Source organism: Gracilinanus agilis, chromosome 2, assembly GCF_016433145.1.
Source record: "Gracilinanus agilis isolate LMUSP501 chromosome 2, AgileGrace, whole genome shotgun sequence".
In the NCBI taxonomy this organism is placed as follows: domain Eukaryota; kingdom Metazoa; phylum Chordata; class Mammalia; order Didelphimorphia; family Didelphidae; genus Gracilinanus; species Gracilinanus agilis.
Genome location: NC_058131.1, coordinates 253,258,059 through 253,318,895, shown reverse-complemented (window position 1 = coordinate 253,318,895; position 60,837 = coordinate 253,258,059). Strand labels below are relative to the sequence as shown.

General features: G+C 39.2%; 1 pseudogene; it reads left to right on the top strand.

The window, feature by feature from the left end:
• The first annotated feature begins 12,156 nt into the window (after nucleotides 1-12,156).
• LOC123235079 lies at nucleotides 12,157-12,562 on the top strand (annotated as a pseudogene).
• The last annotated feature ends 48,275 nt before the right edge of the window (nucleotides 12,563-60,837 follow it).

Genomic DNA, 60,837 nt, shown 5'->3' with positions numbered 1-60,837 from the left:
TTCTTCTTCTTCTTCTTCTTCTTCCTTCTCTTTTCATCTTCAGACCTGGCTCTCCTTCTACTTAGCCACTCAGCTGCCCCTCTTCTCCTTAACTCCTCCTAATAGTCAGGAGAGAAATCAATTGTAGCCTCATGGGTCAGTCAGTCAATAAAAATTTGAGAGCCAACTTTGTGCCAGGCATTGTGTTAAAGAGTCCTGGAAATACAAAGAAAGGCAAAAGATAGTTCTTGTTCTCAAGAAACTATCAGTCTAATGGGAGAGACAATGTGCAAACAACTATGTGTAAGATATAGATTTTCATCATGATTATAACATTTATAATATATACATTGCATAAGTATAATAATCATAATAATGATGTACATAAAATCAATGGAGAGAATACACTAGAATTCAGGGAGATGAAGAAAGACTTCTTGTAGAAGGTAGGATTTTAGCTGAGATCCGAAGGAAGCTAGGGAAGTCAGGAGATGGAAATGAAGAGAAAGAGCATTCCAGGCATGGGAAAAAGCATCCAGTGAAAATGTGCCGAGTCAGGAAATGGAGCATCTTGTTGAACAGCAAAGAGGTCAGTGCTACTGGATCAGAATACGTAGGGGGTGGAGGGTACAAGGTATAAGAAGACTGTATAGGTAGGGAGGGTGGGTTATGAAGAACAAAACAGAAGATTTTATATTTTTATATTTGATTCTAGATGTGATACTGAGTCTCTGTAGTTTATTGAGTAGGGGGAGTGGCGGGATCAAACCTGTATTTTAGGAAGATTACCTTGGCATTTCAGGGAAGGATGGACTAGAGTGGGGAGAGACTTGTAGCAGGGAGACCAAGAAACAACTTATTTGCATACTTCAGGAGTAAGGAGATGAGGGCTTAAACCAAAGTGCCCATGGTAGCAGAGGGGGAAAAGGGATATATGGCAGGGGTGCTATAAAGATAAAATTGACAAGATTTGGCAGCAGATTGGATATGGGAGATAAGTCAGAAGGAGTCATCTAGGATGATACCTAGGTTGCAAGCCTGGATGATTAGGAGAATAGTGTTACCCCCACAGTAATAGGAAAGTTAGAAAAAGAGAAGGATTTGGGGGAAAGAAAATTAATTCAGCTTTGGACATGTTGAGTTCAAGATGTAAGTTCTGTATGTCCAGTTTGGAATGTCCAGTAGGTAGTTGGAGATGTTAGACTTTGGAGATACTCTATTTCTATACAGATAGGTCTTTTTCCTTTTTCTTTTTATTTCTTTGGGATGCAGATTTAGTAGTAATACAGCTGGATCAAAGGGTATGCACAGTTTGATAGCCCTTTGGGCATAGTTTCAAATTGTTCTCCTGAACGGTTGGACAAGATCACAGCTCCACCAACCATGTGTTAGAATCTCTGTTTTTCTCAATCCCTTCCAGCAGTTGTCCTGTTCTTTTTTTTTCATATTAGCCAATCTGATAACTGTGAGGTGATAGGTACCTCAGAGTTGGCACCATGGAATTATGATATTCTGGAGTTTTCTCAATAAATTTTCAAAAAATTTCTCAATAAATAGCAGCATGACTCATAACTGCGGGCAGTTGAAGTCATATTTGAGGATTATGTTATAGGCAGCCTTGTGAGTCCCTGTGACAGCTAGAAAAGAGAAACTCAGGCAGTCAGAGAGAAAATGCCAGTTTGGCTCTAGTGAGATTGTAAAGGTGAATCACATGGCTGGCCACCTGTATTAGCTTCTCTATCTTTTGGTATGTCTATACTGGATGTCTAGAAAGGTAGCTGGAACATCATATTTGGATTTCTAAAAAATTTACTAATATTTCATTTTGACTCAATTACATGAAATGATCATTTTTATTGAAAAATTACCTGAAATTTTATGAAAAAATTAATTTTTTCTATCCCATCCATCTCTGTACTCAAATGGATGAATAGATATGAAATTATTATTATTTTTTAAACCCTTACCTTCTGTCTTAGAATCAATATTATGTATTGGTTTCAAGGCAGAAGAGTGGTATGGGGTAGGCAATGGGGGTCACACAGTTAGGAAGTGTCTAAGGTTAAATTTGAACACAGGACCTCCTTTTTCTAGGTCTGACTCTCATCCACTGAGCCACCATTTAGACATTTTCCTTCAATGCGTATTACCAGATAGTGAGAGGAACCTGCCTAGCATTCCCCTGCCTTTTTTTTTTGGTCTTAGAATGGATTTCAAGGCAGAAGAACAAGTAGTAAAGGGTAGATAATTGAAGTTAATTTCAGGGTCATGAAAATGAAAAAATATAAAAAAATAATTTTTAACATTCATTTTCTTTAAGTTTAAACCAAATTTTTGCCCTCCCTCCTTTCTCTCCCCACTCCCAGATGGCAAACAATCTGATATAGATTTTACATGTATAACAGTGTAAAACTTCTTTCCATATTAGTCCTTTCGTGAGAGAGAACTTGAACAAACAAAAGAAAAGGGAAGAAATAAAGTGAAATACAATATGTCTCAGTTTGCATTCAGATTCCATCAGTTCTTTGGAGGCAGATAGCATTTTTCATCATGAGTCCTTGAGGATTTTCTTAGATCACCATGTTGCTAGGAATAGCTAAGTCATTCATAAATGTTTATCATATAATATTGCTGTTAGCATGTATAATGTTCTCTTAGTTCTGCTCACTTCACATTGCATCAGTTTGCATGAATCTTTCCAGGTCTTTCTTAAATCATACTTCACATCATTTCTTATAGTCCAGTAGTATTCCATTACAATCATATACAACGACTTGTTTAGCCATTCCCCAATTGATGGACAGCCCTTTAGTTTCCAATTCTTTGTCACCACAAAAATTGCTGCTATAAATATTTTTGCACAAAGAGGTCCTTTCCCCCTTTTAAAAAATCCTATTGGGATACAGATCTACTAGTGGTATTGCTGAATCAAAAGGGTATTATGCATGGTTTTAAAGTTCTTAGGGCAAAGTACCAAATTGTTCTACAGAATGGTTAAATCAGTTCACAGGTCCACCAGCTCTTAATCCACTGAGCCACCCAGCTGCCACTCAGGCTACATATTGTCTTAGAAAATCACATATCAACATTATTTATGTTCTATTGTATTTTTATTCATTTTGTTAAGTATTTCCCAATTACAATGTAATCTGGTTCCTGATTACACTCTGGAACGTTGTGGGCTGAAGTGATAGATGTTTGATACCTCTGACCTAGACATTGCTGGATGTCATTCTCCTTGTCATTCTGGAGCCCAACTTGGCTAATGGAGAAAAAAAAGTGAACACATTTTTTTATCAGTAATGGAAAAACTGAAGGTCTTTCCTTCCCTGGTTATAACTCAGAAGGTGAGGACTTTTGAGCCCTGTCCAAATTTCCATCTTGACAGGAGATAACTGAAATATATTAGCAACAGATGAAACATTTATCTAAAACCAAAAGCAGTTGTTATATGCAATAAAGATGTACTAGAACTATTTCTAATAGGTAACAGAGTGACACAACGGTACCCATTCTCTCGACAATTATTTGATATAATTCTGAAAATAGCAATAAGAGAGGAGAAAGAAATTAAAGACATAAAGACAGGTAAAAAGTAGGTAAAACTCCTCTGCTGACAAGGGATGATTTTCTTGGAAAATCCTTGAGAACTGGCAAAGATACTTATTAAGACAATTAAAAGCTTTAGCAAAGTTGTAGGCTAAAAAAAGAAATCCTTAAAAATCAATAGCATTTCTGTATAATAAGAACAAAACACAAGAAGCATTAATAGAAAAGGAAATCTAGATCCAACTAACGCAGAATATATCAGGAACAACCTGCCAAACCACAAAGAAACCTATTGCAGATTCAATGACAAAACTCCTTAAAGAAATAAAGAACAACTTAAATAGCTGGAGGAATATCTAGTGTTTGTGATTAGGCTGTACTAATATAATTAAAAACCATAATACTACCAAAATTAATTTGTGCTTTTAATCATATGCCATTAAATTAACATGGAGATATTTTATACTTGATAAAATAATAACAAAATGCATTTGGAATAATAAAAAAATCTAGTATTTCAAGGGAAATGATAAAAAGATACCAGAATGAACGTGGAATTAGCACTTCTGGCCATAAAATTATATCATAAAGCTTTGGTCATCAAAACCATCTGGTATTGGTTAAAAAAGAGAGAGAGAGATCAATGGAACAGGTTAGACAAGAAAGTTTCAGCAACAATAGAATTCAATAGCTCAATATCTGATAAAGTAGAAAACTAATTATCTGTGAAAACACTTCCTATTTGTTAAAAAAATGTTTGGAAAACTGGAGAACAGTCTGGCAGAAATTAGGCCACATATCACCATATATTCCAAAAACATGAATGAGAATTTATAAAACAACAACAAATAAAGGTAGAGATATTATCAAAGTTTATACTAGAAAGTAGAGTGTGCATATAACTCCAAAATACCCATTTAAACAATGTAGGGTCTTCAGGAATATCAAAATAAAGCCAGAAATTATCTCAGCATCTAAGGTGCTTTCATATTTATTATTATGATAATCTTAAATATTGAGGTAACTCTCTTGACCTGCCATGAATTCTGAAAGGGATACTTCTAGACACATGTCCTATCAAGACATTTCTCTGACAACAATAGATTATTATAGTTTGCTCTATTGAATAGGCGTGCATTGATTACTAAGTTTTAAAACTTAATGTTAAGTAATAAAAATATAATGATTATTGATAATGATTCTTCTCTATCTATGTCCCTATTTTCCTGATGCTTCTACATTAGGAACTGTGTATTCAATTCATAGATTAAGGATTAGAACAAGAAAGGACCTCAGTAGTCTACTGATCTGACCTCATTTTCTAGATGGGAAAATGAGTCCTGGATATCTAATTTATTAATAAATTCCCAATAAGTGCAAGGTGTCATGGGATGTATGGGGTGTTCAGGGAGGCTAGCACCTTTGGTGTGAAGGCTAGGTGAGCCTTTTCGGGGTTGCTTTTGCCCTCCTCCTCCTTTTTTTAAACTCTTACCTTCTCTTTTAGAATTAATACTGTTATCAGTTCCAAGGCAATTGGATTAAAGTGATTTTGTTCAGGGTCACACAGCTAGGCAGTGTCTGAGGTCAGACAATCCAGGATCTGTCTGCCCCTGCTCATCACTTTTGATGTCCACCTCTCACCCAACCCTCACCTGTGGCTCTAAGAACCTGGAGCCCAGCAGCCACAGCCTGGTATAACCATCTCAGCAGTTGGTCTAACCATGTTGAGGGTAACCAATAGTCCTCAACTCATTGACGAATTAAAGGGATGTCTACCTCAAGCATATGAAGACTTCTTCCAGTGAAATGAGCAGAAAAGAACAATTTGTCCTAATGGTCATGCAGGCAGCTAGAGCAGGTGCTGTGTGGAGTGCTTAGGGTTTGACCAGACATCAAAGAAACCAAGGTCATCTACTGCATCCCAGGTCACTGCCAGTCATCCTGACTTTTGTCTTGCCACTGGATCCAATGATTCTGGAAGAGAGAGTGAGGATGATGATTTTTCTCAATTCTGCCTCACTTAAATCCAATTCACACTAAATTGAAGACATTTGTCCAGCTTGGAAAATGAAGGATTAATAACAAGGCATCACACTAGACTTTATATATATATTTCTTTTTTGAAAAAATTTATTTAATTAATTGATTTAGAATATTTTTCCATGGTTACATGATTCATGTTCTTTTCCTCCCCTTCTCCTCAACCCCTCCCTTCTCCCCCTCCCATAGCCAATGCACAATTCCACAGGGTTATACATATGTCGTTGATCAAGATGTATTTCCATATTATTGATATTTGCATTAGGATGATCATTTAGAGTACACATTCCCAATCATATCCCCATCGAACCATGTGATGAAGCAGTTGTTTTTCTTCTGTGTTTCTACTCCCACAGTTCTTTCTCTGGGTGTGGATAGCGTTCTTTCTCATAAGTCCCTCAGAATTGTCCTGGATCATTGCATTGCTGCTAGTAGAAAAGTCCATTACATTCAATTGTGCCACAGTGTATCATTCTCTGGGTACAAGGTTCTCCTGGTTCTGTTCCTTTCATTGCATCAATTCCTGGAGGTCGTTCCAGACCACATGGAATTCTTCCAGTTCATTATTCCTTATAGCACAATAGTATTCTATCACCAACAGATACCACAATTTGTTTAGCCATTCCCAATCAAAGGGCATCTTCTTATTTTCCAATTTTTTGCCACTACAAAGAACATGACTATAAATATTTTTGTACAAGGCCTTTTCCTTATTATCTCTTTGGGGTACAAACCCAGCATTGGTATGGCTGGATGAAAAGGCAGACATAGACTTTATATATATATGCACACACACACATGCACACACACACACACACACACACACACACACACACACACAAAGGAGACCATCTTTGCTTTAAAGAAATTTACATTTTGTTGTAAGGATAATTGGTTTTGCCCAAAGCAAGGGTGTATGTATCAGAATCAGATCCAAAATCCAGCACTTTTGTCATGGATTTATATTAATTCAACTCAATAAACATTGATCAAGCAATTGCACTGTGACAGTACTGGGGATCATAGTCTCTATTATTGATAGGGGCTTACATTCAGTGAAGAAATTAAGGAAATATAATGCCGTAAAGGAAATAAAGAAGAAATAATACCTGATTCCTGCCCACAAGGGGCTTATAATGGAATTACTGGAATAAGACAAATATTCTAATAACTTAATAAGATAAGTTCCATAGAAATGATCCAAATAGGATTCTTGCAGAGATTCAAGAAGAAGCTAATCATTATCATGGGGTTTTAAGGAAGGTACCATTAAAGAACATTTGTACAGTGTTTGAAGGAAAGAAAGGATTTCCGCAGGCAAAAGTTTGAGGATGGAGGGAGAGCTGACCTAGTAGCCTGTTGGAAACAGCTTGTTTCAGCTCTTGAGAAAAGAGGTTAAATTTTCATTGTGAGCATTTATAGCTCAGACATTGGCAAACACTACAAATCAAGACTTTATTTATTGTTTTGTTGATTGTCTAGACCAGTGATTCCCAAAGTGGGCGCTACCACCCCCTGGTGGGTGCTGCAGCGATCCAGGGAGGAGATGATGGCCACAGGTGCATTCATGTTTCCTATTAATTGCTATTAAAATTTTAAAAAATTAATTTCCAGGGGGCTAAGTAATATTTTTTTCTGGAAAGGGGGTGGTAGGCCAAAAAAGTTTGGGAACCACTGGCCTAGACTTAAGAAAGCAATGGAGAAAATGTTAATAATGCAGATTAAACTTAAAATTATACTTTATATACCTACCCACCCCCAGAAAGCCAGTTGTAAAACATTCATGAGTATACTACTGGGGTAAACATTCCAAAACTTTGGGATCAATGTATGAAAAAGCACAGAAATGGAGATTAGGATGAGTTCAAGGAAAGACAGATTAATTTGCTTAGAACAGGGACAATTTGCAAAACTGAGTAGTATGCTATAAAAGTGATGAAAGAAGATTGGACTTATAGTAAGGACTTTTTATTTAGTTATCAATGGAGACTGACATATAGGGGAAGCTAGGAGAGGTAGAGGAAAGAGCACACATCCTGGAGTCAGGAGGACCTGAGTTCAATTCCCACCTCAGACATTTATTTACTAGCTGTGTGATGTTGGGCAAGTTGCTTAAGCCTGTTTACCTCAGTTTCTTGATCTGTCAAATGAACTGGAGAAGAAAATGGCAAACCACTCCAGTATCTTTGCCAAGAAAACCCCAAGAGTCAGGACTAACTGAAACAACTGAACTGATGAGATTCTTGATTTTCTTATCAGCAGAGGGTTATGGCAGCGAAGGATGACACTTGTTTAGAATTAAAACTATGTTGTGAAACTTTACAGAGGGGGGTAAAGTGGAAGACTATTAGTAGAATCTTTTGCTAGCAAAGTAAGAAAGGCTGAATGGGGGTGGAGGGAGCAGACAGATTTATAGATTGCTTGTCCTGAGACCCAATTAAGCCAGATAATACCAAGAACGGTAGCCCAGGGAAGTTCTAAAGATCCTTATTCCAAATCCCACTTTCACTGACAAGTCAGGTTCCTAAAGTTAACTTGGTTACTTGTGGGGGTTCATCCAAAATAAACACTTGGCTATTAAACGTGGCAGGGACCCATTGGACAGATTCTCCACCTGGGACTTTCATTATTGAATACCCTAGTTCCATTAAAAAAATTTTGGCAATTTCTCTCTCCATCTTTCTTGCTTTAAAATGCAGTTGTACAGCAGTCAGGTTTTCCAGTATGTTTCCCTAAGAGTTAGACCAACCCCTTCAATGATGATTTTTGCAGACCTTTACATTTGTTGATTCATTAAATGTTTAAATGTTGATATTTGCTATATGACTGAAACCTGTACCAGTACTGATATTGAAGCTAATATGAAATTCATGCAGTCTGCATCATTAAAATATTGGTGCCTTTAAGTATGTCATGGGGATGTTATAATAACTCATAAATATTCATCTTTTCTTTCTTTTTCCTTCCTCCTTTCTTCCTTCTCCTTCCCTCATTCATTCATTCATTCCTTTCCTTATGTTTGTTTAAAAACTCTTAACTTCTGTCTTAGTATTGATTCTAAGAGAGAAGAGAAGCAAATTCTAGGCAATCAGGAATAAGTGACTTGCCCAGGGTCACACAGCTTGGAAATGTCTAAGGCCAGATTTTAACTTAGATCCTTTTGCTCTATCCATTACACTGCTTAGCTGCCCCTGCTTACTTTATTTATGACACAAGGGCAGAAAGATTGCCTAAGATCTTTTTGGAGAGCAAATTGATGGAATGAAGTTTGCCTATTGTCCAAATTTCCCAGAATTCAAATAATCCTAAATGCTTAATCTCTTTTCTTTGGAGAATTTCCCTTGTTCTGGATTTATTTGATCTTATTTTCTGTTGTCTCTGAGCTACTAGGAATATCCTTGTGATGGCAAGAATCCAGTGGGGGAAAATATTTAGTAAAATTTGCCTGGGCTTCGAAGTACCTCTGGTATAGAGACTCCTAGAGATAATTTTCACATTCCCTATGGAAAAGGAACACACAAATTTTTGTCTAGACCTTACTTGGATGACTTAATGCATTGAATACCCAGGAATGTGTTGAATATCCATGGAATACCCAGGACAATTTGTTTTCTGACTTGAAGATCAAAGTTGACTTTCCTTCAACTCCAGGACCCAACCTTTATGGAAAGAGCTCTGTATAGTTTGGGAAACTCTAGGGAGAGTACCTGTGGTGGTGAGCCTATGGCACACATGCCAGAGGAGGCACTCAGAACCCTCTCTGTGGGCACACCCACTGTTGCCCCAGCACAGAGTTCACGAGAGTTCATGAATAGAAAGCTAGAGGGACATAGGGCCAGGATGCTCCTGTTGCCCTCTCCACACACACCTGAGGACATCACCCTCTAAAAGGTTTGCTATCACTGAACTAAGCTTTCCTTTTGAGACAGGAAGCTTGATGTTCTTTTCCTTTTTTAGGTTATTTAATGATTAACCCAAGCATTATGTGTATGGGTCCAGAATGGAGGGGTCTCTTTAAAAGGAAAGGGAGATAGTGAAGTACCCCACTGCCCCCTGAAACTGTGGCAAATTTTATTATAGTACTTGGTACTCAACTGACCAGAGTAAAGTGAGAGAGCAACAACTCCAACTCCACAGAGTTAATGGAACAGTATTGTTATACATAAGTACCAATCCAAATTGGTTTGATTTTTTTACCTGAAGGGAGAGAGGCTGATTTCTAGTTCATCTAAGGTCCCTATGAGGAGAACTCCATGTGCTTGGAGAATTCTTTAAGCAACAAGGTGACTTTAAGTAACTCTTTTCCCAGAAGAGAGGTTTGGTTTTTTCTTTTTTTGTTTTTCTCTTATTATTTATTATTTTAGGATTTGGGAAGTCCATTTTTACAAGCAATGAGACAGGTGGTAACCTATTTGAACTTTGTGAATATTACATTTGTTTTTTAAATTATATCACTAAGTATTTGTATGAATATGAATTACTGGGTTTGATTATGAATTGTGTGCCACATAGACTTTTCTTGAAATTCTTTAGTAGAAAGCACTGGGGAAGATATCCAATAGAGAAATGAAGAATTTCCCCAAATCACTAAAGATTTATTCAGTTATACTTTGCCAAACATAATTCAGTAGATTTGCTTTATTTATAGCAAATGTTAAAACTAGGGGGACAGTATAAGGGGTGGGGTTAAAATCTTGCCCTTCTTTCCAATTTTAGGTCCATATCTTAACAGGTGAGATGTCTTTCTTTCTATCTATCTATCTATCTATCTATCTATCTATCTATCTATCTATCTATCTATCTGTCTGTCTATCTGTCTGATATCCTTAGAGTAAGTTCAAGAAGAATTCGAAAGCCATTGAATTAAATAAAATGGTGTCAGACAGGAAGTGTGTTCCAGTAGTCTGGGAAATTTGGTTGTGGCTCCAAGGATCATTTATAAATATCAAACAAGTTGAAAAGAGAGAGACACTTACAGAAACTGAAGTGTGTGGCTTTCCAGTACATTCCTGAGAAGGAATCCCCTCAAGAGAAAGGAGAAGCATTGGCCAAGCCTCCTTATCCTCCTCTAAATTCTCTTCAAAATCTGCAATTTGAGAAGATCCCTCTAACTCCAAAGGTTCAGAAGGTTGTTAGACTTCCCATTTCCCCACTAAGATTATCTCTAGGTCAGTTGATGGCAGTGACTACAAAGTCAAAGATTTTTGTAGTGTCACCATGATTAAGGGGAACTGCTTGAGCTCTCCACAAATGGGAGAATAGGACATTCAGCAACCAGGAAATATGAGTTACCCCTTTGCCACATGTGCTAAGTTTGAACCCATTCTCCCTTGGACTTTGCATATATTCATGAGGGAATGTGTCACAGATTTTTGGGAGAACACAGTAGAATGGGAGTTCAAGTGGATAGCATTAGAAAAAATCACTCTATTAACCCAAAGGAAACACAGAATCCTCAAAGGGAGATGTAGTTGATCTAGTTCTGGAAGAGTAAAGCCAAAGTAATTGTTACATAATATGGCCAGTCCCAAAAGTCATAGAGCAATTGTAAGGCCTTAAAACTTAAAATGTACTAAGACATTTGGGGCATCCTGTTTATAAGGTAATAAAATGGCTGAGGGAGTCTAATAACTCCAGGAGTGGGTTTGGAGCAAAATTGACTATATTCTTGCAAGAGAAAGTATGGTAATTTAATAAAATAGAAGACTTGCAAGAATTCCTAAAGAAAAGACTGGACTTAAACAGAAAATGTGATGCCCAAACACAGAACTCAAGAGAATCACCAAAAAGGTAATTAAGAAAGGGAAAAAAACCCCTTTCTTTAAGGGAACCAATATGTTCAAATGATTTGCATTTCTGTAAGAAAAGATGATATTGGTAACTCTTAAAAATTTTTATTACCATCAGAGTAGTTACAAGAAGTATACTTAGAGGGCACAGTGATAAACTGTATAGGATATGTCAAAGGAATGATGAGGATTGAGCAACCACCTGTTGTCTTTCAGTCACTTAGTCTTGTCTGATTCTTTGCAACCCCATTTGGGGTTTTCTTAGTGAAGATAGTAGAATGGCTTACCATTTCCTTCTCCAATTTATTTTACAAATGAGGAAACTAAAGTAAACAAGATTAAGGAACCAGGTCACACAGTTAATAAGGTCAGATTTGAACTCAGGTCTTCCTGATTCCGGGCTTGGTGCTCTCTCCACTAAGCCCTTTCAATCACCACTGGAGTCCAGATAGAAGAGAGGTTCCCTATAGACGGTGAAGTTCTCTAGATGGTTCTCTTTGCAGATGACGTTATGCTAGGTGGAACTCATTAAACTTTCTTCCAAACCCTTTCATACTTCAGAGTTCCTTATTTCTATTGAGAGCGACACTATCTTTGTAATGACTCAAATGAGCAACTTTGGAATCATTTTGTCCCATTTCTGAACAGTTGTCAAATCTGGTTCATTCTATCTCAACATCTCTTGCACATTTATCCTTCTTTCTACTCATATAACCTTTACCCTAGGTCAGTCTGTCACCTCTCAAATGAACTATTGCAATAATCTCCTAATTGTCTCTTCACTCACCCCGGAGCCAACATGGGTGGCGTGCAAACCCGGACTGTGAAGAAGGCGGTGCGGGTCATTAGCGTGAAGTACTATACCCGCCCGGGCAGTGACTTCCACACCAACAAGTGTGTGTGCGAGGAGATCTCCATCATTCCCAGCAAGAAGCTCCACAACAAGATGGCGGGATACGTTACTCATTTGATGACGTAGATCCAGTGAGGCTTCATGAGAGGTATCTCCATCAAGTTTCAGGAAAAAGAAAGAGAAAGAGGGATAACTATGTCCCTGAGGTTCTGCTTTGGATCAGGAGATCACTGAAGTGGACCCTGATCCCAAAGAAACGTTAAAACTTCTGGACTTCAACAGTTTGTCCAACCTGCAAGTTACTCAGCCCACAGTTGGGATGAACTTCAAAACACCAACAAGAGCTGTTTAATATTTACTTTTGCCTTCTTTTCAATAAACTTGGGAACCCTCTAAGAAAAACAGTAATCTCCTAATTGGTCTTCCTGATTACAGTCTATCATCTCCATTTTAGTTTTCACACAAGTGCCAAATTGATATTCCTAAAACACAGATAAGACTGTCTCATTACTCTATTAAAAATAGAGCAACTAGATGGCTCAGTGGATTGAAATCTAGGTCTAGAGAGGGGAAGTCCTGGGTTTAAATCTTACCTCAGACACTTTCTAGCTGTGTGACTTTGGACAAGTCACTTAACTCTCCTATTACCTAATCCTAGTATTTCCTATGATTAGTATTACCTAATCATAGTATTGATCCTAAGTACGCAGTAAAAGTTCTGAAAAACAAACTCTAGGATAAAATTCTCTCATAATTTCTTTCTTGTCCATCTTTTCTCTCTTATTTCACATTACTCCCTTTCACATACTCTTCCTTTCAGTCACACTGGCCCCCTCAATGACCTTCCAGCTTTTACCTTTGGGCCTTTGCATAGCTAGTTCCTGATATGTTGAATGCACCCTCCTTCCTCTCCACCATTTAGAATCCCTAAATCCTTTCAAAGTGCTTACAGTTCAGGTACCATTAAGGGTGTTCTGGATCCAGTTTAACTTGAATCACAAAAAGCAGACTGTTAAATTCTCAGTGTGAGCATTTATATCTCAGAAATAAGCACTTGATTAACTAGTTGGCTGTCTAGATATAAGAAACAGATGGAGAAAATTTTAATTATGCAGCTTAAGCTTAAAAATCTATTAGCTACTTTTTTTTTTGGTTGTCAAATATTTTCCAGTGGGGTTGTACATAAAACCTTTCCTGATCTCTCCCTCCCCCCTTTTCTCTTTCTCAGGTTTTTTTGTCTTTCTGTTCACCTCTCTTTGTTCACCTATCTCTTTGTTTCTTTCTTTGTTTCTCTGTTTCTGTCTCTGTCTTTTTCTCTATATATGTATTTTTCTGTTTTTCAGTCTCTCTATATAATTTGTTTTTAGTTATTTATGTGTGTTATATCCACTCCCTTATGCCCTCTCCCCATGTCAATTTAAGCTCATGAGAAAAAGAACTCTCATTTTTAATTTTGTATTAGTAATGCTTAGGACCTTGAACATAGGCATTTAATAAAAGTTTGTCAAATTGAATTTATTAATTGTTCATTATACCTTATAACACCACAGTGATACACAACTACTTAATGGAATTTGGCCCAATAATTCACATGGGAAAAAACAAGTGAATGAAGAGTGTGGACTGTCTAGACTAAGATAGACGAGTACCAAGTATTTCAAATCTCTATCCACTAGAAGGAGTTGGTGTCATTGCCTTCTTGTTTTTAAGGTAGCTCTAGAAGCAGCCATAGGTAATTTGAATAACTCATCCCAGAGGCTGGACCACTTACCCTGAACCTCAGGACCTAGAGCAATGATGGTAAAACTTTTAGAGACTGAGTACCCAAACTGCAACCCTCACACGGCATGTGAGCCTGCTGCCTTACCCCAGACAGGGGAGGGAGGAAGTGCCGCCATTGGGCTTCTGGGCAGAGGGCCAGATGATGGGAGAAGTGTCCTCAGGCACGATGGAGAGGGGGAGGAGAGCAGTCCACTCTGGCACATGTGCCATAGGTTTGCCAACATAGACCTAGAGCTTAATGGAAGGTATACTACTCAGATGTTGGAGAAGAGAGGAAGGAAATAGTTCAGTGAGCATACATTGGTTTGGAGAGAGAGATTGCCTTGGTAAGATTCAAGAAGTGAGTGTTCATAGGGTTCTAAAAGATCTCCTGTTTGTGAAACCTAGCATTATGGAGACCACCTGTAAAAGGAGGTGAGTTTTGGGTTCCTTTACACACCTGGAGTTTGTCATTTGAATGTATTTTGAAAGTCAGACTTCTGGGACTATAACGAATGACCACCATCTGCTGGAGACTGAGGAGTATGGCAAAGTGGCAGAGGACAGCAATTGGGGGGGGGGGGTGTGATAATTAAATGACCACCTGCTGGGAATTAAAGAGAGTTATATGAATTAGGGTCTATGGAGAACAGCAGATAGGGCTGGTGACTATTTGAGAGCCCTAGGGGAGGTCAGTGATGGGGAGCAGCGGCTAGACTTAAAAAGGGATGGAGAACATATTAATTATGTAGATTAAACTTAAAAGCATGCTAAGAGCATCAGGAGGCAAAGAATGCAGGGGACGGGGAATTTGCAATGCTGTCCAGACAGAGAGATGATAGATGGGAACACCAATGGGGTGGATGGAGGAAACTCTGACTGGTCTTGGCTGAAAGGTAACTAACTAGGAATGTAAAGGTTTGGGGGTGGGGTAGTGATTATTCACTGGTCGTTATCACTATTTTTATGAGCTTGGATCTGAGTTCTCTTGTTTTCCATTAGCTTGTAAATAAAACTGTTCATGCTTTGAGCCTTGTGAACTGGTGTGCTTATAAGGGGAACTTTGTGGAGGTGGGGGGCAGGAAGGTCAGATGCTCAAAAATCCAGATCATCTGTGCGTAGGTAATGAGCCAGAGAAATGAGAAGTCCCCAAAGTCTAGCCACATCATTTATGTAAGCTGTGTCCCCAAATGATATCCACACCATTTTGTTATAAATATCCTCTGACTCAAGTTATATGATAGAATCTCAGAGCTACAATATGACCTAGGAATTGATGAAGGTTTTTTGGGTGAATGAAGAACCATTTCCCAAATGTATGTTCGACTTCCTGACTAGTCACTGAGTTTCTGGCAGGCAAGCACTAGGCTTTACAGCTCCATAGTTCCTAATTCTTAACATCACAAGTAGCAAGAACATCAGAGATCATTTAATCCAACCTCTTTCCCCTTCCTGGAATGTACTCCCTCCCCCTTTCTGCCTTTTGAAGTCCTTCTTTTTCTTTGAGGTCCAGCTCAGGTGTCATTTCCATGAAGACTTTCCTAATCTACTTCCCCCACCTTAAAATGTCTTTTTTTCCCCCACCTCAGTTTCCTAGAGAATTGTCTGCAACTTTTCTTTGCCCCATCACATTTAGGTGGAAGCACTCTGATTTCTGTTTAGGTCAAATCCTTCTGTTCCTCCCAGGCCAATTGTATGGCTCTTAAAGGCAGAGGGGTTTTTAAAATTGGTTTTTAAATTGATTTTCATATTTGTGTCCATAATACTCTGAACGTTTTCTTTTTTGATCTAAACTTATCTTTTCATCAGTTAGGGAACTGGGAGGTGGGGAGAAGACTGGAGAGGAAGATCCTGAGAGTGAAGCAACTTTCTCTTCTAGTGCATCTCAGCAACCATTTTGACTTAACTGTCTTAGAATGTTGTCTGGGGGCCTGAACAGATTATGTGACTTGCCCAGGGTCACATAGCTGGGATGTGTCAAAAGCAGGACTTCAAGCTAGGTCGTCTTGACTCAGAAATTGAGTCTTTCTTTGCCACACCATATGACATAAATGTTTGCAAGGACCTCTCCTATTTGGAAATTAACTGATCCAACAATTAGCCCGTGTCCAGGGCTCCAAAACTGCCCCTGGCTTTCTGAGACCTCCCTTTTGGTCTGAGAGGCCAGACCTGTAAGGCAGGTTTCTAAGTCTCTGGAAGTCTGACCCCTATGAAAATTCTGAGTCAGGATGGCAACATCTTTCTCTGTCAAGCCATAGGTAGGCCAGGGGTCAGCAGAACCTTGTGGGGCTGAGTATCTTGAGAGGGGGCTCAGCAGGGGCATGTTAGTAAAAGTTTAGCAACTGGCTCCCTTTCTCAAAAACTGTATGGTAGACACACTTTTAAGTTTAATCTGCATTATTAACACTTTCACCATCACTTTCTTAAGACCAGACAATCAACAAAAACCTGAATCAAGCCCAGATTTGTAGCTTTTGCTGATTTTTGAGGTGTAAATGTTCACACTGAAAATTTAATTATTGACTCTCTCCTCAGCTGGTAGAACTGGCTCCAGCAGAACCCTGGGGCTAATTCGCTCAGGAGAGTGGGGCCCTGGGGAGGTGGGGGGCAGAGCAGGAGGGGAAAATGGGAAAGGACCAGAGAAAGGAAGAGGTGTATCTCAAGGAGGCAAGGCACTGTGAAAATGGACATTGGAGTGCCAGAGGCCTTGGATTTGAACCTATCTCTATTTGATTTTACTTTATTTTGACTAACTATATGATCTTGGGAAAGTTGTTTCCTCTACAGTAAAATGAGGGGCTTGTTTTCCCACTCTCAATCTTATTAACAATTCAAAATATAAATAGGATGCTAATAAGCTAGAAAAGCCTTTGGAGAAGATCATTACCTTGCATTTTAAAGGAGAGGAAATGAGGCCTGGAGAGGGGAAATGACCTGCCTAGGGGTAAGATAGAGAGTTAGTGTCACTATTGGGTCTCAACCCTGGGTCTGTGGTGTTGCCAAATCTAGGGACTGTTCCATGTTGTGTGAGATCTCCCTATTGTTCATTTGTTCTTCCTTCCTTCCTTCCTTCCTTCCTTCCTTCCTTTCTTTCTTTCTTTCTTTCTTTCTTTCTTTCTTTCTTTCTTTCTTTCTTTTTCTTTCTTTCTTTCTTTCTTTCTTTCTTTCTTTCTTTCTTTCTTTCTTTCTTTCTTNGTCCCCAAGGGGCGACCCTGCCTGACGTTTCCCAGGAATCTCCCCTTAGGACGCTGGAGATGTTGGCTCACTCCCTCCTGTGTGCAGTATGGCAAGAGCAGGGCGATGGCCGGGTGGCCTGGATGTTTATAATAATGTATGTTTTCTGTTTCTCCAGACGTTCCATCACGAGGTCGCTGGGCAGACCCCGGCTGCTTCAGAGTCTCTCTGAGAGGCAAACATTTCCAATGTCTTCCTGGTGCATGGGGTGGGGGGAAGTTGGCAGTGAGTCCAAAGTAACCTTCAGACTTCCCCAGTCCCGGGTTGGCCCTCATGGGAACCAGACGCTGCTGTCTGCCTTGGGGGCTGGGGGAGGGAGGGAGGGAGAGCCGAGGGAACGGAGAGTGCCCTAATCAGGAAGAATTCCAGGCTAAAAGTCCGGCTTTCATTCCCACCACGCAGAGGCGGTTCCTTCAGGGAAAGATGCAGGAGGGAAAGGTTGAGAATCTCACCCCCGCTGCCAGTGACCTGTGGGATCCTAGAGGAGAGGCAGCCTGTTATGTTTCTACTCAAATGACCATTTTGGAGGAAATCTAAAGAGAAAGAAAATTAGTCTGAGTTGTTTGCCCGAATCATCTCTCTTCCTCTCTTCTCCGCCCTCCCCTTGGTTAAGGTCACTAGGAAGGAGGGGCCTTACTTTCCCAGGAGGATTAACAGGGAATGAATCCATTAAATGTCTGTTCAACATCCCTGGAGCCCTTGCTTGGATCTCTAACTTCCACGGAAGGGCGCAGCGTGTTATCCAACCCAGAGAGTGTCGGGACCAGAAGGGACCTCGGCAGTGGTGTCCTGGGTAAATGTTTAACAACTGACTCCCCTTTCACCCCCCAAAAGTCATCTGCAGTATGAACATTTTCTCCATCACTTCCTTAAGTCTAGGCGATCAACAAAACAATAAATCAAGCCCTGATGTGTAGTGTTTGCTGATTTCCCCGGTTTAAATGCTCACACTGAAATTCGAACATCCACAAGCCAGTTTGGGCTGGCTCTAGCAATAGCCCTGGAAAGTCAGGCCCAGAAAGAAGTCATGACTCATCCAAGGTAGCTGAGGGTAGAAGTGGGGCTGGAATCCAGGTCACAGGGCCGTGGGATTTAGAAGAAGGGCCCTCCGATATCACCTCGGCCAATCTCGCCCTCTTCCTGGAGATCCCAGACAGCCTAACATCCAAGATCCCACAGAGGGTACGACTGGCACTGGAACTTCCGTCATTTGGTTTCTAATCCAATTTTCTCTCCTCAAAGAACATGTCTTCAACTCCCTCTTCTGAAGATACACTAGTGAAGTTTTGGAAAGGATCTGAGAGAAAAGATCTTAATTAGAGGAGAATTCTAAGAATTCTTGCTTTGGTGTGCCTGTTCCTGGAGATCGCTGCCCCTCGTAGCCCCAGTCTCTTTACTCCTGATTCTAGATATTATATATAGATAGAGATATCATTGACCTTCAACGATTCTTTGAGACTTGCATGAATGAGGCCTCTGGGGACAGCAAGATCTTGGCTATTTTGGTGGAGCCCCTCCTTCTCCTATCCTGGGCCCTAGTCTGGCCCCTCCAGAGCTGGTGGGGGCCCAAGACTGGTAACTGAGCTCCTTCCCTCCCCCAAATGGCTTCATGGGCCCTTCGTTCATCCCTTCTTCACCTCTCTCGGTCTCTTTGTATCCTTCCCCAGATGCAATTTTCGCTTCTATCAATTTAATAAAAACAGGACCCAGAAAAAAATTATGTATATACCTACACACATATATTGATTGATGGCATATTAATCCTGATACATTACAGGACTTGTTTGCTCACACTACTTGAATATTAAAGGCCCTGCTCAAAAGGGGATATAGAAAAAAGGAAGTATCATTTGATTCAGGGCAGCTAGGTAAAGTCAGCCAGACTCATCTTTCTGAGTTCAAATCTGGTCTCAGACACTTTCTAGCTGTGAGACCCTGGGCAAGTCACTTCACCCTGTTTGCCTCAGTTTCTTCATCTGACAAGTGAGTTGGAGAAGGAAATGGTGAGCCACTCCAGTATTTCTGCCAAGAGTAAGACATTATTGAAATGATTGAACAACAAAAATGATTTGACTACCATGGAGAAAGATACTTATCCCTTGAAACTTCCCAAGGCTGAGAACATAGAAATCTCAGAGTTCCAGACCTATGAGGCATCAGATTTCCAATCTTAGCTCATATCAAGCAGTCGAAAAGCTGCCAAAATCATAGAGATCATAAATTCATATGATTTAATGCTGCAGGAGAACTGGGAACAGTCTAATCCATTCATTATAATATCTTGATAATGGCTTAAAAAAAACAACCCAAAACTCTTACCTTCTGTATTAGTATCATTTCTAAGACAGAAAAGGGTCAAGGGCTAGGCAATTAGTAGTAAGTGACTGACCCAAGGTCACACATCTAGGAAATATCTGAGTTTAGATTTGAACCCATTTCTTCTCAAATCCAGACCTGGCCATTCTCTTCACTGGGCTTGCCCCCTTGGTAATGGTTCCAACCCATCCCCATTTTTTAACAAATGAGAGGTTGAGGCCCAAAGAGGGTGAAGGAGTTAGGAGTATAGATTTAGAGTCAGGAGAACCCTTAGTGGTCATCTAATTCAACACCCTTCTCTTCCTTTTATAGATGAAGAAACCCAGGGAGGCTAAATGCCTCATCCAACATCACTCGGCTCCTAAAGAGCAGAGCCAGGTTTGGGAACCTCAACCCAGTGCTGGGCGTAGAAAATGCTTAAATTAATACTTGCTGACTTGGCCTGACTTTACTGTAGAAAACAGGGTTCATTCTATAAGATCAGGTCATCACCTGGGTCTCTCCTTGTGGTTCTTGTTATTAATAATCCTCCCCATGTCAGTGATTCACACTTCATCATCCCTGACAGTCTTTCTCCCAAGGTAAATGGCAGCGCCTCCACACTTTGGTGAGTTGCTGTGGGTCAGCCAGATTTAGCCAGCCTCCTTGATATTTGGTATTTCTCAGATATTCAATGGACCTGCACTCCAAAGGCTCCACAAGCAAAACCTGGGAGATCCCAGAATCACCTCTATCCCTCGATGAAGCCTTAAATGACTTTGCTGTTGTTGCTGTTGAGTCGTTTCATCTGTGTTTGACTCTTCCTGACCCCATCTGTTTTTTTCGTAGCAGAGATTTTCAAGTAAGTTTGCCTTTTCCTTCTTCGGCTCATTTTATAGATGAGGAAACTGAGGCAAACAGGTGAAGTGACTTGTCCAGGGTCCCACAGTTAGGAAGTATGTGAGGCCAGATTTGGATTCAGTTCTTCTTGACGACAGACCTAGTGCTCTATTAGCTCTTACAGGGATGCGTTATTAGTAATGATGAGAAAGTACTATATTTCATCATGTCAGTTTGGCTCATCTTTTCTCCAACTCAGGCAGGCCCTCTGGCCTCCTAGAAGCATTTGGAGGCTGGAATACCGTTTCCTTCCATGGGGAACAGAATCAGTTTTCTGGCAGAAGAGAAAACTCAAGATTGTGCTCTGGATTGGCAATTCCAGCTAATTTTTCTACCCTTTCTTCACCTAAAGCTCAGCTCAGCGCAAAGATTTCTTCCATTGGAGATGTACTTGCTGACCTCTGCTGGTAGACAGGAGATCTAACCCATGAGAAACTTTCATGATGTAAAGCAATGCCCCCAAGTTCATAGGAACTGCAGAAGCAGTTTTAGGGGTCTTCTTGTCCTATCTTTTGTTTTTATTCAGGACCATATGGAAATACCAACCTCTCCGGAGAGATGAGACGATCCCTTGTTTCTAAAGCTTTCCAGAAAAGAGAATTCTACCACAATTCCCAGCCTTCAGAAAAAAGAACAATTGTTAGATTAGTTGGTTTTGTGAAATGACAATCTATAATCCAGGTATAAATCCATTTGTGATTTTTTAGGACCTCAAATTTATTTTTAAAATTAAGTTAATTTTTTCTACACAGAGAAAGCAAGCTTTTCTCTCCCCTTCCCTCATTCAACCTTCTCCTGAAAAAAAAATTCTCATAACAAATTTACATTGTCATAAAAAAATTCCTGCATTGGTCATGTCCAAAAAATATGTCTCAATCTGTACCCTGGGTCCATCACTTGTCAGGAGGTACGTGGCATGTTTCATCATGAGTTTTCAGGAATTTTGATTGGCCAACGCATGTACCAGGCTTTTAAAAACAAAACAAAACAAAACAAAACAAAACAAACAAACAAACAAAAACAAAAAAACAAAAAAACAAAACCTTCCTTCTGCCTTAGAATAAATATTAAGTATCGGGTCCAAGGCAGAGGAGTAGTAAGGAATAGACAATTGGAGTTAAGTGACTTGACTAGTCATATAGCTAGGAAGTGTCTGAGGCTAGATTTGAACCCAGGATGTCCTGTCTCCAGGCCTGGCATTCTATTCATTGTACTACCTAGCCGTTCCTTCCCCCTTATTTTAAAGGTGAAAAAGTTAAGGTCCAAAGAAATTAAATGAGTTACTCAAGATTACAGTGAAAGAAATCAAGCATTTATAAAGCTTAGTATTGACAGGTACTATGTAAAGGGTTAAATAAAACAGCAAAGCTGAGTTATGAAGCCTTTCAGGTGTCCATAGGAATTTGAATGGGTCATCTGGAGACTCTATACACACATGGTCAATTATCTTAGGGTCATGTAATATAGAGTGGGAAGGAATTTTAAAGATCATGTCATCTAATCCACTCATTTTATAGATTGGAAGATTAAGGTCCAGAAAAGGAAAGTGATTTGGTTAAGGTCATACTGTTATAAGTTAGTTAGAATTCTTACTGAAGCTGTTCTTTTGCCTCTGGGCAATTTTCCTGATTTTTTTTCATAGTTAAAGACTAGAATCATATTACTGGCTAGGACACACTGATAGTTCTTTGCTATTCTAAAAATTCTCGTGGAATCTGGGGGAGAGAAAGAAGGCAATCTTTCTCTTTCTTAAGCTATTTTTTCCCAGAAACAGTTCTCTACAGGGTAAAGTTATCATGATGGGTTTTCAGATTTGAAATACCTTCATATATATTAAACTTTTTTTCCTAAAAGTTCAAAACATTTCATGCCAGAAACTCTAATCCCTAATAATCCCGGAAGGTTGGTATATTCTTTAGCACAGATGTGGTAGCCAAGTTAGAAGGGACCATAGAGTTTCTCTCATTCTACAGGTGACATAGCAGGATTGTTTAAAAAAAAAAAAAAAAAAAAAAAAGGAAGACAGATGGATATGGAGTCAAGAGCCCAAGGTTTGAATCATAGTAGTGCCTCTGTACTGTGGGAACCTAGAGAAGTCACCCAAATGCTCTAAGCCTCAGTTTCCTTGTTTATTAAGTGAGGGCATTAGACTAGGTGACATTTCAATTTCCTGCCAGCTCTAATATTTATGTCTATATTTATGAGCCTACCCCTCATTTCACCAAAGAGAAAGCTTTCTAAAAGTTACCGGAAAGGAATGGCGGAGAGCCATTCTAGAATTGGGAACTTATGAATGAATGCTGTTCTAAATACAGAAAGCTTAAGGGCTCCATTGAATCACTGGCTTTTGGTAGATTTATTACTTAAGACATTGGCTTTAGGTAGGAAATCACATAAGCATGTACTTGTTGCAGGGGGTTGGGAGCGGAAGACTAGGTAAATAATATCCCTAAAGTACACCATTTTGAAAGGAGTGCAATACTGATTCTGAACACTATAGGAGCCCACCTTAGAAGGATTAGGTCCTGTCCTAAAATATCTTTCCATCTCTTTCTCTTTGAGACTACATGGGGTATCTTAAGTAAGGTCTTGTTAAAATGTAAATGATATTTCAGTTAGGTTAGTTCTGCTCAACAATTTTTCTTCCCTTTTTTGTTCTGTTTTAAAGGATTAATCTCTGGAAGGAGAAGAGAGAAGGGGACACTTTGGGAAATATAGTTAATGTGAAAACCACATATGTCAATAAAATCTATTTTTAAAAATGAAAGGCAAATAATACTTGGCAAAGGCTGCTTTATGGCATTGGTATTCACTGGCGAGTCAGCATGGATCAGTTTATCAGATTAACTTTTATCCCAGAAAAAAACAGAGATTTGAGAGACTAGGACCCTGGGCCCCAAAAGATTTATGGGTTCTGGAAAGGTCTGGAACATGGGGTAGCTGAAATAAGAGATGCTAGGCAGCCAGAGGCATCAGGAGTACACTGGAGGAAAAGAGAGACAATCTGAAAGAAAAAAAGACCTTTCTAAATGGCTACTGAACTAGAATATTTACACAAAAGATTCCCATTGGGGCAACTCAATCCTCCTCTTTCCTGACAGCTCATTCTTGAGACTTTTCAGGCAGCTAGATGACACAGTTCATAGAGTACTCAGCCTGGACCCAGGAGAACTCAAGTTCAAATCCAGACTCAGACACTTACCAGCTGGGCAAACTTGGGAAAATCACTTAACCTCTGTTTGCCTCAATTTCCTTAATTGTAAAATGAGCTCATAACAGCACCTTCCTCCCAGGATTGATCTGACAATCAAATGAAACAATATTATTTGTAAAGTACTTAGCTTAGTGCCTGGTACATAGTAAATGAGCTCTCTCTCTCTCTCTCTCTCTCTCTCTCTCTCTCTCTCTCTCTCTCTCCCCTTGTCTATCTGTCTGTCCATTGGTCTGTCAGTTGATCTGTCTATCTGTCTGTCTGTCTCTTTCTCTATCTGCTTTTCTGTCTATCTCTCCATTGGTCTATCCATTGATCTGTCTGTCTGTCTGTCTCTGTCTCTCTGTCTCCATTCTCTATCTGCCTGTCTGTCCATTGATCTATCTATCTATCTATCTATCTATCTATCTATCTACCTACCTACCTACCTACCTAGCTATCCTAGCTATCATCATCAAAGCTTATAAAGTCTCATTTTTTTTTTTTTGGAATGCCTTCACTTAAGAACAGGAAAGATCCAGTGCAAAGAGGAAATGGAGAAAAGGTACTATATTCACAGCAGTATATCAGCTAGGTTAGGAAGACAGGTGACTGGCAGCAGGAATCACTGCTATCACTTACCATCTCTCTTTTCCTACCAGAGACTTACAGAAATTATTGGCTCAAACACCACCAGGGAAAGAAAGAGTTCAAGTTGCCCCTGTGGGAATCTTTTGCATATATTCTCCATCCTGACCCAGCAAACAGTCAAAAAGGACCTCTTCTTGACCATGAAGTAAGCATACAGAGAATAATCATAGAATATCTGTACATTCTCTAAAATCAACATGTGGGATGGCATCAGGGAGAGTATGCTGCATTTTCTCATTTGCCATTTTTGCTCATAACATATCAATAATTCTAATATAAGATACAGTGTGAAAGCTCATAAGGGAGTCATTAAGAAAGTATTGAGAGGTTTAACTATGAGACAATTTATTTCCCTCTTGTAGGAGGAGTTTGTTATTTTTTTTTATATATACCCCTCCTGTCTTGGATCAGTTCTAATACAGAAGAGTGGCAAGGGCTAGGCAATTGGGGTTAAATGATTTTCCCAGAGTCCCATAGCTAGGAAGTTTCTGAAGTCAGATCTGAACCCAGATCCTCCCAACTCTAGGCCTGCACTCTATCCACTGTGCTACCTAGCTGCCTTCAGAAAATGTTCTTTTAAAAATGTTATTAATGACCCCATCTAATTTATTAGGACTGGGAACCACTTTTTTTTTTTTGTTTCTTGTCCAAGTTAGACTTCTAGATAATTCAGCTCAATTCCTTCAATTCAACATGCATTTTAATATGTGAAACATATTAACATATTCTATTCTAATATGTACAATAATAATAGTGGTGTGCAGTTTATAATTACTCTAAGCCCTGGAAGACTACGTCTCCCAGGGATCCCTGCTACAACTTCCCCCAACAACTCCCACTTCCTTTGTGGGAGGTGTCGGAGAAAGTATAAAAGAGAGAGTTTGGCACCTTTTCAGGCTCTTGCTATCTTGGAGGCTCTGCTCTCTACTCTCTTGAGCCTGGAGGCTGGCTGCGCTATCTACCCTGATCTCTCCTTGGCGCTTTTTCCTTTTCTATCTACCTCCCAGTTTTCCCTAAACCTTCCCCTTTCTAATTTAAATAAAACCTAGTTATTCTAAACCCTAAATTGCTCTCTGATCTTTTATTTGAGCCCAGAAGGGCTCTGGTCAATTTCCCCCTGAGGGCTTCCTTTCCCTTCCTCTACCTTCCTCTCTCCTTTCTCCCATCCATCCTTCCTTTCCTCTAATCCTTCCTCCTATCTACCTTGCTCCCTTCACTCCCCTCACAATAGTTATAACAATAGCTCGAATTTCTATAGTGCTTATTATGTGCCAAGCACTATTTTAAGTGCTTTATAATTTTTATTTCATTCAATCCTCATTACAACCCCAGGAAGAATGATTATTCCCATTTTATAGATGAGGAAACTGAGGCAAACAGAAGTTAAGTGACTTGCTCAAGGTCACACAGCTATTAAGCGTGACCTTATTTGTAATACAAATACAAAACATATTTGTATTCCAGTCTTCTTGACTCCAGGTGAAGTGTTCTGTGCACTATGGCTCCATCTAGCTGTCAAAGAAGTGAAAAAGAATTCTTTTTTTTTTTTTTCTCTTATCAGGTTTTCCCCCCTCTTCTTTCACAATGGTAATTTGATTGAAATACCCTTCTGTTTTGTTACAAACATCACAGAACCACTTCTTAAGACATATTTATCGGGGGCAGCTGGGTAGCTCAGTGGATTGAGAGTCAGGCCTAGAGACAGGAGGTCCTGGGTTCAAATCTGGCCTCAGACACTTCCCAGCTGTGTGACCCTGGGTAAGTCACTTGACCCCCATTGCCCACCCTTACCACTCTTCCACCAAGGAGCCAATACACAGAAGTTAAGGGTTTAAAAACAAAACAAACAAACAAAAAAAAAGACATATTTAGCCATTGGATCAGTCAAGCATGCCCTTGAGCTCCCAGGCCGGGACTTGTTTCCTCCTTTTCATTCATGCCTATTCATCCAACATATAGAATTCTGCTGTAAAAGGCCCACTTTAGAGATGAAGAGATGAAAAGACTCACCTGAGAAAGGGGCAATGCAGGTGTTGAAACCTGTAGATTGAAACCTGTCCCTCAGCTCCTGGCACCTAGCAAGTGAGCAATGTCTGGTTGTTTGGTGGTGGTAGAGATGATTGGTTGGCTGGGCATTGTCCTTCATGCTCAAAGAGGACCAAAATGACATCATGATGTCGAGGTTAATAGTGGTAGAGATGATTGGTTGGCTGGGTAGACTAATAAGAACTCAGAAGATTCTCCCACAGATTGGGCCAAATGAACATTTGATTTTTTTTTTCTCACACAAGTACAGTTTTAATACCTAAACAGGGAGAGGAAAAAACAGAGTAAGAAACTATAGACCAATTTCCTTAACAAATATCAATACAAAATTTGTAAATAAAATAAAACACTAACAAGAAGATTACCACAACGTGTCACAAAGATGATACACTATAACACATTGGATTTATACTAGGGATGAAAGGCTGGTTCAATATCAGGAAATCTATCAGAATAACTGATAATACAAATAAAAATAAAAAATGTGATTATATCAAATATACTATAAAAATAGTATTTGGAATACCATTATTCCAAAAGAATGATAAGTGAGATGATTCCATGTGAACATTTCAAAGGGAGGTATCTGTAAATTTATGCATCTCATGTTTTTGAGCTACTGTAATTCTGCTTTGCTAATAAAGCCCAGCACCTTCTTTAATGAAGGTATGCCATGCTGACCATCCTGTGTTAGTGTCTTCCGTGTCTCACAATAGATACCAAGGGTCTTCAGAGAGACCTTGAGAGGGTCCTCATATGGCTTCTTCTGACTTCTGTGTGAGCATTTGCCTTGTGTGAGTTCTCTGCAAAATAGTCTTTTATGCAAAGGTTCATTTGGCACTCCAGCAACATGGCCAGCCCATCAGAGTTGCACTCTCTGCAGTAGAATCTGAAGACTTTGGCCATTCAGCTCAAGAAAGGGCTCTGGTGTCTAGTACTGGTGTCTTGCCAAGTGATCTTCAGAATCTTCATAGGCATACAACAATGTGCTCAGCACAATGGCTCTGGAGACCTTCAGTTTGGTAGATAGTCTAATACCTCTTTCTCTTCCGTTCTTTCCTTCAGAGTCTCCCAAACACTGAGCTGCTTCTGGCAACGCATGTGTCAACCTCATCATCTGTGTGTATATCTCCAAAACGTATACTGCCAAGATAAATGAACTCATTCATAGTATTTAAAATTTAGAGGTGATATGTCTCTGACAAGGAAGCACAGACCTAGTGTACCCAACGTTTTCTCTTCCCCTTTCACAAGAATGTTTATCTCTAGCTGCCTCTCCTGACCAAGCCAAATCACAGAGATTTTTTCTATGATTGCATCCTTACTCTTGTTTTCTCTACTAGAATTCCTGCTTTTCAATAGGATTTTTGCCTCTCTGAATCCTTAAGAACCCAACATTTTCCAGGAAACCTTATCTGATTACTCTGGTGCCTAGACTGGTCTTTCTCTTTTCTGAGCATGGATTGCAGTTTTAGTCAGGGGATCATCACTGGAATACTTCACTGCTCTCTAATGAAGGAGTTTCCCCATACTTGCCCAACGCCTCCTGCAGGACCTAGCATGCTGCTCCACATATGCATATACATTGCTTAGGGAATAATTCTTCACACAATGAGAGTCAGGGTCTACTTCTCCACTAGACAGCCCCTTTCTAGATATTACTGCATTTGCATACAGGAAATGGAGGTTGAACAAAAAGGAGGATGTGTCACCTGGGCTCTGGTCACAAGCATTTTGGTGACCATTGGATTAGGGGTGAGATGTAGAGTAATTGAAAATATCCTCTCTTTCATTCCCTGATGTTTTTAGGAGGAACATCTTATAATCAAAGGCCCAAGACAGCCTTATAAAATGGAAGGAGGGCTATAGAAGGGCCCCAAGGAATCTACTGTCTCTTCCTGGTGCTGCTGCCTAGACTCTTCCCACAGTTCATTAAGGGTTTTCATGTTCCCTTTTTAAATAATAAAAATAATAATAAGACTAAAAAGAAGAAGAAACCTTCTCCGAAAGCCACATAATTGTCCAAAATGCAGCCCAGAGCTCTGAGTACAGAAGTCCTATTTAAAACAACAGTGCCCAAGGGCTGGTTCTTCACACACATGAGAAGAATAAAAAGGGAGAAAATTGAAAACAGGATTGGGAGATGGGGTGGTGGGGTGTGGTAAGTGATGGGGAAGGGAGGAAGTGATGGAGAAAGTATCAGAGGACCCACTTTCTGGGAGGCTGGTGAGACCCAGAAAATATCTTCAGGGCACTAACTAGGCATGGATGGATCATGTCCCTCCCCACTCCCCTAGGTGGTCTTTGTCTTTCTTCTTGAGTGAAGAGAACCTGGATGGGCCATTCCAGAGATCCATGTGTTTGGACCATAAGCCACCCAGGGGACCATTGTTAAGCAACTCTGCTCCCCACCCCCACCTTTCCTCTGGTCTCATTAAACCCTTCTGGGAAAGATCTGCCAGTAATTGAGGGCAGTACTTATGATGTACTCTGATCTCTAGTATTCTGGAGCTTCACCAAACTTAAAACCAAACAAATGTTTTTGACAATGGAGAATGAGGCCAAATACCCTGACCTGTTATACCCTGCCTTGCTCTCTTCCTTCCTTAGTAACAACCTCTGTCCCAGGATCTCCTCACAATCCAGTGGGGAAAGGGCAGAAGTGGATGAATGTATCCTGTAACACTTGCTGTAGGTTACCAATTAGAAAGATGTGGCAGGTACCACTTCCCAGAAAGGGGAAGATAGTGTTCCTTGCAGAACCCCTACACTCTCTCCACACCCATCTCTTCTACCTCTTTTCCACGGTTGCTTCTTAGCATCTGGACCTCCTTCTTCACTGCCTGTTGGAGTTTAAGGCCCCTGAGAAGAACATTGCATATAATGTGATACTTTTTAATGTGTTGACAAGTTTCATTGAAATTTTTTTTGTCTTTCTCTCTCTTATTAAAATTCTTTATTAGAAGAAATGACTCTTATGGAGGGAGGAGGTAAAGAAGAATGGGGAAATTTAGGTGATGTAAAAAGAAAAACTATCAACAAAAATGTAAAAGAAAGAAAGTTATCTAAAGTTGCGGATAATTGATCAATCCAACAAACATTTCTGGAGTTCTGACTAAAATTTTCCCCTCCTCTAAAATATTTTCTGTTTTAGTAACAATTCTGAGAGAAAAGGACTAACACTAGGTAGTTGGGGTTAAATGATGTGCCCAGAGTTATACAGCTAGTAAGTGTCTGAGATCAGATTTGAACCCAGATATTCCCAGTTCCACATCTGGCATTGCTATCAAGCTACCTCCACTCCATACCTTCTTGTCCCATGCTTGTCTTTGCATATATGCCTTATAGCAATGATGTCGAACCTTTTAGAGACTGAGTGCCCAAACTGCAACCCTCATACCCATGTGAAGTCCCCGCCTTATCCCAGACAGGGGAGGGAGGAAGTGTTCCCATTGGACTGCTGGGCAGAGGGGGGTGGGTGAAGTGAGAAATGTCCTCAGGCACTTGTGGAGTGGGGGAAGGAAACAGTTCCACCTGCATGTTTTGGCATGCATGCTGCAGGTTTGCCAACACAGCCCTATAGACTAGAGGCCTTCCATTGGCTCTTTTGAATATATCATGGATATGAATGGCCCTTTTGAACTAACCATGCATTATATCTTACTGTTCGTATGTGAATCNAAAAGAAAGAGAGAAAGATGAAAGATGAAAGAAAGAAAAGAAAAGAGAAGAAAAGAGAAGAAAAGAAAAGAAAGAGAAAAAGGATGTTTGGCTTTTCTTGGTAATGTATTAAACATGGTAAGAGACAATTACATTGTTCTCTCTCATGTGTCTGGCAACAGAGAGCAGTGCAGGTCCCGGCAGTTTGCCCTGGGGTGGGGGAATCAGGCCTTCATTAGAATAGCTTGGATGGGAGAATGGCTCTTTTGTAGGACATTAAATACTGCCTCTCTCTCTTAAAATCATTGTGATATCTAGTTTTCCTTGTATTTGTCTTTGCCTTTGTTTTGATTTCTGTTTCCCATGTGGGTATCCCAGAGGGTTAGAGGGAAAAAAACCCTCAACAACTTAAAACTATTTGTGGTGGAAGACCCTTCTATAGCCCTGTTTGAAAAGTTACCTCTCCCTCTCTCCTTATCCCCTCCCTGAAATGATAAATAATCTGATATGGGTTATACCAGTGATTTCATCCATATATATTTCCATATTCCCCATGCTGTGAAAGAGGATATATATCACAAATACAATAAAAAAAACTCAGGAAGGAAATAAAGTGAAAGATGGCATGCTTTGTTCCACAATTAAATTACAATAGTTCCTTCTTTGGCTGTGGATATCATTTTTAAAAAACCTTTACCTTCCATCTTACAATCAGTACTGTATAGTGGTTCCAGGGAAGAAGAGTGGTAAGGGCCAGGCAATGGGGATTAAGTGACTTGTCCAGGGTCACACAGCTAGTGTCCCAATTTCCCCACATCTCCTCCAACATTTATCTTTTTCCTTTTATGTCATATTAGCCAATCTGATAGATATGAGGTAGTATCTCAGGGTGGTTTTAATTCGTATTTCTTTAATCAATAGTGATTTGGCTGCTCCCTTATTCTTATGTGCCTCAACCTAATCCCCTCCAAACTTTTCCTTGCACATTCTTTCCATCTTGAACTAACTTGTTCCCTAGAGGTGGTACAATTTCCCTGGCTTTAGCACTTTTATTTTCCCTCATATTACTGGTTGAAGTGGGAAGTGGGAAAGATTACTTCTTTCTCCATCACTGCCACTTCCAGGATCTTCCTCTACCCCTCTCACTCAGTAACCTTTCCTTCTTTGAGGTTCCATATTTATCATTTTTATTTAAGACACTCCCCCTTTTTTCTCAATGTGTTCAGTGCCTGGTTCACAGTCTTTCTCTCCTCTGTAACTCCTGCCCTCTTACTAGGAAGTTCAACATGTAAATAATTACTCCCCCCAATACTCTAACCACTCAGTTCCTTAACTTACTCATTTCCCATGATCTTCTTCACCATAGCTAGGCACAGAGATGGTCATACCCTTGATCTTGCCGTCACTCACGAATATTTCATAACATGTTTGTGAATGCTGAAATTCTTTTATCTGATCATCATCAGATTATATTGTCATTCTATCTTTCCTTCTGCCTTGTAAGTTCAAACCCTGTTCTTTGCCCTCATCTTGACCTTAAATCCTGTTACCCCTCATTTCTTGCCCAGATCATCAACCAGTCCTGCATTGGTTATTCCTCTCCTCTCTTCTTCATCCTGACCCCTTGGTGAACCAGCGAAACTCTTAACTTTTCTATTCCTTTCAAGTCCCTTGTCCCTTTATTTTTTTTTCAGATCTTTCTCTGGCAAATGGCTGTCTTGTATTACTTCTACTAACAACTACCTTTACTCCAATTGCCTAATGAAAATGGAGAAAGGCATTGCACCATGCTGACTGGATCCACTACAGGTTTATGTTACATAATCTCAACTGGATCCTCAGTGTGACAAGGCAAGCCTTTTATATCTCTTTAATGGATTCACTCTCCAGTTCACTGGAGTGATTTGTCATTTCCTTATTCAGCTCATTTTACAGATGAGAAAACTGAGGCAAACAGGGTTAAATGACTGGCCCAGCATCATTCATATAGTAGGTGCCTGATTTGAAATGAGGTCTTCCTGACTCTAGGTCCAGAGCTCTAGCCACTGTGCCAACTAGGTGTATGTGGTGTTCAGAGAGAACTAGCACCTCTGGTGGGAGGGCCATCTGATCCCTTTTCTGGGTTACTTATCCCTTTGGTATCTACCTTTTACCCAACTGTCACCTCAGCAGGTAAGCTAAACCAGGTTGAGGGTAACCAACAGTTCTCACTCCTGTTGGTGAATTAGGAGGATGTCTATCCCAAGCATGTGAAGACCTCCCCTGCCAGAATGGGCAGATGAGAACAATTTGTACCAAAGGTCACTAAGGCATCAGACACACGCTCCGTGGAGCATTTAGAACTTGGTCAGACATCAAAGATGCCAAAATCATCTACTACATCCCAGGCCATTGCCAGTCGTCCTGACTTTTGTCTTGCCACTGGACTTTGATAGCTCTGGAAGAAAGAATGAGGCTGATGACTTTGTGTAACTCTGCCTCACTTAAATCCAATTCAGGCACAAGTCAAGATGTCACCTTATGAGGTCAATGATCCTCTTAAAAAATGAAGGACTCACCACAGAGACTTTTCCTTACTTCTTCCTCACTCCTCAAACCTTCCACAGTTCCCCTTCTCCACATTGTCTCAATTGAGAACCTTACCTCATATTTATTGAAAATATTGAGGTGATTTGCTGAGAGTTCCCTTTTCTCCTCTCCTCCTTCTCTTACACTACTCAGATATTTTCTGCAATTATTTCCTCTTTTGCTACTGTTAAACACAAATAAGTGGACCTTTTTGCCAAAGTAAATACATCTACACCTCCACGTGATCCCATTCCATCATAGCTTCTCCAGCAGATTATCTCCTTTGTTATCCCTAGTCTTGAAGCAATCTTCAATTATTCCTTGTCTGTTTACTGTGCCACTACTATTTACAAATATGTCCATGCCTCCCATCCACAAGACAAAACAAAACAAAAGAACCCCTTATTTGATCTGCCCATCCCTGTTAGCTGTCACTTTATATTTCTCCTCACTCTTGTAGCAAAACTCCATGAGAGGGGGCAGCTGGGTAGCTCAGTGGATTGAGAGTCAGGCCTAGAGATGGGAGGTCCTAGGTTCAAATCCAGCCTCAGACACTTCCCAGCTGTGTGACCCTGGGCAAGTCACTTGACCCCCATTGCTCACCCTTACCACTCTTCCACCTAGGAGCTAATACACAGAAGTTAAGGGTTTAAGAAAAATAAAAAAAAAAAAAAACAAAAAAAAAAACAAAAAAAAACTCCATGACAGTGCCTCCATTTTCTTTCCTCTCATTCTCTTCCTAACTCTTTGCATTCTACTTCTGACCTCAGCATTCAATTGAAGCTGCTCTCCCCAAGTGACTAATGATCTCTTAATTGCCAAACCTAATGACCTTTAAAAAAAACACCTTACTTTTTGTGTTGGAATCAATACTGAGCATCAGCTACAAGGCAGAAGAGTAGTAAGGGGGAGGCAATTGAAGTTAAATAATTTGCCTATTCATACAGTTAGAAAGTGTTTGAGATCATATTTGAACCTGGGACCTTTTGTCTCCGAGCCTAGAGGTCTGTCCACTGAGCCACTTCACTGTAATAGCCTTTTCTTAAACCTTATTCTTCTTCACTTCTCTGTAGCCTTTGACACCATCAATCGGCTTCTCATCGATACTCTCTTCTTTCTAGAAATTAAAGGTATTCCCCAAGTCTCTGTTTTGGGCCCTTTTCATTTCTCCCTCTATACTATTTCACTTGGTGAAATCATCACTTTTGTGGTTTCAATCATCATCTCTATGAAGAGAAATCTCAGAGCCACTTGTCCAGTCCTAACCTTTTCTCTGACCTCCAGTCTGGGATCTTCAACTGCCTATTAGACATCTCAAATGGGATGTTCTATAGACATCTTAAATTCAATATATTAAAAATTGTACCCATTATCTACCCCCATCAATCTCTGCCCTCTTCCTAACTTTCCTATTATTATTTGTAAACTCTTATTTTCAAGTCTCAGAATCAATTCCAAGTATTGGTTCTAAAGCAGAAGAGCAATAGAGGCTAAGCAATTCTGGTTAAGGGATTCGTCCAGGGTCATAGTTATGAAGTCTGAGGCCAGATTTGAACCCAAAACAGCTTGTCTTCTAGGTTTGACTCTTGATCCACTGAATCGTCATTAAACCTTTACCTTCAGTCTTAAAATCAATACTGTGTTATTGATTCTAAGACAAAAAAAGCAATCCCCAATAAACAAAACTACAATTCCCAGCAAAACTATGATCCCCAGCAAAACTATGATTCCCAGAACCTCACTCACTTCCTGTCATTATATGCTGAAGTAGACAGGCTATAAATTGGGTGGATGTCCGTCTCTTGGGCTCTTTTCCTTCCTGGAGGAAGCTTTGGTGGAGTGGGGATTTTGTGCAGGTAGAAAAACTTAGTCACATGGTTCTATTTTGTCAGATAATAAACTTTATAAAATTAATACTTGAATTTTCAATCCTATTAATTAATTTAGCACATTAATTTTAAATCCTGCATCTCCTTGCCATAAGTCTCTCCATACTGTAGTCATGCCTCCATTCAGCTATTAAAATTATTTTACTAAAGAGTAGATAGGAACATTTATTAAAAAAAACCCCAAAACCCATAGCTCCCTATCAGAACTAGGATCAGATATAAAATAATATAAGATCTGTTTGTCTTTTAAAGCCTTTCCTAGGGAACAGCTAAGTGACTCAGTTGATTAAGAGTCAGGTATAGAGACAGGAGGTCCTGGGTTCAAATCTGGCCCCAGATGCTTCCTAGCTGGGTTACCCTTGGCAAGTCTCTTCACCCTAGTTACCTGACTCTTATTGCTCTTCTGCCTTGGAATGAATACACATTATTAATTCTAAGATGGAAGGAAAGGGTTTAAAAAATAAAGTCCTTCATAAATTTGGATCCCTCCCACTTTTTCAGTGTTTTGCCCCTTACTTGACTCCACATATTCTGGGACCCAGCAACACTGGCTTCTTGCTGTTCCTTGCACATCACACCCTGCCTCCTGGAATCTCCATCTCCAAAGCCCTGTTAATTCTAATTCTTTCTTCTTTTAATTATTTCCTATTTATCCTCTATACAGCTCATTTGTACATATTTGCTTGTTTTCTTCCCCATTAGATTGTGAGTTCCTTGAGGCCAGGGAACATTTTTTTGCTTCTTTTTTATATCTCTAGCACTTAGCACAGATCCATAGTAGGTCCTTAAATGCTTACTGACCAACAGATTATATGTCTATTTTTATATCTTTCTATGCATCTATATATCTTTGTACGGAAGGAAGGAAGGAAGGAAGGAAGGAAGGAAGGAAGGAAGGAAGAAAGAAAGAAAGAAAGAAAGAAAGAAAGAAAGAAAGAAAGAAAGAAAGAAAGAAAGAAAGAAAGAAAGAAAGAAAGAAAGAAATAGAAAAAAAAAGCCTGGGGTCCACTTACCCTAGATTGATGAATTTGAAAAAGACTCCAGTTCCCTTTAGTTCTTTAGTATAAAACAGCACTACTCCTAATCTCTGTAACTACTTAGAACCAGCTGGCACTTGGGGCAAAGCTGTTTTTCTGGAAACACCAACTTTGTAGCTTCATGTATAGCTATAGGTACAAATCACAGGGATGTTGTGCAACTCCAGAGAGTTAATATATGTAAAATTCTTTGCAAACCAAAAAGTACTTTATACATGGCAGTAATTGTTCTTGGTAATAATAATCATGAACTCAACAGTTAGCAATAGAGAATGGAGTTGGGTGGTACTGTGGATAGAACATTGGGCTTGGAATCAGGATCATCTGAGTTTAAATCTGACCTCAGACTCTAGCTATTATGTGATCCTGGACAAGTCACTTAACTCTTCACTTGGTTTCTCAGTTGTACAGTGGGGTACACTGGAGAAGGAAACAACAAGCCATTCCATCGTCTTTACCCAGAAAACCTCATGGACAGAAATCCATGGGGTCATGTAGAGTTGAACACAACTGAACAACAACATCAACAATGGGGCTGTGTTTCTGTTTCTTGAGATTCCTAAACCAGATTAGTTTAATGAGTGCCTGGCACGGTAGAGGGCACAAAAAGGATGGTTGCAGTACAATCCTTGTGTGAGAAGCTCTCATAACACAAAGGATCTAGATGATGTTTTGAATCTTGTTCTGTTGATATGCTCATGGGCAATTGCTTAACCTGTTTGGGTTTCATTTATGAGGGGACTAAACTAGATGACATGAAATCCCTTTCTACTCTAAATGCAATGATCCTACACTTGAGGATTTCTCATTTCTTGGCGTATAGACTACCATACTGAAAATCTAGATTGTCAACAACCCCAACACCAAATTCAATGGTCTCTTCTCAGTCCTCATTCTCATTCTCTTTCGACTTCTTTGCAGCCAATGATGCTGTTGGCTACTTTCTTCTCTTAGATATTCTCTTCTCCCTGGGTTTCCTGACACTGATGTCTTCTTGTTTTCATCTTATTTATCTAGCCCCCTTTTCTAAGGCTTCTTTGCTGATTTATCATCTTCCTCCTTCTTCATTAGTGTTCTCCCTGTTCTTCCCAAGGCTTTAGTCTATTCCTTCTTCTCTCTCTTAATTGTCTCTTCAGCAAAGTTTCAACCAGCAATCATCTCTGAAAGATTTTCATGAATTCCCAGCCCTCACAGTCCAGGATATGCATGTTGCCCTCTCTTAGTTCCCCAATGATTATCCTGTTTTAGCTCCTTCGGCAGTTCCTAGCCATTCCCAGCAGATGTCACCAGATGGCTCTGTGCTCTGGACCTTGTAATTTCTCAAAATTCAGCTGGTGTCCTCAAGTGTTATTCTACTAGATCTTCTATTTAGGATCCTTTTGCAGCTTTTCCCAGCTAGGGAAAGAGTCTAGTATGGATCACTTGGCAAACTAGTATTGTCTTTGGTTCACTAAGTTTAAAAGAAAAAAAAGTCTATAAGACTTTTTTGTTTGTTTTTCAAAGGTACTCTTATCTTATTATTTTTATGATAAATTATTATCATTTATTATTATTATCTTATTTTCAATCAATGGATTAGTCACCAAGCATTTATGAAGGGTCTTCTATGTGCCAGGCACTGTGTTAAGTACTGGGGGGTACAAGACAAAAAAATGAAACAGTTCCTGTTATCAAGGATGTTAGAGGGCCAGTTAGGTAGGTAGCTCCATGGATAGAGAACCAGACAGGAGATTCTAGCTTCAAATCTGGCCTCAGACACTTCCCATCTGTGTGAAACCCTGGCCTAGTCACTTAACCCCCATTGCTTAGTCTTTATTACTCTTGTGCCTTAGAACAAACACATAGAATTGATTCTAAAACATAAAGGTGTTTTGTTTTTTTAAATTTTAATCCTTACCTTCTGTCTTGGAACTGTGTACTGGTTCCAAGGCAGAAGAGTGGTAAGAGCTAGGCAAAGGGGGCTTAAATGACTTATCCAGGGTCACACGGCTAGGAAGTGTCTGAGGCCAAATCTGAACCTAGGACCTCTCGTCTCTGAGTCTAGCTCTCAATCTCCTGAGCTACCCAGTTGCTGCCAGTAAGGTAAAAAAAAAAAATCAAGGTGCTTACATTCTAATGGAGGAGATAAGAAGTATTTATATATGAGTGTAGTTTATCTAAACTCTAGAGCTAGTCTGCCTAGTCTCACTAGCACTAAAAGGCCTGATTTGGAAACCAAGGCTACATTTCCCTTCAGGGTTCTGGGGTAGCTCCAAGAGTTTAGGGCACTGGTCTTCTCTAATTCTATTTCTCACATTTCCCCTGATAACAATTACCATTGAACATCTCCCCAGTAACCCATCCATATTGCTTCCCTATCAATTAAACAATGAACATCAACTAATTTTTACAATTACTATTTATTGAGAAGATATAGCAGGACCCAAAAACTTTTACAAGAAGAAGCTCACTCTCCTCTGCCCATCTCAATCTCTAGAAAAAGTAAACGTAAAGTGAAAACTACCCACAGCGCCCCCTTCTTCTCCTGGTCTCCTTCCAACACTTCTGGGCTTAGCAGAGTTGAAAAAGTAGTTGTTCCCTTGCCTTTGAGACATGACGTCTTGGTTGTCATGTTGGCTCTCTTCTGGCCTGAGTGAAGTGGGTCACTCTTCAGGGCTGACCCCACACCCAGCTTGTTGGTGGCTGTTATAGGCAGATTCTACAATGGGTTCCCAGTCACTGAACTTCTGATAACTCTTTTGATCTTTCAAAGCTCAGAAGATTCTAACCTGGTCTTTTTGGGATAAGATCTTCATCTTTGTAGCGGAAAATGTAAAAATTTATTCTGGCCTGGCTGGAGTCACGAATATCCCCATCTCACTCTTCTGCCGAGGAAGTTTTGGAATTGCCAAAATCTTCAGTGAAGTTAGAGATCATGAAAGCCCAGAATCTCCCAGAAAGAAGTAATATCAGAGGCCATTGAAAACAACTTGTCACTGACCAAGATTCCCTTTACAACATTCCCTCAAAGTTGGTTTCCCAATTGATGACTGAAAACCTCCAGCAAAGGGGAAAATTACTACCATCCCAAGGTAGTTCAGATTTGTTGGTTATATATTTGAATATTTTTAATAATAATAATAATATAATAATAATATTTACAAAGTCTTTTAAGGTTTGCAAAATACTTTACAAATATTATCTAATTTTAGCCTTTCCATTTTATAAATGAGGAAACTGAGGCAGTGTGAACTTAGGATTAACTCTCCCCTTGCCTATTTTTAGTTAATCAAATCAAGAATTTAAAGTACCCCTACTTGACACTAAGAGAGTTTAAAGTCACTTGCTAAAGTGAGTGACAATAGGCAATTTTCAGATAAAGAAATCAAAAGTATCAATAAGCACATGAGAAAGTGTTCTAAATCTCTAATAATTAGAGAAATGCAAATCAAAACAACTTTGAGGTACTACCTCCCACCTACCAGATTGGCTAAAATGATAGAAGGGGTGTAATGCAAGATTTATGCAAGATCTCTTGCATTTGCAAAATTACCCTAGGCAATACTGTCAGTTAGGAGAATGGAACTTTGGCCTGGCAGGTGCCAGTCCCAAGACTTGACAGTTTAAGCTGCATTACAGGGGAGAGTAATGAATGTTGGAGGGGATGTGGACAAATTGGGACATTAATGCATTGCTGGTAGAGTTGTGAACTGATCCAACCATTCTGGATGGCAATTTGGAACTATGCCCAAAGAACTCTAAAAGCCTGCCTGCCCTTCAAACCAGCCATACCATTGCTTGGTTTGTACCCCAAAGAGATCATAAATAAACAGACTTGTACAAAAATATTTATAGCTACGCTTTTTGCGGTGACAAAAAACTGGAAAAGGAGGGTATGTCCTTCTATTGGGGAATGGCTGAACAAATTGTGGTATATGCTGGTGATGGAGTACTATTGTGCTCAAAGGAATAATAAACTGGAGGAATTCCATGTGAACTGGAATGACCTCCTGGAATTGATGCAGAGTGAAAGGAGCAGAACTAGGAGAACACTGTACACAGAGACTGATACACTGTAGTAAAATAGAATGTAATGGACTTCTGTACTGGCAGCAATGCAATGACCCAGGACAATTCTGAGGGATTTGTGGAAAAGAATGCTACCCACATTCAGAGGAAGGACTGCAGGAGTTGAAACGCAGAAGCAAAACAACCGCTTGAAAACATGGGTGGATGCAGACATGGTTGGGGATGTAGACTCGAAACAACCACACCAATGCAACTATCAATAATATGTAAATAAGTCTCGATTGATCACACATGTTAAAACCAGTGGAAACGCATGTTGGATATGGGTGGGGGGTGAAGTGGTGTGAAGGGGAAAATAAAAACAAGAATCATGTAACCATGGAAAATTTTTCTAAAAAAATAAAATATTAAAGATAAATAAATAAATAAAGTGAGTGACAACTCCACTGCCCCATCCCTGGGCAGTGCTAGGGAAATTGAAAGACTGTGATTGGTTCCTGTAAAGTGGGGAAGGGACAGGAAGTGATGTAGAAAAAGGACTACAAAAAGTCCTGAACTTCCTGTCCAAAGGTCTTCTCCTTTGAACTTCTTCTTTGGAGTTCGTCTCTGGACACTCTGTACCGGTAAGCTGGACTGAGGGAGAAGACTCTTTTCCTGGATCCTGCGTCAGCTTGCTGGCTAAGTAGCTGGTCTTCCTTTCCTGGCTTCTGGAGAGATTGGTTCTGGAGAGGCCTTCCTTTCCTGGAGGAGGCCGCATTGGTGGAACCCTGGCTGAAGACCCCACTGAGACTCCTGGCTTAAAAGACTATCACAGGGGGCAGCTGGGTAGCTCAGTGGAGTGAGAGTCAGGCCTAGAGATGGGAGGTCCTAGGTTCAAATCTGGCCTCAGACACTTCCTAGCTGTGTGACCCTGGGCAAGTCACTTGACCCCCATTGCCCACCCTTACCACTCTTCCACCTATGAGCCAATACACAGAAGTTAAGGGTTAAAAAAAAAAAAGAGAGACTAACATGACTCCACACGGAGATCAGGATTTGAGAGCCCTTGCCAGGTGGTGAGCTGGACTTCTTTGGACAGAAATTACAGGGTATCTAGCTAGGCAGTACTTTCTACTTCCTACATTTTTCTCTTTTACTATATCTCTATTAAACTAAAATTGTTAAGAGTGGCTAACAGAATTGTGACTTAAGAGTTAATTTTTTAAATCAGTGACCACAATATTACTTTAGAACTTTCACATTAGCATAAAAACCTACATTTAAATTTTTATAGCAGAGAGACTTGCCCAGTGTCACTTAGTAGTAAGTGTCTGAGGTCGCAGGTCTTTCTGGCCTCAGTTCAGGGCTCTATCCACTCTACCACATCTCCTTGTTGTCTTGCATAATAGGATGTAAGCTCCTTGTAGAGAGTGGGAAGCATGTGCATGTGTGTATGTGTGTGTACAGTTAAGTAAATACAAGGTAACTGAAGAGAGAGGACAACTGAGGAGGATCAGAGAAGACTTCACAGGGGAAGTTTCATTGGAGCTGAATCTTGAAGGAAGATAAAAATTCAGGAAGGAAGAAATAAAAAGAACTGAGGCACAAGTTGAAGGATTGCTTCTATTACTATAAGTCAAGTGTGGGGAATTATGTGTCAGGAGACTTGTCTGACTATGCCCAGACTGCCTATCTTGGAGGTACTTTGTGTTCTCTACCATATGGATGAGGGTAGTCTCTTTTCATAGACTGTAGAGCCACCTTTCAAACTGGCCAGATCAAGGCAGTCCTTTCTTTCTGAGTCACTATTTTTCCTGTAAGGAAAAGGAAACTTGCATCCAGAGAATGAGGACCAGGGTGTACTCATAACAGCATCCCAGAGATGGAACAAATAAAAAGTTGGAGCAGTGGTAGATTATGCTTTTCATGTCTTAGGGTGAATAAATTTGTATGTTTGTGGTTTTGTCTTTTGAAGTAAATATTCCTTTGTCAAGGCTAATTTGACTTAATGGCTAGATGGAACTGGGGTCCCTACAACTGAAAGAAATAGTCAGAGATAGAGTCTTTTGCATGGATGCTTAGACATCTCCAAACCCCTTGAAGGGTACTGGAGAACTCTAGGTGGGTAGTGAAATGTAACATGTCTGACTTTCTGGTAATGGAGGCTAGTGTAGTCAGTGTTACCTATGATATTATATTTATACAGAATGTAGGATGTGGGAATGGGAGTGGAAATATAACTGGAAAGGTAGCTAAAAGTCTGATTGTGGAGGGCTGAGGACTTTGTATTTTATCATAGAGGCAATAAGGTGTCAGTGAAGGTTTTAGAGCAATGTATGTTGCTGAGATAATTAACTAGATAAGGGAGAGACTGAAAGCAGGAAGACCAGTTATAAGGCTATCACAATAGTCTAAGACAGTGATGGCAAACATTTTAGTGACTGAGTGCTGTGCCCTCCCCCCTTACCCCACACAGGGTAGGGAGAAAGCACTCCCATTGGGCTGCTGGGCAGAGGGGCAGGTGATATGAAAAATGTCAGGCATGGTGGAGAGGGGGAAAGGAGCAGCTCTAATCGAGTCTCTCTGCCTTTCTAATAACGAACTCTTGCAAAGAGGGGTTGGGGGGGAAAGCAGTGTGCATGACCACAGAGAGTACTCTGTGTGCCATCTTTGGTATGTATTCCATAGGTTTGCCATCACTGGTCTAGGAGAAATGGGATGAGGATTTGATCTAGGGGAGTGTATATATTGGAGAAAAGAGGTCATTCCAAAAAATGTGGAGGTAGAATTGATAAGACTTAGCAATTGATGGGATTTGGTGACTGGAGTGGTGAGGGAATTATCAAGAATCACTTTGTGGGGGTGAACTTTGGAGACTAGAGGAATAATGATACCTTTGACAGAAATAGGAAAATTTATAAGAGGGGAAAGTTTAGGGGGAGAAGATAATTTCCATTTGGGCTTGTTAAATTTGCAATACTGGTGACATGTCCAAAAGGTAGTTGGTGACAGGAGACTAGAGGTTAGGAGAAAGATTAGGAGAATATATAAAATTAGGAAACTGTCATCAAAGAAATGAGATTATAATTTGTAAATTGTCATCAAAACTAATGAAATCCCTGAGAGAAAAAGTAGAGAGAAAAGAGGGTCTAAGACTTTGTGGATACCCACTTTTAGGTGGCAGAAGATGAATGATGCATAAGCCAACAAAGAAAACTGATCAGGAGTAGTCAAATCAGAGGAGCATAAGAAAATTGCATCATAGAAGCCTAGAGGGGAAAAAAGAATCTAGGAAAATGGGATGATCAGCCTCAAAAAGGTACAGCAAAAGCAGCAGGGAGATGAAGGAGGATGAAAACCATGAAAAGGCAACTAAGTGGGTCAGTGCTTTACTTGGAGTCAAGAAAACCTGAGTTCAAATACTGTCTAGTAATGGGGTGATCCTGGGTAAGTCACTGTTCTTCTATTTGCCTCAGTTTACTTATCTATAAAATGGGAATGACAATAACCCTTACTTTCTAGGGTTGTTTTAAGGACCAAAATAGCTATTACTTACAAAGCATTTTGAAAACATTAAAGCAAAAAGAAATACTGTTACTTTGATTATGACTATTTTTATATAAGACCATTGGATGTAGCAGATAGCAATTTTTCAGTTAACTTTAAGGAAGCAGTTTCAGTAGAGTGAAGGATTAGATGAATTTGGCAAGTCATTGTTTATAATTGATACCTGTCCAAGATATGTATGCTGCTGGACTATTCCAGTAGACTGCCCATTCATCTGCATGAGATATTCAGTACCTGGCACATTTTGTTGTTGAATCGTTCAGTCGGGTCCAGCTCTTTATCACCCCATTTGGGCTTTTCCTGGGAAAGACACTGGAGTGGTTTGCCATTTCCTTCTCTTGCTCATTTTACAGATGAGGAAACCAAGGCAAACAGGGTAAAGTGACTTAACCAGAGCAACACAGCTAATAAATTTGAACCCAGGTCTTCCTTACTCCAGGCCCAGTGCTCTATCCACTGTACCATCTGCCTGTCTAATGATTTAATAAATGCTTGTTGACGACTTGTTGACAACAGGTATTCATCTGTTTGTTTTTTGGGTTTTTTGCTATTTGGATTTTTAGATCTTCTTTGAGTTGTCTCATATATGTATGAAAGTTTTATTTTTTAAAATAAAACAGTAATTGGGACAGTCAACCTCATTGTGTAGTAGAAAGAACATTTTATGAAGAGTCAAGAAATTTGGGTTTTAGTCCTAGCCCTGCCGCTAATTCAGTGTGTGACATTGGGAATTTGACTTCATTCTGCAGGTATCAATTTCCTTGTCTTTCCTTTCCTTGCTTTGCCTTTCCATTTCTTTTCTTTTCTTCTTAGAGTCTGGACTTGGTGATCTCCAAGGCGCCCTCTAGATCTCACATTCTGTTACTATAAATAGTATGTCTTTCTAATATTGAAGCTCTATCATTTTCTGGTCACACAAGAGCTTGTGAAGGAAGGCTCTCCTCCCTTCCCCCATTTTTATTCTCCAATCTCTACCAGTTACAAACAATGCCCTCATGCATTACTTCAGGGTAGATACCATTTGTTCTCATCAGTCTCTGAGAGACAAAAAAGGAGAAAAGTTGCCAGTATCTATTACATTGTTCTCCCAGTTAAAATATTTGCAGTCCCTGCAAATTAGGTTAGATGTCATATTTATTTTGGGATCTGGATTTGTGACTTCATTAGTGTAGGAACTCCTGCTTTAGAAACTTTCTCCTTCAAAACTCATCTGTAACCAATGGACTTAGAGAGTCGCTTGAAGGCACTGACAAGTTAAGTGATTTATCAATAGCCACATAATTATTTTGTGTTTGAAGGTGGACTTAAGCCCATGTCTTATTATTACTGATTCCAAAGTTAGTCTTTTGAACCTTATTCCACATTGTCTTTCACCATATATAACACTCAGAAGAAGAAATACATGTAGTACATCATGTGTAGTATGCAATGCTCATGCACAGTAAATGCTTGTTATGCAAATCTTAAAACGCATTCCATCAGTCCATGGCCATTATTCCTAGGATTTGGTTGACTGTCCTGTGTTTGTAAACACCCATGCACTAGTCTAGGGGAAAAAATACTTCAAAAAGAAAGAAAAGAAAAATGATCTAAAGGAATTGAGAGGAATTCTTACCTGTGTTATGGAATCAAAGTGGAAGAATGTGATACAAGGAGGGATAGAAAGAACTTATGAGCATATAAAACCTTACAATAAATATGAAAATTTTTGTGTAGAGTAGGGAGCTGGATAATCTCTAAAAGAAGTAATTTCTGCTGCTCTGAGGTTACACAGCTGAAAAAACATGCTTTCAACTACAACATTCACTCTTTGGGATGGATTGCTCACCCGTCTGTCCTTACATTGACTGACAGAAATGACCAAAGAAAGGACTACCACTATGCAGCTACACTCAAATTCTCTCAGGGTACCTCCTAAAGGGTAACACTATTGTAGGGGGATACACATTCCTTCTACTCATCAGTATGGTTCTTGAGCCCTCCCCCCACTAATTTCCTTCTGTTTACATAAACCTAGCCACTCACAATAACCAATAACTCAATGTCTTAAATGTACTCATTTACTTAACAATGAGGTAAAATCAATCATTACAATTACATCATAGGTCATCATATAAAACAAAATCAGGAATAATAAATATATTAATTATTATATCAATATATGATTATATTACATACAATTCACACACAAACTTGATTAATATTACCTCACCAATGTACTCGATATCTATTGGGAAGAACGGGCACACACTTATAGAAGAAGCATGGCAAGAAAACACATGAGTATAAATTGGCACCTTTGGAATAGTGAACTTTGGTGTCCTCTTTCCGTCTCAGAAACTGTCCATAATATCACCTTAATGAAAGTAGCTTCTGTGTTGAACAGATGCTTCCAGGAGTTGATCAATAATGGTCTTGACCAGCACTTTCCTAGACATGACATCTTAGCTTAAGTAGTTGACCCAGGGGGGAACTTCTCTGATTCTCTGCTTCTAAGCTCTTTCCTCTACTTAGCTGGACTTGCTTTTCAATAGCAACTGTGAAATCCGGGACTTATGGCTTCAGGCTTAGCTGACATCTCTAGCTGAAGTATTGATATGCTCTTTTAGAGAAAGGTGAGAGTATTATCCTAAAACTGACAAAAGCTTCTCTGTTTATGCTCTTCAGTAGGATTCCTCTTCTCAAGCTGTCAGTAAAAAGTGACATTTAAGGGAACTTATATCTTATCTTAATTTCTTTGCAGGTGGCAGTAGAAAGCACTTCAGGGTTGTTGGCAAATGAGTCTGCTCAAGAACATGAGAAAAAACACACCGAGAATAACGGACTTTCTTTAACAGGGTTATGAAACCCATTTTTCCACCTTTCTTATCTTTTTGAATTCAGATCTTAGGTCCTCCTTGCAATAGACTCTACCTTAGCTTACATAACTAATTTCTCATCTTTGGTCTATAATCAGGCAAACTGCATGTGTCTCACAAACATAGAATAGTTCTGATATCCAGTTACCCATCTGTTAACCCTTGTTTTTGATTCTTTAGTGCAAATCATTGAAGCATAATATGCTCATTATTCACTCCAATACTCTACAACTTATTGCATTCAAATAAGCCAATGCTGTCTCAGACTTCTGAGACAAATTTAACTTCAGGAACTGCTTCTCTAAAAATTCTGAGTAGACCTATGGCTCAGAAAAGTAAACTTTAAAGGCAGTTTTAACTCAGCAACTACTTTTTTTAGAAGCAGAGGATGCTTGGGACAAAGGAGCTGTTGAGGATCATTCCCTTAAAGCAGGGGTCGGCAACCTTTTTGGCCGTGAGAGCCATAAACGCCACATTTTTTAAAATGTAATTTCGTGAGAGCCATACAGTGCTCACAGTGCGAGCTCCTGTAACAGCGCCTGAAAAAAATGGACTTTATGGCTCCTGCAGAAAGAGCCGTATCTGGCCCTCAAAAGAGTCAGATATGGCTCGAGAGCCATAGTTGCCGACCCCTGCCTTAAAGGATCACTCCTAGAGTAATAGTCAGGGATGTGAAGAGTGAATCATACTCTCTTTATCTATCAATCAGCAACTTTTAAGTTAATCAATCAAAAACTTAAGTACCCCTACTTAGTACCTTACCAGTCACTAAGTATGAAAGTTCACAAGTCACTTGCTAGAATAGGTGACAACTGCCTGCCCCCCCCCCCAACCAGGCAGTGCTAGGCAAATTAAGACTGTAATTGGTTCCCATAAAGTGAGGAAGGGACAGGAAATGGTGTGGGAAAAGGACTATAAAAAGTCCTGAACTTCCTGTCCAAGGGACTTCTTGAGGTTTCTCCTTTGGAGTCTCTGCTCCTTGCATATTCTCCTTTGGACTTCTTCTTTGAAGGATGGCTCCTTGGGGCTTTCAGATATCAACTTTGACTTGGAGCTTTGGGCCTTTTGACTGGAGTTTTCGGCTTTGAGACTTCAACTTTCAGCTTTGGAGCTTCTTGGAGTTGGGGACTTTCTTGTTGGGTTCACTGCTGCCTTGGTGAGCTTAGCTCATGAGGTTTTTTCTGCATTGGGACCTTGCCTGGATCTTGCCCAGCTTGCTGGTGAGTGACCAGGATTCCCACGTGGAGATTAGAACTCTGTCCAAGAGCAAGCTTCATTTCATTGGATTAGCATTTAGGGTAGGCTAGGCAATCTCCTTACCTCTTTCCCTTCCACATTTCCCTCTTTTTATTAATATTCCAATTAAACAAAATTGCCAAAAGCTGCCAATAATTTTCCTGACTTAAGGGATAATAATCGGCGACTACTTTTTTATAATTCTCTTATTTAGTCAAAATACCAATTTAACCATTATAGGCGAAACAGAGAAAGCTAGTGCTGGCTTGTCCCCCTCAAAGAAGCTATTGTTAACATGAACAATACAGAGGTCTGCTGTCTTTCTGGGATTTATATTGACACATGAGAGGGGATTCCTCTTAGAATTGCTAAACATAAAGACCACTACCCACACTTGATGATTTATGATACCACCAGAAGGAACTCGAGAACATTACTAAGGATTAATTGTGATGTACTCCAAGGCTTGGCCCTGAGCCCTCTTCTATTTTTCAGCTACAGTCCCTCCTTTGGTGATTTCATTGGCTCCTATATTTTCTCCCATAATTATTATCTCTATCTAGTTGATTCCCAAAGCTACAATCTATCTTCCATAGGCCACCAAAAGTAATTTTACATACATTTGTCTAAATGTACATAATTTAAAACTATTTGTTCATTTAAATATATTTATTTTTAAATGAACATATACAAAATTTTTGACATTTTTTATAGAGAATTCACACAAGGCAAGCATTCACATAAAGGGACAGAAGAAATGATTTATGGACACTTTCAAGGTCTCTCTAAAGAACTTTAAAATCAATTGTGAGACATAGGAGACACCGGCACAGTACTATCCTACATGATGTGTCTGCATGAAGTAAGCTGCTGCCTTCTGAGCTCATATTAATCTATATGGTTTTAATTGTATGGTTATCCTAAAATCCAGAGTTTGAAAATCTTTTGGAGGAATTTTAGCAGAAGAGACTCACTAGTGCCTCAAATTGGGAAGGTGAATTTTTTTTTGAAGTGGGTGCCATGGAGGTGCCTGCAGAAACCACATACTGCAGTAAGAGATCCAGAATGAACTGAATTGAAGGGTGTTGAACACATTTATTCTGAATGTAAATTCTTATGCCAAAGGGGACTGCCCCCTAATTGACTTTTTATCAATGTACCTACCAATTATTATTTTTGTTTTCTTTCTTTTTTATTTCCCCCTTGTTCCCAGGTTGTTGTAATTTCCCCTTAGAAAGGGCAATGTCTTATACACATTTATGGGAGAATCACTAGAGATATATGTTGGTTATTTGAAATGATTTATTGGGGAGACTAGGCATGTTAATCTCCCAAGACTCTCAATGAGGAGATTTCAACATGCTCGTCTCCCAATAGAATCATGGGGGGTGGGGGGGATTGTGAGAAGGGAATTTGTATTTTTATTTGATCAATCAGAGATTTAGACTTCCCTTTCATTTGTTTTGAATTTGGGTCAATCAGCAACCAGGGAATTGATCCCACAGGCACTGCCCCCTTTGGTGGTGCCAGGCTAATTGAGGAATTGTGATTGGTTCCTGGGGAGTGGTGTAAGAGAGAATGGGTGTAGTAAGAATTTATAAGATGATACCCAGCAGGAAGCTAAGGGGGTTATTTTCTGATGCTGAGATTTGGAGACATACACTGCGTTATTAGGCTCTGGATTATTAGGCTAGGAAATTCTCTACATCTTTTCTATATTTCTCTCTTATTTTCTTTTTCTTATTAATAAATCCAGCTACTAACAATCTTGTGACTTGAGTTAATTACAATTTTTGGCAATCACCCATTCTAACCATTATAAGTCTCATCAGCCACCATCAGACGCACTGTACGTTGACTTCACCATAGTGATATCATTTTGGTCCTCTTCAAGTATGATGGACAGCAATCAACACTCCTTTATAAACTCCAGTGGCTCTATATTCCTTCTAGGAGTTTCTTTTAGGCATATAAAATCCCACAACATTTAAATTCCTATAACATAGGAATAATAATAGTAGGTGAGAGGATTAATAATTTATAGGAGATAATATTCAAGAAGAAATACAACAGTAATAAAATTAAATATGTATTTATTGAACACCAACTATGTCCTAACAGATAGACTGTGAGTATAAAAGCTAAGAACACACACACACACACACACACACACACACACACACAAAACCCAACCCTTTTACCCTCAAGAGGCTTATATTTTCTAGGAAGAAATGATGTGAACATCAGTTGGTACATATGAAATATATACAGAATAAAGACAAAGTAATTTTGGATAAGGGAGAGTGCTAACACATTGGAGAAGGAGAAGGAGGGGAAAGGAAAGGCCTCTTTTAGAGGGTGTCTCTGACCTTTTCTCTAAAAGAAGTTAGGGATTCTACAGCCTAGGAATGATGAGGATTTGATGGATGAGGGTAGTTGGTGCAAAGACAGAGAAATAAGAGATAGAATGTTGGGTACAGGAAATAGTAAGTTGGCCAGTTTGGTTGGGATATGATGTTTGTGAAGTAGGATTATGTTTGAACTATTTAAAAAGGAGTTAGAGTCTTATGGTGAAGGACTTTAAATGCCAAACAGAAGAGTTTGTGAAGAGATTGTAGGTGAGGAGATATTGCTCAAAGGATCACAAACCAGACACCTTATTAGTCACAAGCATAGATCAAATTCTCTCACCCTACAGTCTCATAAGGGCACGCAATTCTGGCTCTGCACTACAGTGGGATGTGTACCCCAAATGAGAGCCCAAATCTCCTGGATCTCTGCCCTTATATCTGATTATTGTTACTGGGCAGATTCACAGGGATAAGAAGAAGGACCTTAAGAGCAATTAGTCAGTGGGTGGGCTGGATTGTGACCTCCCTATTAACCACAAAGGCATGATGATTAGGAAAGTTTGCTGTGATGGGTAAAAGATGAAATGATTGAAGAAACAAAAGTCTGAACTTCTGAGCATATTGATTTATTAATCAATACATACCGATTGCCTAACAAATTGGGATCAGTTGCCTTTTTCAGCTTTGGCACCCAAATACAGAGGGAGACAAATTTTTATACATTAAAAACAATGAATTAAATAAGACCAATTAATTGAAAGAAAACAATTAACTAGAATACAAAATTAGGCAATCTAATTTCTAATTGGAGGAAAGATTAGGGACTTTCTATGTTGGGTGAGGGAGAGCAAACAAGTGCAATTCCCTTAAATCAGAAAGAAAGATATTTGATAAGTAAAAGCTGATTGAGATAAGCTGATAAATAAAAGCTGACTGAGATAAGAAAGATAAAGCTGATTGATAAGTACAGAGTCAATTTTCAGATAAATGTCAAGGATGAAGCAGTAGTCCAAACAGGGCTACTCTCTGTCTCCCAAACATGCGCTTCACTTTCCTGCCTAATTGCCTTCATTCATGCCATTGTTTTCTGTGGTGAGAATGTCCTTTCTCTTGCTCTTTAGCTGATGAATTCCTCCCTGTCCTTTAAAGCCAAACCCAAACCCAACCTCCCCCATAAAGCCTTCTCCTATCTCCCCTGTAGATAACAACCTTTCCCCTCAGTCCTCACCTAGCATTTGCTTTGTGTTTCTCTACTGAACTTGTATATAATATATATCTTATTTGTATTTGTATATTGTCTCTCTGCAACACTATAAGTTTTAGGAGGACAGTGTCTTTAAAAAAAAAATCACCAAACTCAAAACCTTTACCTTCTGTCTTAGAACCTAGTATTGCTTCCAAGGCAGAAAAGTGGTAAGGGCTAGGAAATGGGGGTTAAGTGACTTCCCCAGAGTTATAGTGAGGTTAGATTTGAACCCAGGACCTCTCATCTCTGGTCCTGGCTCTTAATTCACTGAGCCACCTGGCTGGCCCCCATGCAGTATCTTCTCTAAGTGTTTTTTTTCTAAATTTTGTTTCTCTCTCAACATGGAGCAAAACAAAAGTACTTAACAGGTATCTGTTGAATGAATGAATGATTGAACTGGGTAGGATCCACATACAAGTCTTCTTCCACCCAACTCTCCTACTCCTCCTACTTGGTGAATAGCATGAATGGATCCCCATTTGACAGAGGTTCCGGACATGGAAGAAAAAAAGAAAGAATTTTAGAGCTCTGAGGACCAGCTGTGTCTATCCCGCTAATGTACTCCAATGATCATCCTCATTGCTCTTTCTCACTTCCAAGAAAATTGGTCTCTAGCCCTAGAAAAGGGGTAATGTTTTCACTTTGCCTTCCTTGGAAACAGACCTCTCCACAGCCTCCTGGCCATCTCCTCACCTTGCCTCTGCAGGCACGCCACCCTTTTCTAGTCAACTCTTAGGTGTTGTCTTCTCCCATGAAAACGTAAACTCCTTGAGGATGAGAACTGTTTTGCATGGCTTATATCCTCAGTGTTTTATCACAATACCTACCACATAGTAAGAGGTTAATAAATGCTCTTTTTATCTACTTAGTTCTCCGAAAGGTCAAAAAGAAGACTAAAGCCTCCATGTAAAGATATGTCTTCTATGGATTAATGGCAGGTATTCTACCAGCTTCCTTACCTGTAAAATGGGGATAATAAGAGCATTTATCACATGGTTATTGTGAGGAACAACTGAGACCGGCACTTTGTAAACCTATAGAGATAACAACTATTATTATTAACTACATTAGAGGCCATCTCTTATGGATGACTTCATTTTCTGAAGCTCAGCTTGGAAGACACGATCGTACAAAAGCTTATTTTTTTTTCCCTGCCCCAAAGTCTTTTAGAAAGTATATCCTCTCTTGTCTTGGAATTGTGGCCGGCCTAGGAAATCTGTGATGTACAGTTTCTGTAACCTAGCTCCATGTTTGGCTTTGTTTTATACACTTTTCTCAAAAGACTCTCTGGGCTTCAAATTAGCCTTGTCAAATCCTGCTAAGGCAGCAGCTTTGGTGCTGTGTGTGAGGTTGGAGATTTCAGTTCTTATTTGGAGGAAGAGGCTGTGTTTGCTTCTGACAAGGGAGGTACCTTGAAAATCTGGTTCTTGTTACTTCAGTGAGTCAAATGTGGTTTCCATACATCCCTTAAAATGGAACAAATTGGAACTGAACATCTTACCTAGATGAGGCGGGGCGTCTTGTGCTCTCATAAAACGGAGCCTTTCTCTTCTGGTTCTGGGTTACAGGGAAGTTCTTGGATGAATTCTTTCACATTCCTCTTTCACATTGACCTGAAGTCCAAAGTTCTTCACGCCTAATATAGAACACAGATGTCCACTGCATCTTTTCTCCTCTTCCAATAACAACATTCTCTTTAATTGTGATCTCCATCAGTGATATCGACCATCCAAAATTAGAGAAGAGGCTTCGTCTCCTCTCACCTAGACCATCAAAGGGTAGGGATTGGATATTTGATTTTATTTATAGAAAGAACTCTTCAGAACCAGGAGAGCATTGTACACAGTAACATCAATATTGTACGATGATCAACTTTGAATGACTTAACTATATATTTATTTTGATTTTATTGATAACTAATTATCAGCAGTGCAAGGATCCAAGACAACTCCAAGAGACTCATGATGAAAAAGGCTATCTCTAACCATAGAAGGAACTGATGGAGTCTGAATGTAGATCAAAGTATTCCATTTTTCATTTTATTTTTTTCATGAATTTTTTTCTTGAATGGGTAATATGTCTTTTTTCACAACACGACAAATATGGAAATATGTATTGCATGATAGCACATATATAACATATCAAATTGCTTGTTGCCTCAGGTAGGAAGGAAGAGAATTTGAATCGCAAAATGTCAGAAAATGAATGTTAAGAATTGTTTCTATATGCAACTGGGAAAAATGCAATAAAAATTTAAAATATAGAGGGAGCTTTTGGATAAGAAAACTCTATGTAGGTCAGCACATTTTCTATGGCTTAAAATCTTAGACAGTTTGTTGCTTAGACAGTCTTAGCTGTCTAAAATCTTAGTTTCATTAAGGCTAAAAAATTCAATGATTTGCCTACGGTTCCCCAACTAATATGTGTCAGAGGCAGCACTTGAACCTCAATCTTCCTGGCTCTAAGACCACTTCTCTATCCACTAAGCCACATTGGTTTTCATAAACTATTGTACTAGATTTAGAAACTGGTCTCTCTACCTTAGGTTTAAGGTTAGGTACAGTAGAAAGAGCCTTGAATGTAAGCTACAAGATTTGAGTTTAAACCCTGGCTCTGCCTTAGGTAAGTCATCTACTTTCTCTGGGTCTGAGTTTTCTTGTGATAAGGAAATGTAAAATGAGAAGGATGGACTAGATCAGTGATTCCCAAAGTGGGCGCTACCACCCCCTGGTGGGTGCTACAGGATCCAGGGAGGCGGTGATGGCCACAGGTGCATTTATCTTTCCTATTAATTGCTATTAAAATTTTTAAAAAAATTAATTTCCAGGGGGCTAAGTAATATTTTTTCTGGAAAGAGGGCGGTAGGCCAAAAAAGTTTGGGAACCACTGGACTAGATGATCTCTAAGGTCACTCTCAGCTCTAAATCTATGATTCCTTTTCAGTTATTTTTATCAATGTGGCTGAATTTTTCTTTCTCTATCAATCTGGTTATATCACCCTTCTTATACAGTGTTTTAATATTCAAAAAATGTTTTTCTTCTTAGATAAATTTGGGGATTAAGGTGAGATGGGAAATTTCCCTTGATGAAAAGTAACTGGCACTGGTTTCTTACAAGAACAATCTTGAAAAGACAACAAAATGTCACCTTGACCTAGACTTGGTTTAAACCAGATATGAAGAGTCCAACAGAATATCATGTGGACTTAAGATGTCTGGCAGTCAGGTATAAAGTGAAAATAACCTCTAACACAGTCATTAATTGAGATAAAAAAGGGGTGGAAAATTCTTAGGTGGATTGGGTCTCATGGTGATTTAGACATATGAATTACAGTAAACTTTCAGGTCTTTGGAAGGAGAGGCAAGTCACAATGTCTCTGGGTCTCAGTATCTTACTGTGAAAAATTAATGTAGTAGATGAGATGATCATTAATGTCACTTCTACCTCTAAAAAATTATGTTGTTATGCTGTAGGTCATGTAAGTATTATTATTTATATTCTGCAAACTGGGACTCAGAGAATTTATGTGACTTGTACAAAGTTACAAAGCTAGTAAGTGTTGAAGCTATCATTAAAACCTACATCTTCTGACTCTAGGGCCAGGGCTCTTATCATTATGTTATATTTCTCCTACTTAAAATTTTTTTTTCTTCCCATTGTCTACTAAAATATAAATACTAATTCTGTCATTCACAATTTGACTTCATCATACTTGCCTACCCCTTTGCTCATACTACTCCCCTTTATATATAATCTATGTTATAGAAAAATCAAACTACTTTCTATCTCCTATTCTCATTTTGTTCTTTTCTGTCTCCATTCCTTGCTCATACCATTCTCCATTCTTAACTTGCTTCCCTCCATCTCCAGTCTGATGAAATTTTTCCTTCAAGTCTTAACTCAGTTGCCACTCCCTCCATGAACTTTCCTTTATTGCTCTCAGGTAAAAATCCTCTTTATTGCTCCTAAATTTCTCATTGAGTTTTTCATGGATCTCTCCTTGTTATTAATACAACACTCTTGTATCATGGTTATTTATATACTTGTCCCTTCCCCTGTGTATCATCAATCTTTGTAATCTTAGATCCAAGCATATTGTCTTAGCACATACTTACTTAATAAAATTTTATTAAATTGGTGAAAATGTTTCTTTTTTCTTTTAAAAAACCCCTTAACTCCTATCTTTAAAATTTTATTTTATTTTTCTAGATTACATGTCAATATGATTTTTAATAACAATTTTCTGACATTTGGTGATTCAGATTCTCTCCTTCCTTTCTTCCCCTCCATCTTCCCTAAGATGGCAGGTAATATGTTGTGCACATGTTATCCTACAATACATATGTCTATGTTCATCATGTTATGAAAGACAACATATCATTTACACTAATGAAAAATTCATGGAGGTGTGAAGAGTGAATCAAACTCTCTTTGTCTATAAATCAGCAACTTTTAAGTTAATCAACCAAAACTTAAGTACTCCTACTTAGTACCTTACCAGTCACTAAGTTTGAGAGTTCACAAGTCACTTGCTAGAGTGTGTGACAATTCCAGAGGCTACTGCCCTGCCCCTGGGCAGTGCTAGGCAAATTGAAAGATTGGGATTGGTTCCTGTAAAGTGGGAAAGAGACAAGAAGTGACGTGGAAAAGGGACTATAAAAAGTCCTGAACTTCCTGTTCAAGGGACTTGTCCTTTGAAATTCTTCTCCTTTGGAGTTCATCTTTGGAGTCTCTCTGCATCTGTGAGCTGGCCTGAAGAAGGTGACTTTTTCCCTGGATCCTGCGTCAGCTTGCTGGATGAGTAGCTGGCCTTCCTTTCCTTACTTTTGGAGAGATTGGTTCTGGAGATTCCTGACTTGGCTTTGGAGGAGGCTGCATTGGTGGAACCCTGGCTAAAGACACTGCCTCTGGGACTTTTGACTAAGGATTACTGGGAAAATCCACGTGGAGACAGAGCCTTGGGGAAACTCTGCTGGGGCTGAGCCTGACTTCTCAGGAGAAGGGCTGGTAGGCTTTTTAGAATCCATCTCTTTATCTACATTTTTCCATGTTCACTCTTTCTACCTCTTTGTAAATAAAGCTGCTAAAAGTCATTTTGATTTAAGCTATAATGTTTTTAAATCAGCGACTACAATATTACTTTAGTACTTTCATATTTAGCATAAAAACTTAAATTTAAATTCTTACAGAGGAAATAAAATGAAGAATGGTACTCTGCAATCTGCAGTCAGACTTTATGAGTTCTTTCTATAGCAATGGATAGCCTTTCTTGTCATGAGTTCCTTGGAGTTGTCTAGTTGTCCTGGATCCTCACATTGATGAAAACAGTTAAGTCATACACAGTTGATCATTGTACTTTATTGCTATTACTCTGTACAACTTTCTCCTGGTTCTGCTCATTTCACTTTGTATCATTTCCAGGCTTTTTTTGTGATCATTTTGCTTGTTATTTCTTATGGCACAATAGTATTGCATTACAATCATATACTACAACTTGTTAATCACTTCCCCAATTGGATATCCCTTCAGCTTCTAGTTCTTTGCCACCACAAAAACAAACATCCTGCAATAAATATTTTAGTTCAAGTAAGTCTTTTCTCCCTTTTTTTAATCTCTTTGGGATAGAGACCTAGAAATCGTATTGCTGGTTCAAAGGGTAGATACAGTTTGATGGCCCTTTGGAATGGTTCTAGATTGCTCTCCAGAATGATTGTATTGGTTTGTAACTCTACCAGTAGCAAACCAATATCTCAGTTTTTCCATGCACTTTCCCATATTGACCATTTTCTTTTTCCTGTGTGTGTGTGTGTGTGTGTGTGTGTGTGTGTGTGTGTGTGTGTGTGCCATATTAGCCAGGCTGATAGGCTGAAAAGTACCTCAGAGTTGTTTTAATATGTGTTTATCTAATTAATGGTTATTTGGATCATTTTTTATAAGACTAAAGATAGTTTTAATTCCTTCATCTGAAAATTGTCTGTTCATGTCCTATGACCATTTGCCAATTGATGAATTCTTTGTAGTCTCAACACAGTTCTCTACATTTTTTGAGAAATAAAGCCTTTGTCAGAGACATTTACTATAAATATTTTCCCTCAGATTTTATTGTTTGACTTTTACTCTTGGTTGCATTGATTTTGTTTGCATAAAACTCTTTTAATTTAATGTAAAAGTTATCTATTTTGCATCTTGTAATATTCTCTATGTCTTGTTAAGACATAAATTCTTCCTTTATTCTTAGGTATCATAGGTAAATTATTTTGTACTCCCCTAATTTTTTTGGTATCCCTTTATTTCTAAATCATACATCTATTTTGACTTAACCTTGGTATATGACAGTGATTCCCAAAGTGGGCGTTACCGCCCTGGTGGGTGCTGCAGCGATCCAGGGTGGGCGATGATGGCCACACTTTTTTTGTATTACATTCTATTCTGAGTTCAATAAATAATTTAATAATTTCCAGGGGCGCTAAGTAAAAATTTTTCTGGAAAGAGGATGGTAGGCCAAAAAAGTTTGGGAACCACTGGCATATGAGGTGAAGTGTTGGTCTATACTTAGTTTCTGCCATACAGTTTTCCAGTTAGCAGTTTTAGTCAAATTGTGAGTTCTTCTAAAAGCTTGGGTCTTTGTTTGCTTACTTTCTGTTTTAAAAATTGATTCTAAGGCAGAAGATCAGTAAAGACTAGGCAATTGAGGTTAAGTGACTTGCCTAGGGTCACAAAGCTAAGACATGTCTGAGGTCAAATTTGAATCCAGATCCTTCTGACTCCAGGCCTGGTGCTCTATTCATGGTGCTACTTAGCTGTCCCAAAGATGTTCCATAAAAGCTTACCAGAGAGATAAACCTACAAAACACCTCACTGATCTTCTTCCCTGATTCCAAGATTCGAATCATTCATGTCAATGACAGGTAGCAGAACTCTATGATGAACACCCAAAAGTAGATAATAAAAAAAAAGTCAAGATGACTTTGAATTGTGAGATACTTTACATCACAGACTTCCAAAGTGGGGAAAAACTCAGACTTCTATTCTAACTCAGAAAGAATACTTATTAGAAAGAGGAGATCAGCATTCAAGTTTCTGCTCTGTCCCTTACTTTGTGATACAAAAGAAAGTCACTCAGTCTCTCTCAGTGTAAAACAGGCAGAATCATAATGGTTGTTTCTGTCCAGTAGGGTTGCTGTGGATTAAGCTTTGTAAATCTCAAGGTTTCTTGGGGTCTTGAACAATGAGAATGTGGCATGTGATTCATATCTAGAGCTTTCCTAACATGTGGTCCTATTGCCTCTGGAGATTAATGGTGATGAGGATCTCAACACCTCACAAAACAGTCCATTTGTTGTTGTTCTACTGTAGAGCGTCAACTATTTGTTATATCTACTGTTTCAGGGAACTGGGCTGATGAATGAACTTGATCCTTATAAGCATGCTCAGGGGGTCCTCCTCATAAGATCCCTACCCAATTTCAGAGTATATGCAGGCATTAGCTAGCCTGCTTAGCATATGCAGAAAAAATCATTTTTTATTACCTTCCTAGCTGAAACTGAGAATGCACTAAAAAAAGTACTAATTGATTAATATGTTTTTTCTTTTTTGTCTGGCAATATGATGTTTAGATTTTTTAGAGTTTTTTTAATAGTCATAATTAGTGCATATATTGTTCTGTTCTTGCTTTTTTTTACTTGATATTATTTAAAATCATAGGCTTAAAGTTAGAAGAGACATTAGAGGTCATCCATCCCAGTGATATCTGTCTGAAATTGTATATCTCAATAACTCAGGAACCTAGATTGTGAAGACTTTTTTCTCTGCTTGCAAAAATTCCCCTTCAATTCCATGCTACACATATCTTCCCAAAAATCACCATGGAGGACATTCCTAAGGTGCATTGGCACACTATATTATCCATCTGCTTTTCCTACAATTTCCTTTTCCGGTCATTTGTGTTCTTGATAATACCTTTTATGCCATTTCTTGCATGAAAGTTATGGTTGGTAATATTTTATAGCCTTCTTGTATCCACTATTCCATCATTCCACTTTCCAATTATCCTTTGGGCTATTTGAAATTTTTATTTTTCTGTGATCATGGTGTTCTATAATTCAAAGTCACATAGCATAACTGGAAGAATGTTGTGGTTCAATCATTTTTTCCATCATGTCTGACTCTTCCTGACCCCATTTTTTTTTTTGGCAAAGATTCTTGAGTGGTTTGCTATTCCCTTCTCTGGTTCATTTTGCAGATAAGGAAACTGAAGTAAACAGGGTTAAGTGACTTGCCCAGGGTCACATAGGTAGTATGTATCTAAGGTGGATTAGAACTGAGGAGGATGAGGGCTGACACTATGCACTGTGCACCTAGCCATCCCAAATTGGAAGAATACTAGCATTAAAAAGATGAATTTAGTGGGATGTAATAATTGAAACTACAGAAGAGTTTTTCAAATGTTATCTAGAAACTAGAAGACAGAAATTAGTATTTAATATCTTATACCATATGTCCACAGGAAGTTCCCCCAAATGAATACATAGTTTAACATATCACACACACACACACACACACACATACGCACACACTCAAAATTAGAGGACAATGGAAGGAGGTACTGTTTTTCTGACTAGAGTTTGGGGGTAGGAGGAATAGAGAAATTCATAATGAAATTAGGAGTAAAGGAAGTCACAATATAAAAAAATAGACAATTTTAATTTTCTAAAACAAAAAAAAATTTTGAAAAACTAAAATGAAAATGACAAGAATAGAAGAGAAATACTTGAATTTGAAAAAAACTTATCAAATATCTTTGAAAAGAGTCTGACATCCAAAATATGTAGATATAAGGTACTTCCTCTTTGTTAATTTATTTGTTTATTTGCTGAAAGAGAAAGAAAAAGATCATTTGTATAAGGAAAACTGATAAAAGTAGCTTGAGAAGAAACATTTTTTTACTGTAATTCTTTTTCTATAATTAAAAATTTCCTAGTTACATGTAAAAAAAAAATAACAATCCTTTACAAAAATTTGAGTTTCAAATTCTCTCCCTCCTTCCTGTCCTCTCCCCTCCTTGAGAGGACAGTTTGATATCAATACCATAAAAGGCCAAGCCCAGGAGTTGTGAGAAACCTAATACTCTTTCCTGAGAAACAGGGAGGTCTTTTAACATCTAGCATTCTGAACTTCAAATTTGAGGGTGGTATATTATACTCAGGAAGTATAGATAGGTGCAAGAACTGAGGGACCCAGAGAAAGAGCAAGCAGATCTTACCACCCCATCCAAAAATGAAGCAGGGGAAAATAACCAGTCCTTGCACAGAGGCCTGATTCAGAAATTAAAACTGTAGAGATGACTAAATTAAAGAAAATACCATTAAAAAAACAACATAGAAAATTCTACAGATCTAACTCCATAACAATTATAGGCAGAGAATGAAAATAAAATATGAATATTCCTCCAAAAACTGCATTAGTACCTAGAAGAAATGAGCTTAACAAGTGTTTTAAGTGAGAGAAAAATTCTCAAGGAAACAAAGATTGAAAAATAGGAGAAAATGATCTGATATAAAAAATAGCTGAACTAGGAATCAGATTAAGAAGAGATGGTTTAAGAATTTCTGGACTACCTGCAAATCATGATTTTAAAAAAATCTGATACACTGTATTTCTTTTCCCCCCAGTTTAAAAAGAATTATTTTTTTTGCTACATTCCAAGTTCCAAGCTGTCTCTCTCCCTCCCCATCCTACACCAGAGAAGGCACCATTTGACAAAGATATTTCTCTCTCTCTCTCTCTCTCTCTCTCTCTCTCTCTCTCTCTCTGTCTGTCTCTCTCCCTCTCTCTCCCTCTCTCTCTCTCTCTCTCTCCCTACCCCACTATTCAAGAAATCACAAATGAAAACTGCCAAGATATCTTTGAATCAGAAAGGAAAGTAAATATAAAAAGAATCCACTGGTCACATCTAAAAGGAACCCCAGGGGCAACTGGGTAGCTCAGTGGATTGAGAGCCAGGCCTAGAGACAGGAGGTCCTAGGTTCAAATCCGGCCTCAGACGCTTCCCAGCTGTGTGACCCTGGGCAAGTCACTTGACCCACATTGCCCACCCTTACCACTCTTCCACCTAGGAGCCAATACACAGAAGTTAAGGGTTTAAAAAAAAA